The sequence below is a fragment of the Mercenaria mercenaria genome, chromosome 2 (assembly GCF_021730395.1).
Source record: "Mercenaria mercenaria strain notata chromosome 2, MADL_Memer_1, whole genome shotgun sequence".
NCBI classification, from domain to species: domain Eukaryota; kingdom Metazoa; phylum Mollusca; class Bivalvia; order Venerida; family Veneridae; genus Mercenaria; species Mercenaria mercenaria.
In genome coordinates, this window is record NC_069362.1 from 36,666,812 (window position 1) to 36,738,900 (window position 72,089).

A 72,089-nucleotide genomic window follows, 5' to 3' on the forward strand; every position below is an offset into this window, starting at 1 on the left:
GCAAAGCAGCCAAACATAGACGATCTACTTTCGATTTCAAAAACTACAAGAAAATACAATTTAAAGTTTCGCCGATTTGTTTATTTCTCGAAAAATAAGAATTAATATCATTTTTAATATCTGTAGTAACTAAACAAACAAGTAAGAGCTTCTTCTTCCGATAATTTATCCGTTTACTGACTGCAAAATTCAACCCATGCAAAGTCGTAGAAGCATTGTTATAAACAGGTCACGCGTGTTCGCCGAGAAGTGTCCAGAATGTAGTTAGGATTCATCCGCGAAGTCACGCGGAAGAATTAACGTACTGCACATATCTTATTCTGGTCATTTAAAATGAAGCTGTCATAATTTAATTTCATCGATGTGGTAAACTCTTTGATAAGAGACATTCCAATGCTTTCAGAGGTTCCCACTCAATAAAATACTAGCAGTATGTTCTGGAACTATATTTTGTCTTTCGCTGGATGTTACGCAAGCTTTGTAAGCCTGCGCAATTCATAAAATGCACAGCACAATAAATTTGTTATTTGCGCAATGATTTTAAAGATTATTTTTTGAAACGGACAGGGTAACAAATGGATAATTTGGCTAATAAGTTAATATGCAGTTTTTATTTGAATTTGTGAACATCATATTTGCTATTTTGTGACAAAAGGGCATAAAATTCGTCACCATAATCATATGCGCAAATGTATTACCAAATCCCGCAGAATCGTTATGCGTGTTTATGCTTAATGAGTTACCGCGGAAGAAAATACGTGGCTTTATTCGAGTATTGCACAATTACAAGTCATAAATATGACAGATTACATCGTATATTGGTCATAGCAAATAGGACTGACATAAATGAACTTCATTCGATCAATGAACTGTTTGAAATTAGAGGCAATCCAATGGAACTACATCACTTCGCTGTGTTGTGAGGCCATTTAAGAAAGAGAAATCGTGCGATAGCAAGGACTCGTCAAACGCTTGACAGCGTTTAGCCGACTCAAAAACGATGTTGATCCTGTATCAGATGGCGCTAATCTATCTGACTATGACGATGAAGAAGTGTCTGAAGACGATTTAGACAACATCTTCGCAAATGTTTCAAGTAGAGAGAACACTTACATGGACAAAGAAAATGAACTTCTTTGTCCTTGTGCAAATATAACTCTAGGAGCATTTATGTTACTGCTTGCTAATTTTTGCACAAAAAACATTGTTGAGTATGACATCCAACAGTTATTAAAGTTATAAGTTGGACGCAACAACTACTTTGCATGCATACAAAATGTTTTTCAAAAACTCATTAAAAACATTTTTTGTAAGCATTGTCTTTTTCCAACTGATAAGAGTGATTTGAAGTTTTGTGTAAATAAAGAATGAGGAAAACCTTTTGACTCTGCAACCAGAAAATATTTTTAAGAAATGCCTATCATCAGTCAATTAAAGAATTTGTTTGCTCAAGATAATTGTTTTGATTCATTAAATAACAGATTTGAACGCAATGTTAGCAATAATCATTATGAAGACGTCTATGATGGATCCCTTTACAAGTCTTAATTTGAAAATGACTGCCCTTTAAAAAAGCAAGAAAATTTATCATTCTTAGGAAATACAGATGGGACACCTGTATTTAAAAGTGGGAATGTATCAATTTGGCCAATATTTTCTTTCATTAACGAGCTACCATACAAAATGAGAATGAAAAAGGAAAATATAATATTGGCAGAAGTTTGGTTTGGTAACAAAAAGCCTATGATGTCTACATTTTTGAAACCAGTTCTTGACTCTTTAAAGCAACTGTCCAATGGAATCCAGGTTTATGCCCCAAAAGTTGGATATTTCATTTCAAGAAGATTTTTGATGTGCTTGGCATGATTTGCCAGCCAGAAGTTAAATCTGTAATTCAAACCAATACAATGGGTCACACAGCTGCTGGAAGTGTCTCCAGCAAGACGTAACAGCAAAGAGTGGAATACTGGTCATGCGCATGTATTCCCCCTTGATCATGCATCATCTAAAGGCCCTGTAAGAACCAATGTATCAATTGTAAGTGATGCTGAAATAGCAGTCAACAAAAGAACTTGAAGGAAAGTCAAAAACTGTTTCACATGGCATAAAAGGACCGTCTTGGTTAATACTCTTCACTCGTTTCATCATAATTGATGGAATAGCAAATGATTACATGCATGGTGTTTTACTTGGAGTGCAAAAACTTCTCCATTGCTTTTGGTTTACATTTCAGTTTTCTCCAAAAACCATTTTAAGTTTCAACTGAAGTGTGACTTCAGCTGAAAGGAAACTGAAAATGATTCTCCCTACTTTAGACATTACAAGACTTCCACGCTCTATTCAAAATGATGAAATATTGGAAAGCATTAGAGTTTCGCTTATATTTACTTTATTATGGTTTTATTGTAATGTCTAGTATTTTAGATGATCAATGTTTTTCACATTATTTGCTTTTTGTCAAAATCATACTTTATTAAAGTCTGGTTCTAGTGAGGGAGATATTGAGTACTCAGAATTGATGTTTTATGATTTTTGCAAACATTTTTCTGAGCTTTATCATGAAAAGTTCATGACACAGAATTTGCATCAGCTTTTACATTTGCCCAAGTGTTCGACAACTTGGGCCATAATGTACACACACAGTTGTTTTTCTTTTGAAGATAAAAATGGGGTTATATAAAAAATGATAAGAGGCACACAATCTATTGACAACCACATTACAACAGGAACTTCATTTGTTCAGAAAATACCAGAACTAAAACAAAACTGTATTAAATCTGGAAGTAAAGTTGAAGAAATGTATGAAATGATTGAAAATCCATACAAACTAAAAAAGACACTTGAAATTTGTAATGGTGTGTATATATTGGGAAGTATAAAGAATAAGAAATTGTCATTTAAAGAACTTGCAGCAGTAGTGAAATTTATTGGAGAGGCCCCAATAGTGACACCTTCATAATTAACATTTAATAGGGTTGAAAAAGACGATTTTGTTGTGTATGGCCTAGAATACAAAAGAATGATAAAGGGTAATTCTGCTGTTTGTTTTCATGCAGGAGAGGAAATCAATTTTGGCAGAGTTAAATTTTTCGTTCAGTTGACTACAAATGAGTATAATTATGGCATATTAATACTGGAAGAATTAAAATGTGACAATTTTAGCAATAAAAGTGGAATTTTGAGCATCACTCTTACAGATTGTCTTAGAGTAATAATTAGTTGGAGGATATCAAAAGTGGATGTATATCTATAAGCACAAACATTGCTTCCAAAGGATTTGTCACTCAGTTCCCAAACAGAAAAGAGAGTGACTAATGATACCATGTGTAATTATAAATTCTACGGTCCACTTGTGACTTCATTAGTTATTGGCTTGACTTTTCAAAAGAAAAAATAGAGCTATTGTTCTCGCGTCAGCATCGGCATCGCCATTTGTTAAAGTTTTTGATGAAGTCAAATATCTATGTTACTATCAAAGCTATTGACTTGAAACTTAATTATTTACTATCAAAGTCTACACCAGAAGAAACAATCCCCTTAGCTCTGATCTGAATTTTGACAAGGTGATGCCCCTTTTTAACTTAATCATTTGGTTAAAGGTTTTACAGGCAAAGCTGTATTTCAGAGTCAAGCAAGTTAGTGAGAAAAGTCAAGTGTGCAGTCTTACAGACAGCTCTTGTTTTATAATAATATTCACCATGATAGATTTAGGGTACTAACTTGGACTCTGTTTTATGTATGCTTCATTAAATAACAGAGTCAGTATTCGTTCCCATCCCTACTATTAATAGTATTGTGACCTTTACAAATCTGATCTGCCGTGAACTGTCTGGCTGAACAATTTTCAGCAAATTTCACCGCCGCACTTCCTGCAAAATGGCTGCCAGGCAGATTATGTGTTCAACACTGGCAGATGCCGAAAGGCATCTTGAAGTTCATGAAATAGAACATACTGTGAAGTATGTTAAATGGAAATGTCCAAAGAGTTTTGGAAGTCTTGGTAAAATTATTTTGTTACGAAACTAATTCTTTGAAAATTGGAGATGATTTTAATGTTTGTTTTCATATTTTTTCTTTTTGTTTTAAATACATGGTAAGTCACAGGAAACAAAAGTAGATCTATTTATAATTATTCAATCCCATGAAAAAATGACCGCAAATTTATAATTAATAGAAAGCAATTTGCATGCTGGAAGTAGAAGCTAGGTTTTATTGTTTTCTAGCTTTTTTTCGTGACTGATGAATAAAATTATAGATCAACTTTGTGCATCGAGGCATGTCTGTACTTTTAGCTCATAAAAATACAAAGTTAAATACAGAAGATAGTGGATAAGTCACGCCTCACTAATTGCCATTGAATTATAGTGAACTTAATGTTTTCTTCAGTATTTAAGACACGGATTTGGGAAGACATACAATAGAAGAATACCAGAGTTTCTGCGTTACTGGCCACCTGATTTCATAATAAAGCATGCATGGAGAAACTTAAGAACTTTCAAAGAACTGCAGGCAGCACAGTTGTCCTCGGGTATATAACTTTCTTCAAAATCTTAAACTGTCTTTATTATATAATCAGATTTCTAGATTTGTATTCTCTGTTGCCCTTACAATGTTTAACGTACACATACACATATTCTAGTTTTATTTTATTTTGCATATTCAGAAAAAATATTTATTTTATGCTAATTGATGAAATACTGTGTTTTACCAGTGAGATATAATCCATATCACCAACTGCATATGACTCGCTGTAAATGCCGATCTACATGTACATTGTGTATGAATTTTCAAACGTTTGTTTAAAACAAGATGAAAATTGTACTAGTTGCACTTTGTTCTTTATAGTAGCAGGTTTTTTTTTTATCTCCTTTAACTATTACAGCTCAGCTGAAATGAAAGATGACTGTATCTATGTTGATGGACACTTATGTACACTTGGTGATGACCAGAATTACCCAAGGTGCAATTGCTTCTACTTCCAAAGGAAGGTCTAACCATGTAAACATCTGTTTGCTGCCTAGTCTATTGCTGCCATAAGCCTTGGGGAGGACAAATACGATTGGAGCAAGATTTCTTCAGCATAAACAAAAATTAAATGTGCTTGAATCAAATTTTTGTGCAACCTCCCACACCTACCCCCGCCACTATGAGTGGTGTGGGCATATAGATTTTGTTTTGTCCCTCAGAAGTTCGTGATGTGCCCAGCTTTGTTTTTTTTTTTGTTTTGGGTTTAACGCCGTTTTTCAATAGTATTTCAGTCATGTAACGGCGGGCAGTTAACCTAACCAGTGTTCCTGGATTCTGTACCAGTACAAACCTGTTCTCCGCAAGGAACTGCCAACTTCCCCACATGAATCAGAGGTGGAGGACTAATGATTTCAGACACAATGTCGTTTATCAAATAGTCACTGAGAACATGCTCCCCGCCCGAGGATCGAACTCGCGACCCCGCGATCCGTAGACCAACGCTCTTACCTACTGAGCTAAGCGGGCGGGCGATGTGCCCAGCTAAAAGAGTTTTTGATATGAATTGATAAAACAGAGCAGATTCATCCTATATTTTTCCTGCTTTGAGAACTTTGTTGTGTCTTAAATATATAAAAGGGTTGATTGGATGGCTGTAGGGGAAGAGAAATAATATTGTAGTACTGATCAGTGCAAAGTATGGGTTTAGGAAAAAGTCAGGGAATCATTTTCTCGACCAAGTGAAGCCTTGAGAGGAAAATAATGCCCATCTCAGTTTCACTTTGATACTTAGCTTACAGGCCCTATTTGTGAAGCCCACTTGCTGTGACCTTAGCATAGTCCCAAAATAGCTCTTTGGTGTATGAGCCTTAGTGTATGCTTGCATCCATCACATCTTGTTTGTGTCATTTTTAGCTCGACTATTTTAATAATACTCTAGCTATTCTAATCAGCATGGCATCGGCATCACACCTTAGTTAAAGTTTTGCATGCAAGTACATATATTGGCTATCATTTAAAGACATAAATACATAAGACCAGGTGAAATGGTTCTTTGTCATTAAAAACCAAGTGTCTGTATGTTAACATTATCAAGTCTGTCCAATTTCTGATGACAGGTTTAACAGCAGATGAAACTTACAAGAAAGACAGAAATCAAGCAAAGGAAAGTGCCTCCATTGGTAACTGCCTTCTTTACTTAAACTCAATTCCATGTCAAAGTATCATTAAACTGAACCTAAATAAAATGCTGAAGACTAAAATATTGTTAATAAGTACACTAATGACTATTTGAACATAGAACCTACCCCATGATGGCAAAATAAAATAACTTAAGCTACTAACTTGTATTTTGGATGAGACTTGAAACCGAGGTCCCGTGTATGGGTTCTATACACTAGGCGTGTCTATGAAATTGCAAGTTTTAGGGTCTTTCATATGTCTGAGTCATTTTTCACCAACACAAGACTAGGTAAAGTAGTTCTTTGTCATTAAAAACTGAGTTTCTGTATGTGAATATTATCAAGTCACTCCAATTTCTGATAACAGGGTTTACAGCAGATGAAACTAATCTGAAAGACGAAAATCAAGCAGAGGAAAGTGTCTCCATTGATTCAGAGGATGTTAACATAGGTAACTGTCTTCTTTACTTAAATTTAATGGGCAAATATGTATCAGATGGAGAAATGACGTTAAAATTAATTTAAATAATTTGTTGTTACAGTAAGTAATGTTACATTATTGTAAACATAACAAACACACACACTTTAATCTAATTATGGTTTCCCCGCCATATCTACTAGAGTATGTATAAATACCACGCTGGCTGCTATATGTAAGGTTCAGTTATTCCCAGCTTCCATACAGTTAACATCTTTATATTAGCATGTCGTATTAAAGGACTAAACACTAATGAGTTGTTATATTAGTTTCTGAACCCACTATTTAAGCATGCATAATGTAACAAGTAATACATCTGAAATAAAGGTAAGAATATTGGTGGTGAATACATGAATTGTACATGAATTGTAATCGTATGTACCTAAGGCAAAGGAAAGAAAACCTATTACCTGACTGACCCTTTCATTTGCTGCCGACCCTAAAATATTGACCTGAGTAAAAATTAGATTCCCTTTTACAGTTCCGTCCAATTTGTTTTTACTTTAAAACTGTTGCACTTTCAAATTGTACAAATGAATCACATCATTAGGTTAGAACAAGGATTCCGGGTACATCAATGTTCCATATATAATGACCAGGGCTTTTTTTTCAACATGAGGAGAAGGGGCCCAGGCCTTTGATTTTTGGGGAAAATAGCTCGGTATTTAGGGAAAGGGGAATAAAAGAACCTGATGTAAAATAAGTTTTTGGGGAAAACCACATGATTTCATAGAAATTTTCTGAGGGGAAGGGGCCTATTAATGGCCCCTATTATGAGGGGGAAAAAAACCTGATTTGACAAATGGTAAAAATAATGTAAGCAAGTTTATAGTGTTAAGCATGGTGTTGCATCTGCTTGTACAATAAATAACTTACAATGGTTAAAACACTTCTAAAAGGGGTCCAACAAAACTTTTATAGTGTGATGTTATTGGAATATAGTATACAACAGTTCATTTAGCCATGCCTACTCTACATAGCTGATATATAAGGCACTGCAGCATCATTTAAGCTGCTTGTTGTAGTATATGATATGTAGATCTTTACTTTACATTTGTATTGTTTAGTATCATTGTACATAGTGTAAATAAATAAATGTAAACATATTATGACCTATTATATAATGCCCACACCCTATTACATATAGGATGTTCGTTTTTGTTAAATGAACTTCTGAAGGGGGATCGTCCAAATTGAAAGTGGTTTCTCAGGTAGACATGTTGATAACATTGATTTAGATAGATTTAGAAGTTGTAACAATTTCACATATTGTTGTTTATTAAACAGATTTAATACATAAAAATGACCAAAGCAAATCAATTTAAAATAGAGATAGTAAAATGATGTAAACTGCTGATTGATGCAAAATGCAAGCAATTTAAAGCAGTTCAAATGACTAATTGAAATAGACATAAATTGTGTTACCTTTTTTACTTTGTTTCAAGATGATGATGAGAACGTTTCACTTGTGAGATTACAAAAGACAGTAAGGGAAGTCCTGGACTTAGCAAGGAACTGGACATATGAAACGTCAGATACAGAGCACCTGAGAACCTTCGAAAGTGGTCTCCATGATTCTTTCAAACAAGAGGGCCATGATGGCCCTATATCGCTCACCTGTTATCATTGCACTTGAGGACAAGAAGGTCCTCAGAAAAAATATCTAAGTCCAAAGGACAGGAACAACAAAGGGAAGAAATTTAACCAAAAAGAAAAAAAAAATTCTTACAAGGTACTGATATGTCAAAATACACCTAAAAATTAGAGGTACCATCCATGTTGTACCACAGAAAAGTGGTCTCGGTTTTTCCCTATGGCCAATAATAAAAAAGTTACTAAAAATAAGCTATTTATAGTAACGTAAAAGGGAAGTAATTAGAAAAAATAAATATTATAGGTGAACAAAAGAAGGATCCGCCAAATAAATCTGTTGACATAAATGAAATTTCATATCAGTATCTTCATTAGTTATGGAGATATACCCATTTTAATTCTGAAATAAAGGGAGGTAATTTGACATAAAATCAGTCCATAGTTATCTACCCCAATTGTCTCAGTCCAACTAATAACAATAATGAAATTTCAAATAAGTCCTATAAGTACTTACTGATATAAATCCATTTTGATTACAATCAGGGGAGGTAATCAGATATAAAATAACTCTGGAACCTATGATTGGATCTGATTTGTCATGGAATCCAAGATTTATTGTTGTTGAAGATATTTTGGAAGTTTGTATCAAATAAAACAATAAATGAAGTCTCTATATGGCTGCAAAAGCCAAAATAGCCAATTTTGGACCTTTAAGGGGCCATAACTCTGGAACCCATGAAGGAATCTGGCGAGTTGAAGAAAGGAAGCAAGATCTTGTGATGATACAAGTTGTGTGCAAGTTTGGTTAAAATCAAATCATAAATGAAGCTGCTATTGTGCAGACAAGGTCAAAATAGCTAATTTTGGCCCTTTCAGGGGACATAACTCTGGAACCCATTATGGGATCTGGCCGGTTCAAGAAAAGAACCGAGATCTTATGGTGACACAAGTTTTGTGCAAGTCTGATTAAATTCAAATCATAAATGAAGCTGCTATTGTGCAGACAAGGTCAAAATAGCTAATTCTGGCCCTTTCAGGGGCCATCACTCTGGAACCCATAATGGAATCTCGCCAGTTCAAGAAAGGAACCAAGATCTTATGGTGATACAAGTTGTGTGCAAGTTTGGTTAAAATAAAACCATACATAAAGCTGCTATTGTGCAAACAAGGTCAAAATAGTTAATTCTGGCTCTTTCAGGGGCCATATCTCTGGAACCCATAATGGAATCTGGCCAGTTCAAGGAAGGAACCAAGATCTTATGGTGATACAAGTTGTGTGCAAGTTTGGTTAAAATAAAACCATACATGAAGCTGCTATTGTGCAAACAAGGTCAAAATAGCTAATTCTGGCCCTTTCAGGGGCCATAACTCTGGAACCCATAATGGGATCTGGCCAGTTCAAGAAAGGAACCGTGATCTTATGGTGATACAAGTTGTGTGCAAGTTTGGTTAAAATAAAATCATAAATGAAACCACTATCATGCAGACAAGAAATTGCTGACGGACGCACGGACGGACTGACGACGGATGAAGGGTGATCACAAAAGCTCACCTTGTCACTATGTGACAGGTGAGCTAAAAAGTTACATCACTTAACGCAAAACTCCCACTAAGACCTTTGAAGAAAAAACTCTGTTACGGATGGATGCAATCATGAAATTCTACGGACTGAGGGGAGAATTTGGTATTCCACAGTTTCTAAAATTAAGACTATTCAGCTGATTCCCACATTATGAATGGTTCCCAATATACAAATTCCACCAGCTATTATGCTGTTGTAACTTTCCGATAATCACTGCCAATATATTTTGCTATTAGATGGTAAATGACGGGTTTTGACGGACATATTACAAAGCTCCACATTAATTTTTACATGTACATGTTGATAATTACAGAATACTTTTTAGTGATTGTTCGTTTTTATCTCAGAAACTGTTACATGCAACAGATATGTTATCACTGATTCTACCTATTTTATTTTCAAAGTCTCTCTGTTCTGTTCAATGCATGACACATTTTTCGGATATAACCGGCAATTGCGAAACAAAAATGCCTGGAACCAAATTACATATTCTGCAAACTCAATCAAGAATGTACCAACCTTTATAGAATGAAGCATCCAAAATACATAATGAGTGCCTAGAAACACTAGCTTCAGATACTGTTAGAATAATATACAATGACGAAATTACAGCAGCAAGCGGCCATGTTTTAGGACAAAATACACTTGAATATATCAGGCACAACGGTTCTAGTGAAGGTGCTGAAAAACCACTTAAACCCATTCTTAGGGCTATCTGACTACAGATCTTACAGCAACAAAACTCCAGAAGGACAGCCCAGCATAAATGTTACACAAACAAAGAGGGCCATGATGGCCCTTTATCACTCACCAGAGTAATCTGGCCTACTGACCTAGTTTTTGACCTCACATGAACCAGTAGAGATCATCAAGACAAACATTCTGACCAAGTTTCATAAAGATTGGGCCACAACTATGGCCTCTACCTTGTTAAGAAGATTTTCCTTTTTTCAAGAAAAACATTGTGACAAGTTGTTATGAGTTTTAGACTTAAACAGTGGACTCTAGTGTTAACAAAATTTTCTTTTGATCTGGAAAACTGACCTAGTTTTTGACCAACCATGACCCAACATGACCTAGAGATCATCAAGAAAAACATTCTGACACAGTTTCATAAAGATAGGGTCACAACTGTGGCCTCTACAGGGTTCACTTTTGATCAAACATGACCCAAACTTGACCTAGATATCAAACAAGACAGCCACAATGGCCCTATATTGCTCACCTAAGTACCATTGCTCTTAATGATAAGATCAAGTTTTGACGTAGATCACATAGGCATACACATTAAATATCATCAGGATAAATATTTTCTTGTAACAGTCTCTTTTGACCTATGGGTCACATACTAGTCAGGGCCAATCTCGATACCAAGTTTGAGGGTCCTAGGCTCAAATGCTGCATTTTTGTACTAGCATTACTATTTCTTACCCTGGAAGACTTAATTAACATTTAAAACCAATCTCAATAGATGCTGGTAAGGTATATTTATTTACATAAAATAAAGGGAAGAAATGTGTCATAAATTCAGTAAAAAGTTATCTACTTTGATTGTCCATCTGATGGCATAAATGACATTTCAAATCAGTATCTTCATTGGTAACTGAGATACACCCATTTTAATTTGAGACAAAGGGAGGTAATTTGACATAAAATCAGTCTATAGTTATCTACCCGATTGTTTCAGTCCAACTAACGACAATAATGAAATTTCAAATAAGTTCTATAAATACTTACCGAGATAAATCCATTTTTATTAAAATCAAGGGAGATAATCATGCACTGGTATATGCATGTAGATGATACAGAGAACAAGCCCTAACAACAATATATTTGAAAAGTATATCTATAAACATTCAATCAAGAGTTATCTAACACAACTATTTCTTACCATGGAAAACATAAATAACCTTTCAAACCAATCTGACATTAGAAGCTGGTAAGGTATATTCATTTACATAAAAAATAAAGGGAGGTAATTTTTCATAAATGTATGTACCTTCACTGGTTGTCCAAGTCCATCTGATGGCATAAATAAAATTTCAAATCAGTATCTTCATTAGTTACTGAGATATACCCATTTTGATTTGAAATAAAGGGAGGTAATTTAACATAAAATCAGCCCACAGTTATCTAACCTGATTGTCTCAGTCCAACCAATGACAATAATGAAATTTTAAATGAGTCCTATAAGTACTTACAGATATAAATCAATTTTGATTAAAATCAGGGGAGGTAATCAGATATAAAATAACTCCGTAACCTATGATTGGATCTGACAGATTTGTCATGGAATCCAATATTTATGGTTGTTGAAAATATTTTGCAAGTTTGTATCAAATCAGACCATAAATGAAGTCTCTATTATGACTGTAAAAGCCAAAATAGCAAATTAGAACCTTTAAGGGGCCACAACTCTGGAACCCATGATGGGATCTGGCCAGTTTTCAAAAGGAACCAAGATATTATGCCAATACAACTTGTGTGCAAGTTTGATTGAAGTTGATTGCAAAATGTGGTCTCTATCATGTTCACAAGCCAAAATAGCAAATTTTGTCCCTTTCAGGGGCTATAACTCTGGAACCCATGATGGGATCTGGCCAGTTTTCAAAGGGAACCAAGATATTATGCCAATACAACTTGTGTGCAAGTTTGATTGAAGTTGATTGCAAAATGTGGTCTCCATCGTGTTCACAAGCCAAACATAGCAAATTTTGGCCCTTTAAGGGGCCATAACTCTGGAACCCATTATGGGATCTGGCCAGTTTTTGAAAGGAATCAAGATATTATGCCAATACAACTTGTGTACAAATTTGATTAAAATTGATCACAAACTGTGGTCTCTATTTTGTTCACAAGAAATTGTGGACGGATGACGGACGAACGACGGACAGACAGACGAAGGGCAATCGCAAAAGCTAACCTTGTCACTATGTGACAGGTGAGCTAAAAATATCCCGTACATACACCTGTTTGCAGAATTTCATCAGAGCGTGACCTTGTTAAACTGTTATCAATAGAGTGGTAAATTACGTCAGAAACAGCGTGTAATTAGTGATTTAGTTTGATGCTTGGAATTTTGGATGTAAATTTTAGCCACTGGAATGTAAAACTGTTAGGCTATATGGAAAAATGATTTTCCAGGAGATATTTAAGTTTTCCGTACATGCGGGATATTGGGTCTGAATCCATGAAACTCCGGACAATCCGGGAAACTTGACATGAACTGTTTGACATTGTTTCTACCAAAATGGATCATGAAATCTGATTAAATTATTCATATTAATTAGTTAATTGGTTATTCTTTACCGACGCATTCAGTTACTTACGCTAGTTCTATATTGTTGTCATCGTCTTGCAACTGTTACGAAATATTTATCATTTAATCCTTGACAGAAAACTATGTAAGTATTTGAATTTATGTGTGTATAAATTCATTCGTCATCAGCAAATTTCAAGTTTGTCACACTTTGTTATTGAATGTAACAGAGCAGCTTCGTAACTGGACAAACGCCATTCATAGTAAGGCTTCAGATCCCTTTTATTTTAATCGATCTTTTGATACTCTTTCACACTAGACCTAACCATATTATCAATCAATGACAATTATCAGTTGGACTGTCATATTGTTTTTTATCAAGGTTGCAAACAGTTGCTTAACCATAGTGTCAATTAACAACAATTATCAGTTGGACTGTCACATTTTTTTTAATCAAGGTCATAAACGAGCTGCTTTTATTGGCAGGGGGTACATGATAGTGACACGTGCAATGCTGGCAATTTCTTAAAACAAAATAATCTTAAACTGAAAATGCGCAAATTTAAGCCCACGCAAAACTGTCTTTTTGCTGTTTGCGCAAAATTTCATGCCAGCAAATTTAAATGATTTCACAGTATGTGATATACATATCAATCTTTCCAACAAATACACCGACTAAATTAACAAGAAAGATAAAGATGAGAATATTTGTAGCAAATGTTCAAAACATTTCTCCACAAAATTTAATTGTATGAAAACATGAAAAGAAATGCGTTGGATTTAAAATTAGGAAAAACTTCAATTTTTACAATACCTGCAATATGCAGAAACCAATTTAGTAATTACAGTGACAGACATCAGCATGAGGAAAAATGTAAACAAAATACTGTAGTGTATAGCAATGACAGTTATAGACACACCCAAGAGGCAGAGTCAGTTATAACCATTTTAATACTCTCTGTTATATATATATAATATATATATATGTATTTGTCTTATGTAAGAGTTTACTTTTAAGTATGTTTCTCCAAATATAAAGTCAAATCATAACCGAGTGGCTTTCCCTTGTAATTCTCAGATAAATATGTTACACTGGTGATGAGAATGGGATCGTTTTTAAAAAATTGAAAAAAACAATTATATGAGGATTAAAACAAATATTCCAGTCCTAAAAACAATTTGATTTAAATTGAGTAAATAAAAACAATTGTGCTAAATCAAAATTCCATCTTCAAAATAACTGGAATAAAACAATAAACAAGAGGGTCATGATGACCCTGAATCGCTCACTTGAGTAATATCAGCCGCATGTTTCAAATGGCAAACTGATGCAAAAATATTAGAAAGTAGGTCAGTAGGTCAAATCCATGGTCACTGAAAGTCAGTTTTAAGATCCGTATGCAAAACTGTACAATGTCATCCAAATTTCAAGGCTGTATCTTAAAAAAAACAAGGAAGTAGGTCAGTAGGTCAAGGTCACAGTACGGTGACCTGTAATCACTTGGGTACATCAGGTAAATATAATTGAACAGTCTAGGAAATATGATCTGATAATTTTTGAAGTATTCTTTTCTATATACATGTAACTCATATTACAAGTGATCCCCAGGGTGGGGCCTCTTTTTACCCTAGGGGCATAATTTGAACAATTCTGTTAAAGGTCCACTAGGCAATGCTACATACCAAATATCAAAAGCCTAGGCCTTTCAGTTTCGGAAAAAAAGATTTTTAAAAAGTTTTCTCCAATATAAGTCTATGTAAAACTTGGGACCCCTGGGGCAGGGCCTCTTTTCACCCCAGGGGCACAATTTGAACAATCTTCATAGAGGACCACAAGGCTACATACAAAATATCAAAGGCCTAGGTCTTGTAGTTTCAGCCATGGCAACCAGAGTTCTGCATGGAATGTAATTCTTTGAACAATTTTAAAAGGGGACCACCCAAGGATCATTCCTGTGAAGTTTGGTGTAATTCTGCCCAGTGGTTTTCAAGAAGATTTTTTTAGAAAATATTGACGGACAGACAACTGACACCACACGACACACGACTGACGACAGACATTGACCAGTCACAAAAGCTCACCATGAGCCTTTGTCTCAGGTGAGCTAAGAACAAATTAGTGTGCTTAATTCTACTCCAGAATAAACCAATCTTCCAAACTGGAAATCCAATGTGTTGTAGTGTACAGCAACGACAGTTATAGACAAGAGGGGGAGTCCGTTATAACCATTTTAATACTCTCTGTTATATATATATATATATATATATATATATATATATATATATATGTATTTGTATTATGTAGTTTAGTTTTATGTATGTTTCTCCAAGAATAAAGTCAAATCATAACAGAGTGGCTTTCTCTTATAATCCTCAGATAAATATGTTACAATTACTAATGCAACAAAATCAACAACAACAATGACATCTACTCCTACTGTTACTACAAATATGAGAAAAAACACGCAATTTAAATGCAGAAGTTGTGAGGAAACTTTTACATCCTCAAGCCAACTAATAAAACACGAGAACTGGATTCAACCATAATGCCATTGGTGCCATGGTGCAAGTTTTAGAAATGTGAAAGTAGGTCACTAGATCAATTTCAAGGTCAAAATTCATTTCGGTATAAAAAAATATGCATGTGCTTTAAATTTGGAGGCTTTAGCTTTGTTTTGTCATGATAGATAATTGCATTTCTTTTCTTTATTGTAGCTTTTTACCATCACTCAATAGAAGTGTTCCACCGAATATTGGGTTGGTTATCTACTGCTATCTGACAGCACAACCTGTACCGAAAACGAAACCTAGAAGGCAACATTTGTGGGGAAGTATTCTGGGCTCTCCAACTGAAAAAGGTTTTAGAGGAGAGAGTATGCATACATTATTGCCACGACCAGCAAAAGATTTTGTTAAAAGCATGGTGAAAAAAGTCCCGGCTGCAAAATCTACCAAAGGGAACATGTGTTCTGTCCCTGAGCCAACAACCAAATTAAAATTAGGTACACTGCCTCAGGCAAGCCCTTACAAGAGATCACAGTGTGATCTTGGCGCTCACCATTGAGTCATTTTTGAATGTTCCACATTTCAAGACTAGCTCAAAATCCTAAAAGTAGGTAACTAATAATTATAACTTATAATTAAACCCATACCCTAAACAAGAGAGATGACACCATTAATGAGTTATATGCAATTATTATTTTTTTCTTATTATGCATAAAGAATGCACATCAATCTGCTAGGGTAGTCCATTCACTGCTGAGGTGTAACAGGAAAATAATGAACTTGAATAATTATCTCATTAGTGTCTGCAGACTTTATGACCCTTCTACAGGTAAGGCCATAAAAAACAATTACCTACTTGGAGGGCCACTGGATATAAAATAATATTAGAAATCAAAATAAACAAAAAGCCATAACTCACTCAAAAATTGTTGAACCAGTCTGATTTTCAGGGGGACACAACTAGGGTACCATTGCATCATTCTGACAAAGTTTGTTCAAAATCTCCCCAGTAGTTTCTGAGGAGATAATGAGAAATTGTTAACGGATGGATGGACGGACAGAAGGATGGACGACAGACCACAGATGCAGATGATTTGAATAGCCCACCATTTGATGATGGAGGGCTAAAAAGACTTAGTTCTGGCAATTTTCGAAACTGAAGATGAAAACCAGAGCCTGATAAGTGCGCAAAACATTGCCAGAAATGACTTCAACCTCTACAAGCAATCTTGCATCAGAGTGAAAAACACCAAAAGTAACGTTGCCCTGTTAGAAGAAATGTCAGAGGAGTATCTGTTCACTGAAATTATGTTCTTCGTTTTCAATCCTGTCTCAAGGAGGGAGGTAGCAGTTGGTACAGGAATGGTTGATTGCGGGACGTTTGTTGAAAGAAGACTCCACCACTTGAGAATAGTTGAGAACAAAAGAGAAGAGAACATTGTTCCTGTAAAGAACCTGAAAGAACCGGTGGTTTCTACGACCATCTGCGAAGTTTCCTAACTTTGTTGAAAGGAATTAACTAGTGTCTACAAGCGTGCTGGTTGAATGAATGGTATTCATTGAAATCATTCATTTTGTATCCATTGAAATCTTAAATTTTCGCAAAGGAATAAATTTCGCAAATGAATTCTTTATTACAAATGCAATGCTGAAAGCTCCTGAATCAGAACAGGCAGTGAACTGTTTTAAGGTCTATTCAAGAGGCTGTGGTTTTAAAAGCTGTACCAGTAGTTAATCTCTATGTACATAACATTCTGCAATAATATGTCCAATTGACTAAATCAGCTGGATCTCATTAGTTATTCTGTTTGTAACTTCAGATTCCACTTCTACAGGTACATTTTCAACATGTATTGCAACAATGTATGAACTTGCAATATTCTGAATTTGACACCCAAGACCTTTCTTTAATTAATGAAGATAAGATAAATGAATGAAATCCATCATGAATTCCCACCTGTGAAGGTATAAAAAAAATCATATCTATTAATAAAGATTGCATTCTTTTTCTCATTTAACACTGTTCAGAGTATAATCCAATTATCTATAAATATTTTAGAACTTGGTAATGTCAAAGAACATTTATGAAAGCCGTATTGTTTTCACTGCTATTTCACAGTTGCCAGTTATATCGGGCTGCGAGTTCAATATTTTTGCTAAAATAACAGAACATCAATCTCGATTCTCAACATCAAATCCATAAAAGCATTTTAAGTACAAAACTGATTTTCAGTACAAACATCAAGAAATTCTTAACTGGTATAATTATGTCTGAGCAATCCAGGGGAGGCAAATTCAATTGTCCATATTGCCCAGGTTGTCCCGAAGCTGGTACGGACAAGTACAATTTGACTAGAATTTACTATATAACTATCATACGGACTAGTACAAAATAGCAATTGACAAAAACGGACAATCAAGTCAAAATCAATTTTTGCCGCCCCTGCAATCACAATAAAATCTGGCTGACTGTTGACAGCTCCAGTACCAAACAAATGTGTATCTGGTCCTACTTATTCTAAACAAACTGAACAATTTAAAATAAAACTCAAAAGATCCTGAAAGAAAACAAGGTTATTTATCAAAAAGATACACTTCCTCGGATTGTCTCATCAATAATTTGCAGTGTGCTCTCTCTTAGCTCATCCATATCTTCTTCATTAGCTTCGTTTACAGCAGCTGCGATAAATTGTTTTTCTACATTTTGTTTTGGTGCATGCAGCCTTTCAATATGTGACAGTAGATATTTCTCTTCATTGAATTTTCTTGAGCACAAGGTACATTTCAACTTTTTGCCACCTTTGTGCCCATGTTCATGATTTGTCAAGTTACTTTTATCGCTAAACCCTTTTCCACAGTAGTTACATTTGAAAGGTTTAATTCCTTTATGTCTATACATGTGTGCTGTATGGTCCTCCTTGTCAAAAAACACTTTTGGACATTGGTTACACGGATGCAGCACAATTTTGAATTTCTCCCTCACTTCGTCCACTTTTGTTGGATGTAACCTGGCCAAATGCCTTTTAAAAGGTCGTATTTTCTTAAATTTTTGTGGACAAAAAATACACGGGTAACGCCAATCAAGAGTATGTGAAAGCCGATGATTGTTCAATAAGCTTGGCTTTTTAAATTTTCTGCCACAAAAATCGCAGATATAATGCTCATTTTTATGGCACCATTTATGTTGATCCAAGCCGTCTCTACTGCGGAATGCTTTCTTACAATCCTTCAAAAGAAAAGAGAATAATTCCTTACAGAATGATGTCAGTTTCCATTTCAAAGAATGTATGTGTTAAAAATCTCAACTTTATGTAAATATGCAACATATGTTACAAGAGAGAAAAACATTACAATATACGCCTCTGATATATTATGATTTATTTCAATGCTAAGAAAAATTCCAGAGAATGCAACTATCTCGGGGAACATTAATTTTGCACTTGCAGTTAATTCCTGATTTCAAAATTTATGTATATGATGGCAAACCATATGATGATTGAGCAGGAGTTTTAGGAATTTTGACAGATTCAAGAGCCTTAACTCTTTAACCAATGGTCCAAACTGTCTGGTTAAATCTTAAATAGATAAAAACTTTATACAAGTTTAGTTTAGTTCTGGAAATGAACACTCTATTTATTGGACTGACACCAATAATTTTCTTAATAATAAGTAACTCAATAGCTGTAATTCTGGAGATAATGGTCTTAACTTGCTGGCTATCAAACATGGCCAAGGCTTCAAAGTGCAACATCTAGATATTGAGCACACACTGTCAATTTTGATTGTTCAAGGACCATAACTCATGAGATGAGGGTTTTGACTTGCTGGTAATTGATCTTGACCTAGATTTAATGGGATAGTATTACATACTTTGTACAAGTTTGGTATAATTCTGAGAAAACATAATTATCATGTCAAAATTGTACAATTGTATGAAATATATGTATGGCTTAATTTCAAACAAACTGCTTTCTTTTCATTATGAACTGGATGGAAACTTGCACCAAGGAGTTGAGGACATAAGGTGTAGATGTACAGTAACCCACTTACTGCTTCAGGTTGAAGGAGATAAACAAAACCCTGTAACTATCCAAGGTTTCAAACACAACACCTCATGAATTTGTTAAAACGCTACATGTCTTGCACGTAAGCTATAATTCTGAATTACTTATATTTTGCCAAAATATCTGTTTTACATCACTTACCTTCACCTCACAAACATAAGGTCTCTCGCCAGTGTGTATACGTCTGTGTGGATCAAAGTGACGCTTGCTCTTGAATTTCTCCCCACATATATCACAAACATACGGGTACTCTGTTATCGTCTTATGGGACTTCAGATGGTGGTAGAACGTATTTGACTTCTCACTGAACTTTTTAGGGCAATACTGAAATAATAAAAAATATCTGACCCATTCACACTGTCTCACACAATTTTGATAGATTAAACTGTATAACACTATATAATACTGATCAAAAATCAACTTTAAAACAAGAGGACCATGATGGTCCTGAATCGCTCACCTCTTCCCACATGACCTAGTTTTGAGTATGACGTCGTTTTTTTTTATTATTCGACATAGTGACCTAGTTTTTGAGCTCATGTGACCCAGTTTTGAACTTGACCTAGATATCATCAAGATAAAAATTCTGACCAATTTTCATGAAGATCAGTTGAAAAATATGATCTCTAGAGAGGTCACATGGTTTTCCTATTATTTGACCTATTGACCCAGTTTTCGAAGGTACGTGACCCTGTTTTGAACTTTACCTAGATATCATCAAGGTGAACATTCTCACTAATTTTCATGAAGATCTCATGAAAAATATGGCCTCTAGAGAGGTCACAAGGTTTTTCTATTTTTATACCTACTGACCTAGTTTTTGACTGCACGTGACCCAGTTTCGAAACTGACCAAGATATCATCAAGGTGAACATTCAGATCAATTTTCATGAAGATCCATTAAAAAATATGGCCTCTAGAGAGGTCAAATGATTTTAATAATTTTAGACCTACTGACCTAGTTTTTGACCACAGTTGACCCAGTTTCAAACTTGACCTAGATATCAACAAGATGAACATTCAGACCAACTTTCATACAGATCCCATGAAAAGTATGGCCTCTAGAGAGGTCACAAGGTTTTTTTTATTCTTTGACCTACTGACCTAGTTTTTTAAGGCACATGACCCAGTTTCAAACTTGACCTAGATATCATCAAGGTGAACATTCTGACCAATTTTTATGGAGATCCATTCCCAAGTATGGCCTCTAGAGAGGTCACAAGGGTTTTTTCTATTTTTAGACCTACTGACCTAGTTTTTGACCGCAAATGACCCTGTTTCGAACTTGACCTAGATATCATCAAGATGAACATTCAGACCAATTTTCATACAGATCCAATGAAAAATATGGCCTTTAGAGAGGTCACAAGGTTTTTCTATTATTTGACCTACTGACCTAGTTTTTGATGGCACGTGACCCACTTTCGAACTTGACCTAGATATCATAAAGATGAACATTCAGAGCAATTTTCATACAGATCCCATGAAAAATATGGCCTCTAGAGAGGTCACAAGGTTTTTCTATTATTTGACCTACTGACCTTGTTTTTGACTGCACGTGACCCAGTTTCGTACCTGACCTTGATATCATCAAGATGAACATTCTGACCAATTTTCATGAAGATCTCATGAAATATATGGCCTCTAGAGAGGTCTCAAGGCCTTTCTATTTTTAGACCTACTGACCTAGTTTTTGACCGCACGTGACCCACTTTCCAACTCGACATAGATATCATCAAGATGAACATTCAGACCAACTTTCATACAGATCCCATGAATAATATGGCCTATAGAGAGGTCACAAGATTTTTTTCTATTATTTGACCTACTGACCTAGTTTTTGAAGGCACGTGACCCAGTTTCAAACCTGACCTAGATATCATTAAAGTGAACGTTCTGACCAATTTTCATGAAGATCTTGTGAAATTTATGGCCTCTAGAGAGGTCACAAGGTTTTTCTATTTTTAGACCTACTGACCTAGTTTTTGAAGGCACGTGACCCAGTTTCGAACTTGACCTAGATATCATCAAGATAAACACTCTGACCAACTTTCATAAAGATCCCATGAAAAATGTGACCTCTAGAGTGGTCACAAGCAAAAGTTTACGGACGCACGGACGACGTACACCGCACGATCACAAAAGCTCACCTTGTCACTTTGTGACAGGTGAGCTAAAAAAGCTGAGGAAACAATATGAAATGTCTAGTTGTTTCATTTGTCCTCTGTCATTCTAAAAATTTTCTCAAGGTTGTGTAAACAGAATGTAAGAAATTTTAGCTGTTTTTCATAAATATGTTTTATTCTTTTTTGAAATTTGTGACACACTATTGACCATAACTGTGATAAACAGAAAACTTACTGGACATGACGACTTCTTATTGTGAATCAACAAATGGCGGTTGTAAAACTTTGTATCAGAAAACTTTTTATCACAGAGAACGCAGTCAAACTGACCAAACTGTTTATCATGTTCTAATGTCAAATGTAACCGCAATGACTTCACGCCTGTCACCTCTGCAGAACAATAATCACACTTGTAAGTAATCATCTCAAACGATTCATCTGCCTCTTTATTATTTATCAAAGAAACGGTCTCACACCCGCCTTCTGTATGTTGGCTTAGTTTAAATGCATTGGCAAATCGCCAGTTACATCTTTGACACTCATAAGACTTTCTATAGTGTTCTTTTAGATGGGTTGATAAAAACCCCATGGAGCTAAAACCCGCACAGCAAATATTGCATTCAAATGTGTCTGCCATATTATGCTGGACGACATGATCTCTTAGTCTGAAACGGTCTCTAAAACCACTCTTTCCACATATGGCACACGACAATGGATGAACTGTTTGAGAATCGAGTAATTCCTGAAAAGTTGAAGTAACTTCAACACCCGTCTGTGGGTTTTCAAATGTAATACTTTCCTTCAAAATATCTTTCTCCGACCTTTTAAAATTTGTTACACGGCCACAATGTGGGTTCTTTACTTGATGAAGCTCCAGGTGGCACTTCCACAAAAAATTATATCCGCATGTTGTACAATTGTATTCTCCTCTATTTAAGTCTGCAACAGTAAAAACCACAGAACGAACTCCAATTTTACTCCTCAGAAGAGAAGAAACTTCCCGCGATTCCTCATTGGCCTTGAAACCTTCAGCTAAGTCTTTAAACATTTTCTCTTTTTTCTCAAAATGTTGTAAAGCTCTGCCTCCTTTCGGTATATAATTGTTTTTATCAATATTACCATCTTCCTCATCATTATCAATCTCCTCTGCTTCATCCTCTTCAAGCATTTTTTCTTTCTTCTTGAGATGTTGTAAAGCTCTGCCCCTTTTGGGAATAGGATTGTTCTTGTCACCATTTTCATCTTTGTCATCATTATCAATCTCCTCAGTTTCATCCTCTTCAATATCAAAGTAATCATCATCAGCATCACCTTTAGATTCTTCATCATTATAATCTTCATCTTGATCATCCATAAAATCATCAACTTTGTCTCCATCAGGATCAATGTCTAAATCTTCTATGGTGTCATTTTCCCCTTTAATTCCCTTTCTTGAGGAATTCTCCTTTCCTGTTGGAAAAAATAACTATATATTAAAGATAGTTTCATTAGTTGGTACTAAAATCTCAAAATACTTACAAACAAGAGGGCAATGAAGGCCCTGTATCCCTCACCTGACCTATTGACCTAAACATCATCAAGATTAACATTCTGACCAAATTTCATTAAGATATGGTCATAAATGTGGCCTCTAAAGTGTTAACTAGCTTTTCCTTTGATTTGACCCAGTGACCTAGTTTTTGAACCCACATGACCCACAGTCGAACTGGACATTAAGACAATCAAGATTCTGACCAAGATTCATGAAGATACAGTCATAAATGTGGCCTCTACAGTGTAAACAAGCTTTTCCTTTGATTTGATCTGTTGACCTAGTTTTTGACCCCAGATGACCCAATATCGAACTCATCCAAGATTTTATTGAAAGTAACATTCTGACTTTTTTAGGATTGGGCCAAAATTGTGACCTCTAGTGTTAACAAGCTTTTCCTTTGATTTGACCTGGTGACCTAATTTTTAACTCTAGATGACCCAATATGGAACTTGTCCAAGATTTTATTGAAGGTAACATTCTAATCAAGTTTCATTAAGATTGGGCCAAAATTGTGACCTCTAGAGTGTTAACAAGCTTTTCCTTTGATTTGACCTGGTGACCTAGTTTCTAACTCCAGATGACCCAATATGGAACTTGTCCAAGTTTTATTGAGAGTAACATTCTGACCAAGTTTCATTCATATTGGGCCAAAATTGTGACCTCTAGAGTGTGATGACGGACAACTGATGATGGAAGACGGACACAGGGCGATCACAAAAGCTCACCTTGAGCACCTAAAACCTAGTTTTTGACCCCACATGACCCAGATTTGACCTTGACGTAAAAATCATCAAGATTAACAGTCTGACTAAGTTTCATGAAGATACAGTCATAAATGTGGCTTCTAGATTGTTACAAGTTTACTTTTGATTTGACAGGGTGACCTAGTTTTTGACCCCACCTGACGGAGATTGGGACTGAACCTTTAGATTATCATTAAGTTTCATTAAGATATGGTCATAAATGTGGCCTCGAGAGTGTTCAATAGCTTTTCCTTTGATTTAATCTGGTGACCTAGTTTTTGACCCTTCATGACCCAGATTCAAACTGGACCTTGAGATCATCAAGATTAACATTCTGACCATGATTCATGAAGATATAGTCATAAATGTGACCTCTACAGCGTTAACAAGCTTTTCCTTTGATTTGACCGGGTGACCTAGTTTTTGACCCCAGATGACCCAATATCGAAATAGTCCAAGATTACATTAAGGGTAACATTCTGACCAAGTTTCATTAAGATTGGACCAAAATTGTGACCTCTAGAGTGTTAACAAGCTTTTCCTTTGATAAACCTGGTGACCTAGTTTTTGACCCCAGATGACCCAGTATCAAACTCGTCCAAGATTTTATTGAGGGTAACATTCTGACCAAGTTTCATGAAAATTGGGCCTAAATTGTGACCTGTAGAGGGTTAACAAGCTTTTCCTTCGATCTGACCTGGTGACCTAGTTTCTGACCCCACATGACCCAGATTCAAACCTGACCTACAGGTCATCAAGACAATCTGCTCCATTCCCACGAGTTTCAAACTTAAAATTATGTCTCAGGGTCTTGAAAAGTTATACTTTTGATTTGACCTGGTGACCTAGTTTTTGATCCAACCTGACCCAGATTGAAACTTAACCTAAAGATCTTCAAGATAAACATTCTGACCAAGTTTCATTAAGATATGGTCATAAATGTGGCCTCTAGAGTGTTAACAAGCTTTACCTTTGATTTGACCTGGTGACCTAGTTTCTGACTCCACTTGACCTAGATCTGAATTTGACCTGAAGATCATCAAGATTAACATACTGACCAAGTTTCATAAAGATATGGCCATAAATGTGGCCTCTAGAGTGTTAAATAGCTTTTTCTTTGATTTGACCTGGTGACCTAATTTTTGAACCCACCTGACCCAGATTAAAATTTTACCTAAAGATCATCAAGATTAACATTCTGACAAGTTTCATTAAGATACGGTCATAAATTTGGCCTCTAGAGTTATAACTAGCTTTTCCTCTGATTTGACCTGGCAACCTAGTTTTTGACCCCCACATGACCCAGATTCGAACCTGAACTAAAGATCTTCAAGATTAACATTCTGACTGAGTTTCATGAAAATACAGTCACAAATGTGGCGACTTGAGTGTTAACAAGCTTTTCCTTTGATTTGACCTGGTGACCTGAATGAAACATAGCAGCAATACACACTGATTTCTTTTTTGTTGCATATTTCTTTTTATCTAAGACTTCCAACTGTCAAAACCTCTCTAAACCAAAAAACCACTCTTCATCTTTTTTCTTTGGTGAAGATGTTCATTACGGAGAAATTCTACTGTACCAAGAAATATGTGGTAATACCAAAAGAGAAGAAAACATACCTTTACAGTAATTGAAGAAACTTGCAATAAAATCAGTATTATCTTTAGCAAACTCTAAACCATATGATGAGCCAAACCACTGACTGTGTTCACCATTGGCTGTAACAACCAGAACTTGCCGACCGAGCTGCTGCAGCTTCTGGCACTACAAATAAAAACAGTCAAAATCGTATCACATGACCAAGGACCTATATCTTATAAATACCATACTGATTTTCCAGAGTAGTAAGTAGAACATAACTTATGATTTATATACATAACAAGAGGGCCATGAAGGCCCTGTATCGCTCACCTGACCTATTGACCTAAAGATCATCAAGATTAACATTTTGACCAAGTTTCATTAAGATATAGCATAAATGTGGCCTCTAAACTAGCTTTTTCTTAGATTTGACCCGGTGACCTAGTTTTTGACCCGACATGACCAAGATTCAAACTTGACCTAAAGATCAACAAGTTCAACAATCTGACTAAGTTTCATGAAGATACAGTCATAAATGTGGCCTCAAGAGTGATTTGACCTAGTGACCTAGTTTTTGACCCCACCTGACCCAGATTTGAACTTGACCTATAGATCATCAAGTTAACATTCTGACCAAGTTTCATTCAGATATGGTCATAAATGTGGCCTCTAAAGTGTTAACTAGCTTTTCCTTTGATTTGACCCGGTGACCTAGTTTTTGACCAAACATGACCTAGATTCACACTTTACCTAAAGATTATCAAGTTTAACATTCTGACTAAGTTTCATGAAGATACAGTCATAAATGTGGCCTCTAGAGTGTTATTAACATTTTCCTTTGATTTGACCTAGTGACCTAGTTTTTGACCAACCTGACCCAGATTTGAACTTGACCTATAGATCATCAAGATTAACATTTTGACCAAGTTTCATTAAAATATGGTCATAAATGTGGCTTTTACAATGTAAACTAGCTTTTCGTTTGATTTGACCCGGTGACCTAGTTTATGATCCTACATGACCCAGATTCAAACTGGACCTTGAGATCATCAAGATAACATTCTGATCAAGTTTCATAAATGTGGCCTCTACAGTGTTAACAAGCTTTTCCTTTGATTTGACCTGGTGACCTAGAATTTGACCCCAGATGACCCAATATCGAACTCGTCCAAGACTTTATTGAGGATAACACTCTGACCAAGTTTCATTAAGATCTGGCCAAAATTGTGACCTCTAGTCTGTTAACAAGCTTTCAACTGATCTGACCTGGTGACCTAGTTTTTGACCCCAGATGACCCAGTATCAAACTTGTCCAAGATTTTATTGAGGGTAACATTCTGACCAAGTTTCATTAAGAATGGGCGAAAAATGTGACCCCTAGAGTGTTAAGAAGCTTTTCCTTTGATTTGACCTCGTGACCTAGTTTTTGACCCCAGATGACCCAATATCAAAATTGTCCAAGATTTTATTGAGGGTAACATTCTGACCAAGTTTCATTAAGAATGGGCCAAAAATGTGACCCCTAGAGTGTTAACAAGCTTTTCCTTTGATTTGACCTGTTGACCTAGTTTTTGACCCCAGATGACCCAATATCAAACTTGTCCAAGATTTTATTGAGGGTAACATCCTGACCAAGTTTCATTAAGATTGGGCCAAAATTGTGACCTCTAGTGTTAACAAGCTTTTCCTTTGATTTGACCTAGTGACCTAGTTTTTGACCACAGATGACCCAATATCAAACTTGTCCAAGATTTTATTGAGGGTAACATTCTGACCAAGTTTCATTAAGATTGGGCCAAAATTGTGACCTCTAGTGTTAACAAGCTTTTCTTTTGATTTGACCTAGTGACCTAGTTTTTGACCACAGATGACCCAATATCGAATTGACAAGATTTTATTGAGGGTAAGATTCTGACCAAGTTTCATTAAGATTAGGCCAAAAATGTGACCTCTAGAGTGTTAACAGTGAAATTGTTGACGGCGGACGGACGGACGACGACGGACACAGGGCGATCACAAAAGCTCACTTTTGAGCACTTCATGCTCAGGTGAGCTAATAAAAAATAAATATATATAATAAAACTTTTTGTAATCATTTTTAAAAATCTAGAGCAATGCCATTAAAAACTGTGAATCTATAAGGAAGTTTAAATTTTTCACAAATTATGCCCCCTTTTACTTTGAAAATAAGGTTAATTTTGATGCATTTTTACTACATCTCAGTTATAACTAAATGGACCCACATCATATGACACAAGGTGCATAACTCTTGCACCAATATTTTATGAAATAGTGCCCTTTTTGCTTTTAGAATTATACTTATTTAGTGTTTTGACACACTTTATCTTTATCTCTCATATTATTTAATATTTTTGACACAGACTCAAGCTATTGTGCAATATCTTCATCCACCACTGGAGTCATTAAACCTCCAGTGACAGCTCCAGCTTCCTCAGATGTGCCCAGTTTCACTACCCGGCATCAAAATATGTGTGCCCTGTCTCCCATGATAGCTCTTGTGTGTAACCGATGAAATACTGTGTTTAATTATCAGTGAGATATTATAATCCATATCACTATCAAACGAAATAGAACAAGAGCCATTTGTGAAACTCATCTCCAACATGAGGCCCCACCTCCTCTGGAGACTTGTACACTAAGATATTCAGTATTATGTCTGACTTTGACAACTTAATTCTTTTTTTTATTTTCACACAACTGGCAAATGATGACACAATGCAAGACTAACTATATCTCAAAAATGTTATCAAGGATTTATACTACATTCTTTCTACTGACTAAATTTGAAGAACATCCATTTAACAGTTTGTTAAAAATTGATTTGAAGATTTTTTTTCTATTTTTACTGTGGCAGCCCATAAAATCTGACTAGCTGAATCATGTGAAAAATTATGAGAGGTTCATACAAAGCTGTAGTCTGACATAGTTTGGTGAAGATCCATCAACTGGTTAATGAGGAAATGTTTCTTAAAGGTTTTTCTTTTGCTTTGCTTACTGGGTTATACACATAAAGGGAAAAGTGACCATGCCCTATTTTGGCCATGTTCATTGACAAATCTGAATAATTTGAACAACCTTCATAAATGGTCACCAAAGGAACAGTTGTGTAAAATTATTTCAAAACCAGGCCTGCTGTTTCATACAAGAATATTTTTAAAGTTTCAACTAAATATAATACAAAATTAATAGATAAACTTTTAGATTGAATAACACCCCTTGGCAGCCATTAATTTTAAAGAATAAGAATAATTTGAGCAATCCTGGTGAAGGATTACATAAGGACCATTTGTGTGAAAATATTTGAAAATCACACAAGTGGTTTAGGAGGAGATGTCGATTTTTCTGTTTTTAGCTCTGACAGTCTGTATGTGCAAGCAACAGAACAGTTTGAACTATCAGAATAATTTTAACAATCTTGGTGGAGGGTCATACAAGGACCATTTGTGTGAAATTATCTTAAAATTGGACTAGCAGTTTCAAACAAGAAGAAGTTCAAGTTTCCACTTCTTACATATAGGAAAGTGGCTACGGATCCTGGCGGCCATGGTTTTTGATGAATCAGATTAATTTTAACAGTCTGAGAAGAGGGTTACATAGATACGGCCTTTGTGTAAAAGTGTTTCAAAACTGAACTAGTGGTTAAAGAGATGGTGTCTGAAAAGTTTTATATTTTTATCTCTGGCGGCCTCTATGTGCAACCAACTACAATAGTTTGAACCATTTTGGAAGAAGACCACCCAAGGAACATAAAGGCCGAGCTCCATTAACTTCCACCATATGATTTCTAAAATGTCGTTTGAAGAAAAGTGTTGACAAACAGGATGTTGAATGATGACTATAGCTCATCCCAAATACTCTGTGCTCTGGTAAGCTTATAATACTAAACCAGATCTTTGTTGTTAACTTGTTATGTGTCATTAAAACATCACAACATTATTTCTATTTACAAATTTTTATATCCTGTGCTAAATTGTTTACATACACTACCCTTAGAAAGACTACTACAAAGAAAGTTGTTCTTGATTTGTGCTATAATTTGCATGAAAGAAAATCTACAACTGGTAGTAGATGCAGATAAAAATACTTGGCTCTCATGTAACTATTTTAGCAGTAACTCAGCAAAGCCTCGTTATTGACAAACAGTTACCCTGGAGTTGGATATTTCCATCTGCATTATTAAATCTCCCTACAAATCGGGAGAAAGAATAAGCGAGATATATCCCATATTCACACAAGACAAACAAATATCCGCTATTTATAAATGAAACAAACCGAATTTTTGATGGTCTGTATGACTGCCATTTCCTCTTCAGATACCGGGCGTGTTTCATCAACATGTGCTTCCTTTGTCTCTAGGATCTCCCTTTCCTTGTTTACAGACTTTGAGGCTGGAAACTTGTGAAACACTATGACTTTTAATTTTCTAGGTTTTTTCTCTTGACCTTGTGGAATGGTAATAATGTCTTCACTTCTACTACATATTTCTCTTGGGTTGTCACAAATCAAACTCTGCGAGTCTGTTTTTGGATTCTTTACTTGGGTACTTTGTTTTGCCTCAACATCTTTCCTGAAAAACAAAAATTTCTATGTTCAGTAAGAAGCTTTGCGTGCTATTTGTTGCTGTTGTCTTCAACATGACCTTAAATATGAAAATCTGAAATGACTAAGTGCTACTTAAGAAATAATATATCCCAATCACTGACATCTGCAGCATCCTTAGTGATTGGTTGGTGCCCGAGCCCAGCAGGGCGAGGGTACCAACATTTCCCAAGGGATTCTGAAGATTTTATAACACGAAAACAACTTGCATTAACGCCATTCTAGCATATAATGTGTAAAACAAGAGGGCCATGAAGGCCCTGTATCGCTCACCTGACCTATTGACCTAAAGATCATCAAGCTAAATATTCTGACCAAGTTTCATTAAGAGAATGTGGCCTCTAAAGTCTTAACTAACATTTCCTTAGATTTGACCCGGTGACCTAGTTTTTGACTCGACATGACCCAGATTCACCTTGACCTAAAGATCATCAAGATTAATATTCTGACCAAGTTTCATTAAGACATGGCATAAATGTGGCCTCTAAAGTCTTAACTAGCATTTCCTTAGATTTTACCCAGTGACCTAGTTTTTGACTCAACATGACCCAGATTCACTCTGACCTAAAGATCATCAAGTTTAACATTCTGACTAAGTTTCATGAAGATACAGTCATAAATGTGGTCTCTAGAGTGTTAACAAGCTTTTCCTTTGATCTGACCTAGTGACCTAGTTTTTGATCCCATCTGACCCAAATCTGAACTTGACCTATAGATCTTCAAGATTAACATTCTGACCAAGTTTCATTACGATATGGTCATAAATGTTTAGCTTCTAAAGTCTTAACTAGCTTTTCCTTTGATTCGACCCGGTGACCCTGTTTTTGACCCAACATGATACAGATTCAAACTTGACCTACAGATCATCAAGATTAACATTCTGACCAAGTTTCATTAAGATATGGTCATAAATGTGGCCTCTACAGTGTAAACTAGCTTTTCCTTTGATTTGACCCGGTGACCTAGTTTTTTTATCCTACATGACCCAGATTCAAACTGGATCTTAAGATCATCAAGATTAACATTCTGACCAAGTTTCATGAAGATACAGTCATAAATGTGGCCTCTACAGTGTTAACAAGCTTTTCCTTTGATCTGACCTGTTGACCTAGCTTTTGACCCCAGATGACCAAATATCGAACTCGTCCAAGATTTTATTGAGGATAACATTCTTGGAATTTGACCAAGTTTCATTAAGATCGGGCCAAAATTCTGACCTCTAGACTGTTTACAAGCTTTTCCTTTGATTTGGCCTGGTGACCTAGTTTTTGATCCCAGATGACCCAATATCAAACTCGTCAAAGATTTTATTGAGGGTAACATTCTGACCAAGTTTCATTAAGATTGGGCTAAATATGTGACCTCTAGAGTGTTAACAAGCTTTTCCTTTGATTTGACCTGGTGACCTAGTTTTTGACCCCAGATGACCCAATATCAAGCTCATCCAAGATTTTATTGGAGGTAACATTCTGACCAAGTTTCATTAAGATTGGGCCAAAATTGTGACCTCTAGAGTGTGATGACAGACGACTGATGATGGAAGACGGACACAGGGCGATCACAAAAGCTCACTGAGCACCTAAAACCTAGTTTTTGACCCCACATGACCCAGATTCGACCTTGACCTAAAGATCATCAAGATCAACTGTCAAACTGTTGATGACGGACGGACACGGCGATCACAAAAGCTCACCTTTGAGCACTTCCTGCTCAGGTGAGCTAAAAACAAAATAAATTATCCCTCAATGTCTATAATTAATGTTTCCACATTCCAGGAGCATAATAAAGTCTTTCTTTTAATGCCAATCCAGTCATTCCAAATACCAAATTGTAGAAATTTGTTATTATATCAAAAGAAACTTATCTTTTGAAAAAGTGACAACCTTTCTAGAAAGAAGAATCATTTTTTTAACCTTTACAATGCTAAATTTCCAAAACAGACTGGTCCATCATTCAATTTTGGCAATACCACTTCTTATTCAAATGGGTGGTCACTGAAAATTTTCTGACTGAATAGCGAACAGTGCAGACCATGCTCTTGGTTGCTAAGGCAAAACCACTTGCCACCAGCCCGCCAGCAGGCTAAAGGTTAATTGCTTCAGAAATTCTGAACGGCTCTGATAATTTCCGAAAGTGTGCCTTCAATTACTATTAAACAGATGTTTCTGTAACAAGTTTGTTATTTTTAAAATTAGAATTTGTTTGCATTTAGTAAAATAATCATGAAGTATGGCCAGTTTATGGCTATAATAACAATAACAACAATTTCAGGCATTAAATTAGTGATTATAAATTCCTTATGAAAATTTATGTTTTCACAACATTGAACAATGTCATTAAGGGTCAATCTACATGTAAAATAACACTTACAGTTGTGGATGTTTTCTATTACTGTGTCTGACTAAGGAGTGTGCTCTGGTGAAACTCCTCTGACACAAGTTACAGTTGTAACTCCTGTCTGGAATCTTCTTTCTTTCAGTCATCATTTTATTAACTTTTTCTTCTTCTGCCACACTTTCCTCTTTCACTTTACCAGTATTTGGTGAGCTGTGTTGTGAAGATGATTTAACATCACTTATACGCTCATGTCCACTACTTTTATTACATACAGACATGTCATATGCAGCATTTTCTACCTTATCTTTGCAAACATTGTCAGTAATGCTTTCCATGTTCAATCTGCTCTTTTTGTTCTTGCACTATTAAGTTAAGTTATTGTATTATATCCTTTACTTGTGCTGGTTCTATTTTTCTTCCTGTAGCTATTAAGAACCTGAAATCAAGAAGAAAATTACATTAAGTTAGAATTTAAAACAAGAGCACCGCCTTGCAGGTGAAGATGCTCATCTGATTCTATTGTCTCTGTATAATATTTTGTTAGTCCAAAAGGGGCCATAATTCTTGCAAAAAGCAGGATGGAGTTATGTTTCTTGCTGTACAAAGTCAACTTTTGATGGTTAACAAGAGTTGCAAGTTTTAAAGCAATAGCTTTGAGACTTTAGGAAAAAAGCTGACCTAAACACAAATGAGCCGTGCCATGGGAAAACCAACATAGTGGGTGTGCGACCAGCATGGATCCAGACCAGCCTGCGCATCCACGCAGTCTGGTCAGGCTCCATGCTGTTCGCTTTTAAAGCCTATTGGAATTGGAGAAACTGTAAGCAAACAGCATGGATCCTGACCATGATGCGCAGGCTGGTCTGGATCCATGCTGGTCGCACACCCACTATGTTGGTTTTCCCATGGCATGGCTCAAATTTTATTTTTGTTTTAGTCTGGATGTTATTTCTATGAAATCAAGTGTTCTGTTTTCTATATTGTGCAGATTTTGTTGATATAAGTGTTAAAAGTGCAGTCATTTGATAATTCAATTCTAAGGTATTTTGCATTTGTTTTGGATTCAAGAATCTGGCCATGCAATATATTATCATGTTGTAGTTGTACCCTCAAGTAACCAGTTTCCGTTATGGTAAGGAAAGAGTGCACAATTTCGTGAATAATAATTGTATAAACTCAAACTATTTTACTTGGAAATAAGGCGAAAATTATTCCTTGTGTTATCCCCACAGTTACAACTTGTATCTTATGTTGCTAACAGATGGGCGCTGCCATTTTTAAACATCAACTGGAACTGACTTCTATTTCAACTGGTAGAACATTTTTTGGTACCTTTGCATAATGGTTGAATTAAACGAAATGGAAGGTAATGCAATAACTGAGATCCTGGAACATTCAGAATTTAATTGTTTTCTATCAATTTTGACACAAATGTACTGTTACGATTTCATTTGCATACACAAATTAACCTCTCGTATGCTTTGGCTAGGCAAGTTGGAGAATGCTAAAGAAATTGTTAAGAGCTATTCTTAATTTTAGACCTAGCAGCCCACACAAGGAGCCAACTGCCTCCATTTCAACAAATTTTTGAGAGGACTTAAATTTATAGTAGCGCTACAACCCATCTTTGATGAAGATCCATCCTGCAGTAAATGACATGAAGTCGTATTTAGGTGTTTCTAATTTCAGCTCTAGTGGCCTGTATTTATACAAAATTGGGAGAGGATCTTATAATGCTTAGACCAAGTTTGCTGGAGATCCATCAAGCAGTTCAGAAGAAATCTATACATACCAAAATGGATGACTTGTAAGAGGGATGATTTTAATTTTAGTATTGTAAATTTTCCCCATTTGAATGGGGATGTACCTCAGGCTACATCTTATGGGGTATATATTTCTCAATTAATTCGGTTTGCCAGAGCGTGTAGTCATGTCAAGCATTTCAATGAACGTAATCAATATATTACAAGTAAACTTCTTCAGCAAGGCTACCATTATTACAAATAATTAATTGCGTAAATATTTTGCTAAATTTTACTATCGTTATTCTGATTTAGTTTTAAAATTCAATAGTAATTTAAAGACACTTCTGCGAGAAGGTATTTCTAAACCCATTTTTTATGGGGATGTGGTTTACAAACTTCGTAAGATCTTGGGTCATGGTAATTTTCCAAATGTGTTTGGTAAATACAACGTTTTATTAAAAGAGGTTATGACCCAACTGTTTTGAGACATACCGCATGTTTAGTGTTCAACCCGTTTACAGTTGGACACTACGCTTCCCTCTTTGACTGTGTCTGACTGAAGAGGGGGAGGACTCTATGATAAGCAGTTTTTAAATCCTACCAAGACTGAACTGTTTTGATATCTGTCTTCTGGCCTGTTTCGTCGGGCCCTTAAGGGTGTTTCTCTTGTTGCTCTGTCTTCTGAAAAGGCATTGAGTACAAACGTTTTTGGTTTTAAAGGTTTGCTTTTTATATATTTATCCACAAGCATTTTTGTGTTTTACATGCCATGCCTTTTTGTTTCCATTACGTGTGTTAGAGATTCACTTGGAGGGGATTACTTTTATTTACACTGTCCCGTGTCTTTGGAACATGGTGGGGGTAAGAGTGAGGTTGTGTGCGCACCATAAACCGGTTTAAGCTCCCCAGTGGTGTTTTTGCCACTGACCGTTCCAAGGTGGTGCCCCACTGTGTTCCTTTGTTTGTTTGTTTTGTCCTAATGTGTTTGCTTTTTGTGTGCGCGTGTATGTGTGTGTGTGTGTGTGTGTTTGTGGTGTGCGCGTCTGCGTGCTGTGGGTTTCGTTTTGGGGAGGCTGCATTTTTGGTACATGGCATTCCGTTTGATTTTTGTCTTTGTTTTTTTTTTCAAAGGTTTTTTCTATTTTTAGCTCTAGTGGCCCAAAAAAGGGGCTAAGTAACCCCGTTTGAACAAAACTGGGGGAGGGCCTTACAATGGTGCTACAAGTTTGATGAAGATCCATCCAGCAGTTCATGAGAAGTTGTTGTTAAGAAGTATTTCTAATTTTAGCTCTAGCAGCCCTTGAAAGGAGCAAAGTGCCCCTATTTGAACAAAATTGGGAGTCGACCTTATAATGATGCTAAGTTCGGTGAAGATCCATCAAACGGTTCACGAGAAGAAGTCATTTAAAGATATTTATAATTCTAGTTATAGCGGCCCTTAAAAGGGGCAAAGTGTTAGTTACACCATTTTTTATGAAATGGAAGTGACATACAAAAAATGAGATGTAAGAGCTGAAAGTGCTGTAGTTTTTTATTAAATGATTTAACTCCCTGGGGCCGAAATGCGACTATAGGCGTTATATTTTCTACCCCTGTAGCATCGATATGCGACTAAACGCGCGTTATCAGGACTCCCCAGGACGGCGATTGACGAGTATAGTCGTGGCACCGAGATCATGCTGATCGCGTCACATACTTGTTAATTTTTGATAATCCTGACAAAAGCAAAATTACTTTGCATACTGGTTATTATTTCTAAGATGTTATAATTACTAATTATGCTAATAATTAGTTCCCTTGTTAAAATAAATGTTTATAATTATGCGGTCATGTAAAAGAAATAAAAAAGACGAACTCCAATGTGTTTCTTTCATACTGTATTTCAAAAAAGTAAAATAATGCCGTCGGCTGGAGATCTTTCTTATAATGAAGAAAATATTCATTATCATCAGTTCCGTCGGGTGATGATTCTGACGGTAAAATTCCATTATCAGAGAAATGAATGGTCGGAAAATGTTAAGTTTTAGAAGGCTGAAATATTCGTACACTTATATCGCTTACGATACAAATGGATAACAATAACACAACAAAATATTTTTCATAAAATACAAAAAATGTATGTAAATAAACGAATGTTCGTAAGTTTAATAATTATTGAAAGATGGATGTAAATATTACAACTTAACAGTCTCAGCGTGTGCCACAAAACATTTGTGTAGATGTTAAGAAATAGATTATACATCAAAATAAACCATCGATATTCACACAAAAACGGGTGTAAATTTTAAGTAATATTAATTTAAATATTCTGTGTTAATAATGTATTTCTACTTATTGGAATTCAATGTTTACATGTGAAAAAAAGTAAGAAAATCAGAAATGTTCAAATATTTATTAAACGCAATAGGTGTGTTAAAATTGTGAATATTTCATGAAAATATTACTCTATTTGGATATAAGCTACGGACGAAATTGGATATAAAGCTATTTGTTTCAACTTAAATGATTTTGTAAGTTTATTTTAATTTACACCCAAGTAAATAATGTTTCCCTGCATGATTTCAATTGACTGCATGCGAGTGTGATTATGATAAGATCATATAATGCTCTTCGACGTCAGGTGGTAATTCTTATCTCGCCGCAGCAGGTATGTTACGATACCGGCCTCAGGGAGTTAAAGGTAAAATACTGTATTATTATGAAAGATATGTTTGTGAACACATCTGCATCATTTTTGAAAAGAAAAGTCTCCCCCTAAAGAAATCACTGAAATACCTACTCTATGACTAATTTAGTAATGGGTTATCGCTAAAATTGGCAACATGTATTGAAATTGAGACTGCATTGATCTCAGCTCTTTGTGATTGTCTTTTGTCTTATAAACCATTTGGATTGGATAATGACTTGTTTTCTAACAAGAGCTGTCCGTGAGACAGCCAGTGCTCGACTATTCAAAATATTGTCCCAGAAGCAGGAAAATATTACCTTAAATGTTAAAATATCTATAGAGTTTCAATCCAGTATCTGATATAGTTTAGGAGATAGTAACTAATGCATGCAAAACGTTAACCAGAAGTTTTAAGTTCAAATGGGGACATAATTTGACCAAAATGCATCTCAGAGTTATAGGACCTGATGCAATCAACTTGTTTTATAACCACGAAAGCACATGTGAAGTTTAAATTTAATATCTGCATTTGTTCTGCAGATAGTAACTTGCATGCAAAACTTTAACCAGAATTTTCTAAGTCCAAAAGGGAGCATAATTTGCCCAAAATACAGGTCAGAGTTATGGGACTTGATACTATCAACTAGTTTTATAACCCCAAAGACATATGTGAAGTTTCAATTCAATATCTGCATTAGTTTTGGAGAGAGTAACTTGCATGTAAAATTATGTAAAACTTTAACCAGGATATTCTAAGTCCAGAAAGGGGCATTATTTGCCCAAAATACAAGTCAGAGTTATGGGACTTGACCCAGTGTGGTTGGTAACTGATCTAGAAAAAGAAAAAGTAAGTTTCAAATCTATATGCCTTCAAGTAATAGCTGTATGTACTTGCACGCAAAACTTTAACCAGGATATTCTAAGCCCAAAAGGGGGCAGAATTTGGCCAAAATGCAGGTCAGAGTTATAGGACTTTTAAATGCTATCAACTAGATTTATAACCCCGAAGACACATGTGAAGTTTCAAGTCAATATCTGCATTAGTTTTGGAGATAGTAACTTGCATGTAAAACTTGAACCAGGATTTCTAAGTCCAAAAGCTCAAAATACATGTCAGAGTTATGGGACTTGACCCAGTGAGGGTGGTAATTGGCCTAGAAAAAGACAGAATAAGTTTCAAAGCTATATGCCTTTAAATGATAGCCATATATACTTGCAAGCAAAACTTTAACCAAGGTGTGATGCCAGCGCTGACGTCAGGATAAGTAGAATAGCTAGACTATTCTTCGAATAGTCCAGCTAAATAGAGTTATGGAACCTGAGCAAAGTAAGTCAGTTTATCACAGGGAGTATGAGTGTGAAGTTTCAATCCATTCCCACAAGTGGTTACTGAGATACCAACTTACATCTTCTTCTTCCAATACTGTACATGGCCCACTCTGGAGCATTGTCGTACAAGTTTACATATGTAAAGGTAAAGGTAAATTTTATTTACCATCGCTTTGTGAAACAATTAACATAAGCTCTGTATAGCTTTTTAGCGACCCTAACAGCTAAAACCAATTATACCTTACCCCCAGCAATTTGCTGGTACCCATTTACAGCTGGGTCGATTGAGACAATCGTGATAAAGTGCCTTGCCCAAGGACACACCGCAATGGGAGTAGCCATGATTCGACCCTTAACCAAATCAGGACGCCGACGCAATGCATCCATGGGAGAGTACCAATAGCTCTACCTATTCTTTAAATAGTCCAGCTAATAAAAATTCTATTTGATATTGCCATATTTTGTTCAACTGTTACTGGTTTAATACTTTGGTTTTTTTCTTGTTAAATATAAACTGGTTTAAACTTGAACATTTGCAGTTTCACCCCTACTATTTCACAGTATCACACTATAATACTATCTGTAAACATACCACTTTCGTTTCCTCGACCTGACAATAAGTAGGGAACTGTGGATAAAATCCATACCAAGTGTCCGGTTTGCATACGTGGCTCATAGGTTTTACCCAAGAACCACACTGCTTCTATTTTATCATCATATTCGGCTCACTAAAAAGCCGGCGTGCTTTTTCTTCAAAAATGTGTTAATTGAGATTGCCTCAAATGTAAATTCAGTTTTCACTGTTCTTAAATTTAATTTACAAAACATTTAGCGTACTAAAAGCGTGAAAAAATTGGTACAGACCGCCGTCCATTCAGCCGCCATGACAGGTTATCAACGGTGCAAGAGGCCCAGGAGGAGGCACCGGGACAGGTAAATCAAAGCATGAGTGGTCTGGTGGGGATGTTTTTTTTTTTTTTTTTTTTTTTTTGTTTTCTTTTTTTAGTTTTTTTTAGATGTGTGGTAAATATTTCCAATTGACGTTTACATGAAGCAATAAACAACTGCTTAAAAATAGACTGGCTGTAAAAGTAAAACCATTTAGCTTGCAAGTACAAAATTCAATTAATGACAATCTTGCAGAGGATACATTTTATCTCAGGAAAGAAAGAGTTTTAAAGCAAAAGATGGGAAGCAAATAAACTGTGGTGATGTATGTTCCTAGGCCACTTCCAAAAGCCATGCTGTTGGGTTAAAGATTTAGAAATGTGGTTAGAGTGTCTACCTAAGGACCAAGAGGTCTAGGGTTTGATCTGGACCATTGAATTTTACACTCAGAGTTTAATTCAATGGTGTCAGAAGTGTTTGACACACACATGCAATGGATATGATGTGTCATTCTGGAGAGCTTATCTACTATGGAAAGTAAATTAATTATGTCGTTTTATGCACACTGCCTTTTTAGATGTGATACATTTTACTGTCATGATCCAGATAGCTTTCACAGTCAGAATACATATATGTCTTCTCTGGTCCCTATCATTTACAGGCATGCAGACATGTCATTGCTGATTTCTGAGACACAATAACCAGAGACCAATGACTGTACTGAAGTTTTATATTCAGTCCTAAAGGTTAAAGGTAAAGGTAAGCTTTATTTAACATGCATATCTCCATCTACATCTATGGGGATACTCCTAACAATCAATTTCTGATCATAACTGGGAGGTCAGGGCAGTCGTTAAAAACATGTTGCTATGTGTTAAGAGAGAGAGAGAGAGAGAGAGAGAGAGAGAGAGAGAGAGAGTGTGTGTGTGGGGGGGGGGGGTGTGTGCCCTCATATTCCTACCGTTGTGGACACATTTGTATGATTTTGACCTTCGTTGTGGACACATTTTTCGTTGTGGACACTGGAACATGGTGTCCACAAAGATCACACCTCCAGACAAGTCAGAGAGGGGTTATCTTCCCTTTAAATCAGGAACTGTCAACCAACGTTATGGACCAGTGAAACGCACACCTTGACAGGTGCATTAAACTTGTAAATTTTATGTTTCGCTCACACAGAGATCCGTGCGGTAACCTGACACCGCATTGTAGCAATTATATCTACCGAGGCAGTCTGAAGGGCAATTTGCAGTAATTTCTGATAAAACAGGCGATAATATGTTTTATGAACCCCATCTGTCCCTAATTTATGTCAACAGAGAAAGTTAATTCAATGCGGAATATTTCAACAATGGCAAAGGTAATTTGTTTATTACTTCATAGCTTGTTACTTATAGTTTTTTAGTTTTTCTTACTTTAATTAATTTGAGAAATATGTATTTGATAATATGTGTTTAAAGAACTTTGTTAAACAATAAAATGCTACCAATCTCTGACTTCAAAGTGTTTTAATAACATAACTGATCATATGGAGAAAGATTTATATGCTATTGATCGTAAGATTTTTACATATTGCGGTCTTACGCGATAAGGAAAAATAATTTCAAATAGTTTTTCTCTCACTTCTAGGCTTCACTTGGAAAAGTGGTTGTTAAAGGACATGTGTATCCAATAATGAATCCATACTGTCTGTTTGGAAGGTAGTAGATAATTCAATCAATATAATGTATTATACATGTGAATTTAAACATTATTATTTCTATTCATATTAATAATATTAGAATTCTACATATCGAATGAAGATCATTTATTTTACACGTGTAGTTGAACATTATTATTTCTATCCATATAATCGATTTAAGTATCATTAATTAAAGCATGGCAAATAGTTATAATGGCAAAACAATGTCATCAAGTTTTGATGTTATTTGATGTGCGTTTTTTCTTTACCGGTCAATGAATCAATATGTAATGATTTATTCTTCAGTGCTGACGGCTGTGATATAATAGTTAAAGACACGATTTCGACGCATTTTCAAATAGAGTTTAATTCTGAGAAGCAGGTACATTTTTGCTCAGTTTTCAACAATATACAGATCTAGTGTTAATTTTGTTTTACTATACTAGTACCAAGTTGTGACTATAACAGGCGCGCGCTTTAATTACCATTTTCTTGATGACACACTGCCTGCTATTAACAGATGATTGATATTTTTATAAAGTTATCATTTCGGCATTCCACATTACCTGCGTTAAGCAAAACTGACTATTGAAGGCCTATTTTATCTTCTTTTTTAAAAACAAAATAGGTGCAAAATCGTATTGTCATAAACATAACTTACATAAAATGCCAGATCGAGCATTGCAATCTTTGCAATATTTAGCTGGAAAAAATAACAATTTTCAGGAATAGAAATTAGAAATTGCGCAGTCCCATGGTTATTTTTGTAATGTAGAAAGCAACATTTTAACAGTCTCAAAAGCCTGGTCCTTAATTTTTTAACGCCGGAATCAGATTTCTGTCTGATTAGATCCTTATTACTGTAGACGCACTAGAAAAAAGTTATATTAAGTTTTATAATGTGTTTTGCAATTATTTACCATTACATTGAAGTAATGAATTTTCTGAATACATTATGTACATTGGACCCGTCTCAACAATATACTTACGAGAAATAGACTTCGCAATTTTCTCGTAAAGTTACGATATTGATAAGACGGCCCCATATACCGTCGCTTTAAAATGTGTCTATAAAAGTTTGAGGAATTAATATTTATTCACAATTTATGAAAATAGCCACGATGAAAATTGCCTAAATTAATGAAACAGTGCGAAATAAGGTTAACTTTAAGAATATACCATTTTCAACAAAACTATTAGGTGTCTAATACCTTAAAAGAAAAAAATGCTTATCAAAATATTGGTTTGTAATGACTGTTGTATTATTCGTGAGTAAGTAATTTCATGATAAAGGATCTTTTTTTTTAATTTATTTATTACACCATTTTGTTTTCATCTTAATTCTCAGAAACTTGGGCCTTTTTGTGAAAGGTGACACTACTGTTTAGCAGTAACCTTTCTACTGCTACAGATAAACTAGACGGCAGAAAGCATCTGTCAGAGATAATTAGATAGCTGCTGTGCTTAATGACCATTTTATCGGGCTCTGGTCAGTAAATCAAATGCATCATTATGTATAACAATATCCAGCTTATCAAAACTACTAATTAAAAAAACGTTGCAACAAAAAATCTACCCTGAAAACATTTTATAGTTTTATATAATATAAGAATCATTGATTACATCTTTCAGCCGCTATAAATTGCAGTAAATAAAACAGGAATAGGAGTATTTCTTCACTACCTGCCTAAGTAAAACAATTTATTTTTAACGTATATGAAATACACTATGTTCACTTTTTATGTCTCAGGTCGAGGTGTTTTTGCGAAAAAATTGATCAGAAATGGAAAATTCCTTGCGGAATACCATGGCGTTTTATCCAAAGCTGACGACGTGAAAGACAAAGATACAAACTACACATATTTCTTTGACTTTAATGGTGTCAAGTACTGGTATGTAAAATATTTCAACCTTTAAATGATACAAGCCTTTAAATTTAAGCTACAAAATTGGATATCAAACGCAAAGGCGGATCTGTGTCTGTTTTAGAATAAGGTAATCAAAGGCAAGGCAGTACTGTGTAACATTTACATAAATGTGAATCGGATTCCTTCAAGAAAACTAATGTTAATGCTTTCTTTTATTTATATAATGTAACTTTAAATCCATGAAAATACTCTTGTGAATAAAAATGCATTTTCAAAATTAAAAACATCCATTTGAAATATGCATGATTATATTTGGTCTCATAAATGTATATCTAAGATAAATGAATTAACTTTAAGACTTTATCGCACTAGTTTGACACATTTGTCTGTTCAGTACGTTTTAATTTTTGCTATTATCATATTTTTGGTAGCATTGATGCCTCAGAGGAACCAAAACTGTATCAACCATCGTTAGGACGGCTAGTAAATCATGCAGACAAAAAACATCAGAGAAATTCAAGAATAACAGTCATTGGTGTGAATGGGGTTCCTCATCTTATACTGTTTGCGACTAGGTTAGTTGTTGCTGTAATTTATTACACATGTTATGAATATGAAAACAGGAATGATCTAATCAGTTGATTTTGCGCTCTTTATATAATTAAGATTCTCCATCAAAGTATAGTTACTGTCAAGCAGCGATTCAATATCTGGCTAAGAGACAGTTTAAACGAATAACTAACGGTTATTTCAGAAAGAGAAAAAACATTCATATCAATAGATATGTAAAATATATCTAATTTGAATAATATTTAACAATAAAACATCATAAATAACATACATGATAAAATTGTGGACATTTACTCCTCACTGTTTTTATTGTCGCACTGTGGACACCAAGTCAGTGAGCGTTCAAATCTATCAGTCTGCATTGTGGACACCAAGATATAGTGGACGCAACTTGACCCCGATGGTTGACCTTTGTATTATAATGCATAAAGAGGCACAACCTATTATTGAAAAGGAGTGTACGTAAAACGATTCCTTCTTTGCATTCATAAATTTAGATACACGGCTACCTAAGCACCCCTTATTTCTACAATGAAATAATCGATATGAATAATCAGCCTTAGGTCAACCACCGCGGTCAAGTTGCGACTACTATACTGCTCACTAAATCATTATATCTGCCTTGTGGACACCAAATAACATATATGTAATTATAGATGATTTAATGTTGATAAATATTAGTTTTTAACAAATGAAATTTAAATGATGTGTTATTAATTACGCGTGTTACTTCTGACATGTTTTGAAATACAGTAGGGGATTTAAATTAAACATTAACATGTTTATTCAGATTCTTCGTAATTAATAATTATTACGTAAATGCAACATGCCATATTTACAAATACGACAGTTACAAATTGTCAGTAAATGCATTTGTGTAATTCCAATCAAAAGTATAGTCACTGTAAAGCAATTATTAAATATATGGTTAGGAGACTGTTTAACCGAGTTACTAACAGTAAACGCCAGAAGCGAAAAAAACAAACAACTCAACAGATATGTTAAATTCTAATCTGAACAATATCAAGCAATTACATATCATAAATAAAATTTATGATTAAAAAAAATGAACATTACTCATCAGTGTTTTCTTGTCACACTGTGGACACCAAGTCAGTGAGCGTTCAACTCAGTCAATTTTCATTGTGGACACCAAGTTACAACCCACAAAATCATTCTATCTGCCTTGTGGACACCAAATTACATATGTAATTGTAGATAATTTAATGTTAATATCGATTATTTTTTACCAAATGGAATTTAAATGACGTGTGATTTATTACGCGTGTTCCTCCGCACATGTTTTGAATATGAAAACATTAATAATCTAAGCAGTTGATCTTGTAGTCATTGTGTAATTAAGACTCTCCACACTAAATGCAGTCGGGGGTTTTAATTAAACATTTACATGTTTATTCAGATTCTTCATATAACGTAAGTACAGCCTGACGTATTCACAAAAACGACTGTTACAATTTTTAGTAAATGCATTGTGTAATTCCCATTAAAAGTATAGTTATTGCCAAACATCGTATCAATGTACTGTTTAGAGACAGTTTAAACGAATGACTAACATACATTGCAGAAAGAGAAAACAAACATAAATGTCAACAGAACTGTAAAATTGTAATTTGAACAATATCAAACAATAAAACATCATATTTGATAAAACACATGATAAAAATAGAGAACATTTACTCCTCACTGTTTTCATTAAGTCGCACTGTGGACACCAAGTCAGTGAGCGTTCAACTATTATCAATCTGCACTGTGGACACCAAGTTACAGCTCATTTAATCATTCTATCAGCCTTGTGGACACCTAATTTAAACTGTAATTGTAGATTATATAATGTTAATATCGATTTTTTTAAACAATCGGAATCTAACTGATGTGTAACTGGTTACACATGTTATTTCTAACATGATTTGATTATGAAAACAGGCATAATCTAAGCAGTTGATTATGTAGTCATTGTGTAATTAAGATTCTCCACACTAAATGCAGTCGGGGGTTAATAAAACATTAACATGTTTATCAGATTCTTGATATTACATAAGTACGACCTAACATATTTACAGATACGACAGTTACAATTATAAGTAAATGTATAGTTGTAATTTCCATTAAAAGTATAGTTACTGTCAAATAGCGCATCAATGTAATGTTTAGAGACTGTTTAAACGAATGACTAACAGTCATTGCAGAAAGAGAAAACAAACATAAATTTCAACAGATATGTAAAATAAATATAATTTGAACAATATCAAACAATAAAATATCATAAATAACATGATAAAAATGTGAACAATTCCTCTCACTGTTTTCATTAAGTCGCACTGTGGACACCAAGTCAGTGAGCGTTCAACTCTATCAATATATCTTTCGCCTAAAGAACTTCCATTTCAATCTTCACTGTTCCAGAAGTAATTTCTTTTAAATAAAATTTTAGGACAATTAAAAAAAAAAAAAAAAAACATGTTTCTTTTTTCAATCATTACCGGGTATTTCACTTTGTTTTGGTCTAATGCACATTCAGATTTGACTTGTAATGAAACTGCGACGGTGAGCCAGTTCAGTCTCCTGTAATACGCAGAGCGTGTGAATACCAAAGGAAGGTCTGTAGTTCGATTGGTCATGAGAACAACAACAGTGGTGTAACATCGGCTTCCAAACGCAAAGCAGGTATTGTTTTAACACAATCACTGCTTGATTTTTGCAGTCAATAATAGTTGTTATTCAAATAAATTAGACATTAATGTAAAGGCTTAACAATTTTATATTTCTTCTTTACCACTTGTACTTTCTAAACCTTAAATGTAATTAGAACCCTTTGTTGAATATGATAAATTTAATTCATTTTAATTTCAAAGCTTTGTTTATTTATTTTTTCTTTATTCTTTTTTCTTTCTTTTTATCCTTCATGATTCTTTATACTATGATTTTATGAGTTTTTTACAAAGTAACTGAAACATTTTTCTTGTATATATTAGAATTTCCAGTACAAACAGGCAAAAAGATCAAGGTCGTTTCTTGGACAGAGGAGCAGTTAGCGGTCATGCAAAGGTCATTCGCCAAAAATCTCCGCTGCTTAAGAGTTCCTAACAAGGAAGAATGCGAACAAGCAAGGAAAAATGGGAGCCTGTTGCTTTCTCGTGACTGGAAGAACATCATATTCCGTGCCCATCATGAAATACAAAGATTAAAGAAAAAATGAAGTCAGTTTGAAAAAAAAGTTAACAGAAAAAGAAACATCCGTTAAACTTGCAATGAAATCTTACAGACATACATTTTCAAAATGTAAAAATGTTTATGTGTGTTTTTTTACATAAAGTCCCAGACACTCGTTCATGTAAAGTATTGTTTTTGCTGGATGTTCATGTTAAGAGGTCATGATATATCGACAAATTACTATCACGGGTTCGTTCATGAAAAAATAATAAATTGACTGAAATAAAAGTATTGTAGTTCTTCTACTGAGGTTGTCGTTCTTAATGAAAGCTAAAGATTTATCCATTCGTCTAAGTTATACCTCCCAAACAATTCATTCTTGCAGAATTTGTACAGAACTTTTGTTTAAGTATTAGTCCATTATCATTCATTTACATTTATTTACGATAAACACGTGTTCGCGGTCCGAATACATCTATTCATCCTTTGCACTGTGTTTGTTTTCAGAAATTGTGATAGAAATTTTTAATTTAAGGCCTAGATCTTGGCAGTGGGCCAAGGGATTTCTATCTTCACCAGCACAGTTTGGGGCTAATGACTATCACAGTATGGTTCCAATAAACAAGGATCATTGTTTATTGGAGGTCAGTCTACCTTACAAATGTATCAATTAGTGAGAAGGGGAAACATAAATATTGATAACTTTTAAAGTTATACCTATTTGTTGGCATTTTTATGTAAAGAAAAATATCTGTTGGTCAAACACAATAATTAAATAATAAGAAACTTTATTTTAGGAAAAAAACAGGTTTTTATTTTTCAAATTCTGTCTGGAGACGTGTAATATTGCAGAAAATTGTGACTTTAACTCATCTAAAAGTTTTGTTTAATGCTTGCAGAATACTGTATGTAACATTTGTCTAAGATTGAAACCGAATGTGCATTTCAGTGTTACAAAATAAAGCATGATAAAAGTACACTTTTGGCAACTTACTGAAGTTGAAAATTCAGTATACTATTAGATGGAACACAATAATTTGATTTTATCCAGTGTATTATATTCAATAATGGTGATTGCATAAATACGAGAAAAACCATTTCCAATTCTTTTGTAAATATTCTAAATAAATATAAGGATCACCTTCATCAATATAAATTTCATAATAATTATGATATTGGAAAATTTTGTTTGTCAACACAAAGAAATCATTGAGTTTTCACTATTACAATTTAACTTTGTTTTATTATCATTATTATTTGTAATAATATAACTATATATTTTATTATTTTATTTGTAATGTTATATTATTATTTTTATCTATATAATATCAAATAATAGTAATTATTATTATTACCGGTATTCCACATTGAAGGAAAATTAATTTCTTTCAACTCCACTGCACACATCTTCATGGTCTAGTTGGGACCCTGCTGAGCTAATTGCCCTTTAATCAGCTACTGTTACATAATCGCTGATAAGCAGCAGATAAGATGGAAGTTGTTCATTGAATTGTGGAGAACATTTATATAGTAGTGGATCTAGGCCTTTAAATACTATTGTGTTTAATGATCCCTTAGTCCTTATCCTTTACCTGTACCAAAAAGTATGCACACTCGCACATGTGAAGCCATATGACCATGTAGACACCTACCATATAAGGCTGGTGTCCACAACGACTAATTGGTGTCCATATTGTGAGTTACCCCTTCTTCGTTTATATTGGCTATTTTCAGTAAATCATCGAATGAGTAGCCTCAATGATAAGATAGAGTAAGAAAATTATCAATTCTGTTTGAATAATACCATTAGAAAGTAAAGTGTCCACAGTGAAGGTTAAAACTGCAGTGTCCACATGGTAGGCAATATGAGTATACTTGTGTGTGTGTGTGTGTGTGTGTGTGTGTGTGTGTGTGTGTGTGTGTGTTCAGGTTTAACGTCTTTTTCAACAATTTTTCAATCATATAAACGACAGTGTCTACTTGTAGTAGTGAGCACAAGAGCAGTTTTATATCTATAAATACTGCATGACACCCTTGCGAGTATTTTATGCAGGTGCGCGTCAGTGCATAAGAGTTTAAAAGCAGGAATGTACAGGAGAAATAAAGTAATACATAAAGTATTTGTGAGAATTTGAGACAAAGCTGATAGTGCTAGTAAAAAGGCGAAATGTACAGTAAAGGGATTAAAAACAGCCTGGTCACTCAGAAGTCCTGGCCCAGTTTGGTTACCCCTTGCCTAAACTGGTCCAGGGTAGGTGCCTGAGCAATGTCAGCCGGCAAAGAATTCCAGAGAATGATGGTAGCCGGGTAGAAAGAGAACTTGTAATAATTACAGGGTGTTTGAATTTGCCAGAAAGATAGGGAATGCATGTGTCTAGTGAGCCGGGTAGGAGGTAAAATATAAGATGGCATTGGCACTGCTACCAGTCCATCGACAATCTTGTAAAACGTCAGTAGCCTGGCATCATTCCTTTTGTTTGCAAGGGAACGCCACCCCAATTGTTTTAACATGTGTGTGACACTGCTGTAATTTGAATAGTCACTGGTGATCCATCGAGCGGCCCTGCGTTGGACCATCTCGATTTTATGTATGTTGAGCTGTGTATGTGGATTCCACACTGAGCTGCAGTACTCTAGATGTGGTCTAACAAGGGTTTTGTAGGCAAATTCCCTAATATTATGCTGTTTGGAGGGAATATTGCGCTTAATGAAGTTAAGTGTTTGACTAGCTGTTGAAGTGACCTGGTTTATGTGTTTGTTCCAGTTTAGATCTGAAGTGATGCTGACATCAAGGTATTTTGCATCACTCACGGTTGCTAGTGTCTGCCCATGTAGTGTGTAAGTGGATTTGTAAGGGGGTTTAGACTTGGAAATATTAATCACTGTACATTTGGATGGGTTGAATTCCATGTCCCATGTGTGTTCCCATTTTTGTAACCTGGTTAAGTCCTCTTGCAGAGTATGTTGTTGTGTAACATTGTTGACTGTGATATAAACAGCAGTATCATCAGCAAATAACCGGACCTGTGAAACTATATTTTCAGGCAGGTCGTTTATGTATAGCAGAAAGAGAAGAGGGCCGAGGACAGAGCCCTGTGGGACACCAGATGTGACCAGGACCTCATCCGACTTATCACCATTGACTAAGACGGACTGACGGCGACCAATGAGAAATGATTTGACCCACTGTAGTGTACAGTCCTGGATGCCATGTTGGTGCAGCTTATATAGTAACTTTATGTGAATAACCTTATCAAACGCCTTTGAGAAATCGAGGAGTATTAAGTCTGTTTGGTGACCTTGAATTAAATTCCTGGATAGGTCCTCGACCAGTCCTAATAGTTGAGTTTCGCATGACCGTTTTGACCTGAAGCCATGTTGAAGGTGATAAAGTATGTTGTTGACCTGGAAATGTTTAGTGATGTTTGATGCGACAATGAGCTCCATAACTTTGCAAAGAATACATGTCAGAGAAATGGGTCTATAGTTAGCAGGGTTGCTTTTATCACCTTTCTTAAAGAGAGGAGTGACATTCGCCTTGGACCAGTCGGAAGGGATAGTGCCTGTTTCTAGAGATTTTTGGAAAAGTTTGGTGACCAGGGGGGCAATTTGTACACAGGACTACCGGTACTATATACAGCTTAGTTGAAAAAATAAAAACAGGACGATGACATTAGTACATATATGAGTCTAGGTCAGATATGAAGCACTGAAGGTTCACACTGTCTTTGATGTTATAAGGCAAGGCGTTTTAGTATCTGATTGTGCGGGGGTGGGGGTGAGTTCATATGATATTGTGTTCTTGAAGATGGTATGATAAAGTTTAGATTTCTAGAGACTGTCAGGTGGTTATGATCTACAATGACGAGGTTGTGTGATATTTTGTACAACATTATTAGGGATGCATGTATTCTTCTCTGTTCTAATGTCTGCCATTTAAGAGTTTCGATCAGGCATTGATGTTAACTGCTTTGGTATGAGTAGTCATTCATGCCATATCTGGTTGCAGCTCTTTGTACATTTTCTATTCCATATGCTAAGTTTTTCTGCCATGGATGCAATATGGTGTTACAATATTCTAATTGTGGTCGTACGTATGTTTTGTAGGCAGTTTCTTTGATATTACACTTGTTTTATTGTACATTTCTTTTTATGAATCTGAGAGTGTTACTAGCTTTTGAAGATGAAGTTTCAATATGCTTTTTCCAACTAAAGTCATCACTAATGGTAATCCCAATGTATTTAGCATTTTCTGTAGTTTTTTAAGTTATTGATTGTGTAATTTATATGGAAAGATAATGTTTTTTCTCCTTTTTTTGGATTCTTATGATGTCGCATTTGTCAGGATTGAATTCCATAGACCATTTACGTTCCCATTCTTCTAATTTTGTCAAATCATCTTGAGGTTTGTTAGAGCCTACTAGTGAGTCGATGGTGAGATATCTGATGGTGTCATCAGCGGGTAAGCGTACACTACTTCTTATAGAGTCGGGAAGGTCATTGACGAAACAAAGGAAGAAGAAGGGCCCAACACTGAACCTTGGGGAACTCTTTACAGAACTGGTAAAGAATCAGAATGTGAGCCTTCAGCTTCTACAGACTGAGAACGATTACTAAGGAAAGATTGAATCCAAGATAGAGATGTTTTGTTGATACCAAGTTTCATGAGTTTATACAGAATAACTTTCGAGAAATCCATTACAATCAGATCTGTTTGTTTTCCAGATTGAAGATTGTCAAAATTTTCTTGTGTAAAGGATAATAGTTGAGTCGTACAGCTATGTTTGGAACAAAAGCCATGTTGTAAAGGTGTAAGAATATTGTTGCTGTCGAGATGGCGCATGATGTTAGAGACCAATTGGTATGCTCCATTAGTTTGGAGGCTATGCAAGTCAAAGAGATTGGCCGATAAGTGCTGGCTTTCTATGCTATTTACTAGAAATAGCATAGTTTGGATACTAGGCGATTTAAACATGCCTGATATAGATTGGACGTCTGGTACAGTTAGGGATTCTTGTAAATTTAAATCATTATATGAACAATTCTTGGAAAATCTTACAAATTTCAACCTGGATCAGGTAGTAAAAGAACCGGCAAGAGAAAACAATGTTCTTGATTTATTCTTGACAAATCAACCTTCTCAAGTTCATTCCACCAAAATATTACCTAGTCTTGGATCGTCAGATCATAATACTGTCTTTCATGAAATGAACATCAAAATTGGCAGACCTCGGCAAGTAAAACGTGAAATCAAACAATTTAAAAAAGCCAACTGGGATTCATTCAAGTCTGATCTCAATGAATACTTTAATAATAAAGGAGCTGTTTCCGAGAAAGTTCTTTAAGTAATCTTGGCGACAGCTGATCAAGACCAGACGCCTTGTTAGGATTTAGATCCTTGAGCATTTTCAAAACACCTTCTACAGTTATACTTATATCACTCATTTTATTTTCTTGCTGAATTTTGTCATTTCCAAAACGATTTAGTGTATGACTTCTTAACGTGTAATTCCGTATAATAATACTTCTATTTTTTTTGTAATAGACAGCACATTACATTTAAAGATACAGGTAAGCTTTATTTAACGTCGCATATAATCCAGTAACAGATACTTACCTGTGCTTATTTTACCTGCTGGTACTACCCTTTCAATGCCGAGTGCCTAGCAAGGGAGCTACCAGTACCATTTTTCACGTCTTTGGTATGACGCGGCCGGGGATCGAACCCCAGACCTCCCGCACTCAAAGCGGACACTCTACCACTACTGAGACGGTTATCCGTATGGAACTTCAAAATTTAAAATTTGGCTGGGCCTAGGATTGATTAGTTTTGCGGGAAATGGCCTTAACTACGCAAAATAAAAATAAATAAAACAAAACAATCATAAGTAGCACCTAATACCATACTGAACTGGTGTCATAAAATAATAAAAGGAAAATGAATTAGTATTATTCAACCTGCAGGGCCTCGTGTGCTTTTCTCACGGAATTAATTTTTATCAATTCACCTCTGTCGCTTACATCAAATAAAAACTGTTATGAAGGAGGCAGTAAACAGTTTTCTGAGCTTCTCGGCTTAGAGTCGCCTACCTAACTTTCAAAACCTCACACAAAAGTCTGTAACCACACACCTGAAATAAAGATATTGCAACATTAACACCACTGTATGTCTATCGTTACAAACCATCTACAATACATCTCTAATATCTAGTTTTCTGTTTACAAGACCTGAATTTTGTGCTCTCCCGGTCGCGGAAACTGGTGACGAAAAAAGCTAAATTTGCCGATTTTTAAATCGCTGCAGAAAATTCCCTGAAAACGATAGCCCCAATTGCTACACTGTTCCATACTCCAGTAACACTGTAAAATCTGAAAATAAGCTCAAATATATGTGCCATCCGTACCGTTTTTTCACTGTTCCAGTTTTCCTGAGGCCCCTGCTAAAATGACAACCCCACTTTAAGCTAGCTCAGAGGAAGCATGTATACGCTCCTGCAAGTCATTACGTCATACTATCAAGATCAAGGCTACTCAACTGATTTTTTTTAAATAAGTGAAACTCAATTCTAGCCGCTGAAACTTCAATTCTAGCAATTATTATTATTTAGAAGTTCAAATATGCACTTCATTCCGTAAATTGCCTCTTATTTGTAAATTTCACCCCGGCCAATTCGACACTAACAGCTCAAAACTGTTTACTGCCTCCGAAATCGGGTTGCATTTTCAGCAAATTTTCATATCTGGATTGAACTAGTAAACGGAACGAAAAAAAAACTGTATACCATATCGGCCTGGACAATATTCTATGAAGATACATGTGCAGTTATCTGTCAAAATTGCATGTGTGAAGGTAGTTGCAAAGATTTCTTGTATGTTGAGTATAACTCGGACATGCTAATATTGGATAAATTTGTAAAATTAAACGGCCTTATACCATTATAGAATGTTTCTCTTGTAGAAATTATTATATTCCAGTTAAATATGAAATTAAGTGAAACATTCACCAATGATTTATCGCAAAATGACGCATTTAATTTTATTAAAAATGTGACTCTAAAGATCTTGGTTTTGTGTTATTGTCTTTCGAAGTTTCGGCTTATTAACCATTTGGACACGATTATTACCATTTTGCATTTGATTTTGACATATTTTTCATTATTGTTATTGGTTTTATAGCTAGTCTTAGCTGTATATAGCTAGATGTAGCAATATATAATAGCTAATTTGTGACCTTTCTGGGACCTGTTATTACAATAGTTTACAATTTGTCAAATAACATCTGTCACATAATGTCAACTAGTAACGTCCATTACTGTTTTCATGAATATTGCAGTTAATTTAACACGTTAGATTCTAAGACTATATCAACTTCTTTTCATAAAAAAGAAAGGAAAATTAAAATATAAAACATGTCTCAAATTTGAAAGCTAAAGGGTTTTTTGATGACGTTGATTTGTTCGCAACAACAACCTCCTAACAGTCCTTGTCGTCCTTGTCGCCATTGCCTTAATACCGAAACAAGCCACTGGCTTAATAATGTTTCTCAATTACACATTAATATCGGGCCAAGACAGATTTTTATTTTTTTGGTACATTTTGGTTTGGTTACGTTTTGACCTGCGCTCCTATACTCAGTGACTATAGTTACTCTTAGTTAAAATTGAAAATTTTATGCATATCAACTGAAATCTGTTACTTTAAAATTTGACTCTTAAATGTTCTTATAGCTTCAAAAGTATTCTAATACATTACTAGTGAAAGTCTTGACACTTTAGGAACTTTCATGTCTATGATAATTATACCAGATGATAATTCAATTTTGTGAATACATTTTTGTAGTAGTTTTATATTGACCCTGTTTTTGTTGTTTTGGTAAATGATGTGCTAGATGTTTTGGAGAGAGGCAAGGCAAAAACAATGGTGACTGCTGACTAGAAATACAGGCTTAAGTAAAAAGAAATGTCTTATCAGTTCCAGTAACTTAACCTCTACACCCAGTCACCCAGAGTCTACAAGACCCCTAGCAGCTGCAGTTATAGTAGCAGTTGAAATATTTCTAAGCTATCTTGTCATTTTTTTATCATTTAAGGGAATCATAACATGGGTTCTGGCATTTATCCTAACTTGTCTTGTTTTTCTTCTGTATAACAAGGACTTAGATGCTTGTAAACATTCCATTCGGGCCCTTGATTTTAATTATAAGGTTAAATCTTGTCTCCAGAAAGGTGTTGATCATAGCAAGTGACAAGTTAACAACTGCCATATTAATATGTTCTCCTTCCTTTTTCCATCAGGTCATGAATGAATTGAACAAATGAGCATAGAGAAAAGTTGAGTACCAAAATGGAAAATTTTGTGGAGAATAGTGACATAGATGTGGTGGGGGATGCTGACACTGGGAGCAAGTCAAAGTTTCATGTGGACATGGATCTCATCCAGTCAGCTCAACTCACAGATGATACAGATGATCTCAAGGGTCTCGATATTGATGTTTTCAACCAGGAAGATTTTGAAGAAGGTAGTGTCTGTAAACTTCAACATGTACATTATGAAAGTAATGAGAGTATTTGTTTCATTCAATTGTTAACCATTTTTTTCAAGAGGATACATATAAATATGAATGTACATGCAAGCAGAAATCTGAATACTCTGAGTAAATCATGATAAAAAGATGACAGTTATTAATAGAACCAGAGCATTTAGATTTGACATAGATTTAGGTAATTTATGAGATCTTATTTACTGGCCTGAGTTATGTTTACAGGTGTGATGAAACAGGTTGATGATGCAATCACTAAGGAAGAAGAAAAGAGAAAGAAAGAGTCCTTGAAGAAGGACTTGAAGATTGTCAATGATGATATAAGGTGTTTACCATTAGTTGCTCTTTAGCTGTTCAAATATCAGTTTCCATTTTCAGTAGGTTTGTATGTTCCATATTGCCAGAATCTCAAACACATTTAAATGTGTTTTTGGAAATAAATTTGAAAACTTGGAATTGATATTTTATAGTACAGATGATTTTTCAAACACCAGCAATAATAAATGCAAGACTATTTGACTTAAATTTGACATCAAGACTGTTTTGTTAAAGAACCATGTTGCTGTCATACAGCTATATGCCATTATTTTCATATTGACAGGTCTTTGAAGCATGAGTTGGCGTCCCTTGCCACACAGCTAGCCCAGCTAGGTCAGGGTAAGTCATTTGCCACAGGAGGTGCCAACAGAAGACTCGTGTCTGCACAGAAACAAAAAGAAACCAAGGTATATATTTCTGTCGACATGGATGTAAGCAACATTGCCTTTCTGAAATACTAGCTGTATAACATATTTTTGATGACCTACATTTCATGTTCAGACGTAAATTGTAATTGTGAGTAATTCAGGTTTATGATAAGTTTGAAAATGTCATTATACAATGTAGTTACATGTACAATCTAGTTTGTTTAAATATGTATAAATTGAATATATAAATATCTTTGTTTTTGAGAATATGTTACTTTTGTAGATGACTGAAATGAAAGCTTTAGAAGAGAAGAAGAAGAAGATACAGGCCAGATTAGATGGAAAAGCTCCTCTTTTTGATGAAAATGAAAAAGGTAGAATCTGCCTTAGAAATGAATTATTAGGGTAGAAGGCAATGCCAAGCCAAACTTTATTGTAAGGAAGCATAGTCCCTTGGTTAAGGCATTGATGTGCAAGGTCTCAGATTTGATCCCCTGGCTAGGCTAATATCCATGAAATTTGACGGAAGGCAGTATGTCTGTTGTCAGTCATTCTCCAACCTTGGTTTCTGTTGGGAAGGTGCAATTTTCTTGTAGAGAACAACTTGTTAAAGAAATCAAGAACGAAGATATAAATCAAACAGACATTGAAGCAAGTTTAAATGATTACTAAATTTTGTTGTTTTTTGTTTTAAGAAGCTCATCTTAAATTTTTAATCGTTATATGTAAAGTAGATTTAAAGTTGCTGGACATTGTTCTTTTGTCTTTTTAGGTACACAGTATTTTCTGTGAATGAAAGTACAAATTAACTTTTATGGACGAAAATACAAGTGAACTGTATGATTAAAAGAACAAATGAACTGTATCGTTAAAAAGTACAAATAAACTGTATGGTTGAAAGTATATAGATGATTATATTTTTATTTATGCCAGATTGTAACAAAAATTTTGTATCTTTTTATGCCCCCGGCATCTACTGATGCAGGAGGCATATAGTGATTGTCCTGTCCGTCCGTCTGTTCGTCTGTCCGTACGAGGTTAACCAAATGGGACCGTTTCGTCTAGCATCAATACCCCTTACTAGAATGACTTGATACTAATGCAGTTGTTACCTGTGACCATTCCTCATCTTCAGACATCACGTGACCTCAGTTTGACCTTGACTTTGACCTCATTTTGGACTTAGGTTGCTTTATATGGGCCATCTCTTGGTTAACCAAATGGGACCGTTTCGTCTAGCATCCATACCCCTAACTAGAATGACTTGATACTAATGCAGATGTAACCTGTGACCATTCCTCATCTTCAGACATCACCTGACCTCAGTGTGACTTTGACCTTGACCTCATTTTGGACTTAGGTTGCTTTATATGGGCTATCTCTTGGTTAACCAAATGGGACCATTTTGTCTAGCATCAATACCCCTTACTAGAATGACTTGATACTAATGCAGATGTAACCTGTGACCATTCTTCATCTTCAGACATCACCTGACCTCAGTTTGACAAAGACTTTGACCTCATTTTGGACTTATGTTGCTATGTATCGACAAGGATGCCACCGGAGGCATCAAGCGTTTATTGAACGCAGCTTCTTGTTTGTATCTGGAACTGTATTGTTGGTAGTACAAATGAACTGAATGGTTGAAAGTACAAATAAACTGTTTTCAGCCTTCAAGTCTGTACTGGGATCATCAGGTAATGAGGCAAAGGACAAACTTATTAAAACAGGGGAGATGACTCCATTTGGCACAGTTGTAAATCAGCAACATCCAACAGAAAGTTCCGACATACAGGTATACAAATAGTTTTGCTTGTACAAGGACTGCTGTGAAATCATTGATATTCATGGGGGATTAATTTTCCTGGATTTCGTGGTTGAGTCAATCCATGAAATTTAATCCCAACGAACAAGTAAAATTCCCATTCATTTTATGCCCAAAAGTTGAAATCGTCGATTCATATCCCCACGAAATTCATGTTTTCACCAAAACCACGAAATTTCATGCCCATGAAATCAAATGATTTTACAGTATAGTGAAATAGAAAAGAATAAAATAAGCCATAATGTTTGGAACACGCTGCCTAAATATTGTCGAAGTTAATGTTATTTTATAAGTATAAAGAAACTAACAGTATTTTCTAAGGCAATGGCAATGGGTCACTTTACTCAAAATAACTTTATTATAGATTAAAATTGAGCCAAATGATGAGGAAGGGAATAGACCAGCTGTTCAGGCTGTCACAAAACGGGCCATAAAGAAAGAACATGAACTATCAGAAGAAGGTGAACTTAGTGAACCTGGTTACCTGAGTGATGGTGAAGAATGGGTGCCTAGTGACCAGGAGCCACTTGTGGACAGTGACCTGGAAGAGGAAGAAACTGTGAAACAAGAAGTTAGAAGTGCAAAATTAGGTTGGTAAAATGGGACTTTTCTTGTGAATTACGAACAATAGTTGCTTACATGATAATGGATAAAACCTGGTTATTGAGTGATCAGAAGATTTAAAATTGTTACATTATTATTGTTTATTATCTATTTATTTATTTTGTTGGGTTTAGTGTCGCACCGACACAATTTTAGATCATATGGCGACTTTCCAGCTTAAATGGTGGAGGAAGACCCCAGGTGCCCCTCCGTGCATTATTTCATCACAAGCGGGCACCTGGGTAGAACCACCGACCTTCCGTAAGCCAGCTGGATGGCTTCCTCACATGAAGAATTCAATGCTTCGAGTGAGGCTCGAACCCACATCGATGAGAGGCAAGCCATTTGAAGTCAGTGACCTTAACCACTTGGCCACGGAGGCCCCTCAATTTATTATTACCTTTAGGATATTGACATGGTAAGTAAATTCAAGAACTGATTATGGGGTATCCGCCATACTCTATCTAAAGCAAGCTCCTCCTGTTGCTTCTGATCAGACTTTTAGTTGAAGTTGCATTTTTATTTTCAGAAAAAGAAAGAAAGAATAAAAAGAAGAAAGGTTGGTCTAAGGTTCACAACCGACCAATTTATCGCAGTCATAGTGAAGATTCTGACTCTGATGCTGGTGAGAGGTTACCGCGGGCGAAGGCAATCAGAAAGTACCGAGACGACGGGCATGAAGAATACTTTGAAGAAAGAATGGAGTATGTAAATCTTCAGTTAACAAAAATTATATTCTAGGGCTAGTCTCATTGGTCATTTTTGTATAATGTAGTATTTTGAAAGTTGTTAGATACTTACTGGCTACATTTATTGTGCTAGCAAATCATACTTGGTTTCATGTATTTCTGATGTTATTCCCATTTAACTTTGGTTTTGTTTTGAAATATGTTTTTTTTTTCTGTTGTTTGTACTAAAACTATTTAGTAACTTATTTAGTGCAGCCATTTCCAACTTCTATTCCAAAAATATTATGTATTTATTATTATTTTAGTCATTTCACTGGCTGTTTTTTTTTGTTTACAAAAACTTAAATATATTTTGATTCCAAAATAATGTCATTTGTATTGCCTAGTACATTTTTAAATGTGAGAATATGTTTCATTGTGAATAAGTACTATTAGCCTACTTTTTGAAACAGAAAGTTCCACAAAAGTGAACTGTTCAAGCAGAAAGCTAGAGAAGCTGGAAGAATGAGTGATTCGGAAGATGACGAGGAATTTGACGGGGGAATGAAAGTACCAGGCAGAATTTGGAGTAAATTATACAAGTATGTAACATACTTTTGTGGATGGATGTTTCTTTTGTTGGTCAAGTAATGAAGTTTTATGTGTTTTTAAGTAAGAAAATAAAAATAGATGGCTTGATGTAAAAAGTGACATCTTTCATTCAGATTGTTAGGATTTAGTTAGAATATAAAGGTGAGATTGAGAGAAATACCAGTAGTAAAAGAAAATATAGGAAAAATGGTTGAAATGGAATTTTGAAAGTTGTATGGAGTGTTTCACAGACCTGTAGATATAGTTTGTGAGTTTGGATCTGTACTTTACTTGTTTTAAATATTATGCATGTCAGTGAAATTGTCATTTAATATTTGGTATTTTGTATAGATATCAGAAGACATGTGTGAAGTGGTTATGGGAGTTACACTGTCAACAAGCTGGAGGAATTGTCGGTGATGAGATGGGTCTAGGGAAGACAATACAGGCTATAGCCTTCCTGGCTGGCCTCAAGTACTCCAGACTGCGCAGCAGAAACTTCAAGTACATATATAGATATTTTTGACTTTTGAAATACTTCCCAGTACCATAAAACACTTGTGTTTTAGTTGCATGAATTAAAGATTTAATCTCCAGAGATTATTTGATAAATTTACTGCATGCAGTCACACCTGTATTAAATAGTCACCCAAAAGGAATGACACAACCTGGCTGCTTAAAACAAGTTGAAATTAGAACAGAATGTTGACTGGCGGCTTATGGCAAGGGTCTGTTAAATACGTGTGGACGATAAGGCAAGTTCATCTATGTAAAGTTGTAAGTAAGTAAGACAGATATGCATGTTAATGTGGAACTTGTATGCTTTACAGATGCAATAGTTAATTTATTCTGAAATCATTAATATTTTTGGGAAACCCATTTTCATGGATTTCTTGTGTTTTTTTGTGTCAGTATACGACAGTAAATTTTGACAAAAAGGTCAAATTCCTGTTTTTTATCAGGAAAGAGAAAATTTCGCAAAAAATCTCCCCACAAAGGAGCTGCTTTGACTTCAACCATAAAATCTAATGCTCATTATGCTTACAGAATATTATCATTTTACAGTCTTGAACTTTTAATTTTATATAATGTTTCAGTTATGTTGGTTTGGGACCGTCAATGATCGTATGTCCGGCTACAGTGATGCATCAGTGGGTTAAGGAATTTCATACATGGTGGCCTCCCTTCAGGGTGGCTGTCTTACATGGTTCTGGAACATACATAGGAAAAGAGGTTGGTTTCATATCTATTTCATTGTTAAATCAAATTTGAATTTATTTCCACTGTCCAGTTTTTGTAGAAGAGCATTCTACAGACAAAATTTTATTCCCAAATCATCAATATCATGAAGTCAAATGAAATATTAACATAGTAAATGAATTAGGTGACTTCATTCTTGACGTTTTGGTTACCATGTTCTTAAAAATTGTGTTGTTTTTTTCTTTCTACTTAACAAGGTATGAAGGTTGATCCTTTTGGTATAATAAACTGTTCAGAATCATTTTCAACATTAGTAGTGTTACAGTTTTTGTTGAAACAACATCCTATTTCTCTTTGTTCAAAGTATATATCATTTCTAGAGAGATTTGATCCGTCACATTGTGAAAAATAACGGGATTCTGGTGACATCATACAGTACCTTGGTGCTACAGCAGGAACACATTCTACCATATGACTGGCACTATATCATCCTTGATGAAGGACATAAAATCAGAAACCCGGATGTGAAGGCCACACTAGTCTGTAAACAGGTATGTAACATCAGTATTTTGTGGTTCACCTGGCAGTTGACTATACTGCAGTTCTGTACTGTTCTATATTGCCCGTTGTTAAGATGTTGTTCACTGATGTAAGATAGCTTTAGACCCATTGTGTATCTGTTGTCTTATAATAGTTTAAAGTCATAATAAAACCTTTTTAAATTCTTCACAAAATAATTGTAACTATATAATAAATGGATAGATACAGTATTCCATTCTTAGATAACTTTTAAGAACTTGGCATAATTGTAGATAAGTCCTTACTAGTTTATTAGCTCGACTATACGAAGTATAAGGAGAGCTATCCTACTCGCCCCGGCGTCGGCGTCTTTCCGCGTCCCCACCTTGGTTAAAGTTTTGGTGCACTTTCTCTTTTTTCAACTTACCTCTGTAATAACTTGATGGATTTGATTCAAACTTGAAATACTTATTCCTCATCATCATCCACATCATCTGACATAAGGGCCATAACTCTGGCACCAATATTTCAAGAATTATCCCCCCTTCTCACTTAGATTTTCAGGTTAGAGTTTTGATGCACTTTCACTCTATCTCTGTTATTACTGAATGGATTTGATTCAAACTTAAAATAGTTGTTCAACATCATCACCCACATCATACGACACATGGTGCATAACTCTGGCACCATTTTTTTATGAATTATTCCCCCTTTTTACTTAGAATTTCAGGTTAAAGTTTTGATGCACTTTCACTCTATCTCTGTTATTACTGAATGGATTTGATTCAAACTTAAAGTAGTTGTTCAGCATCATCACCCACAGCATATGACACAAGATGCATAACTCTGGCACCATTTTTTTCATGAATTATTCCCCCTTTTTACTTAGAATTTCAGGTTAAAGTTTTGGTGCACTTTCACTCTACCTCTGTTATTACTGAATGGATTTGATTCAAACTTAAAATGGTTGTTCAGCATCATCACTCACATCATATGACACAAGATGCATAACTCTGGCACAATTTTTCATGAATTATTCCCCTTTTTACTTAGAATTTCAGGTTAAAGTTTCATGCACTTTCACTCTATCTCTGTTATTACTGAATGGATCTGATTCAAACTTAAACAATTGTTCAACATCATTACCCTTATCATATGACGCAAGGTGCATAACTCTGGGACCAATTTTTCATGAATTATTTCCCCTTTTTACTTAGAATTTTAGGTTAAAGTTTTGATGCACTTTCACTCTGTCTCTGTTATTACTGAATGGATTTGATTCAAACTTAAAATAGTTGTTCAACATCATCACCCACACTATATGACACAAGCTGCATAACTCTGGCACCAATATTTAATAAATTATGCCCCTTTTTGCTTAGGATATACTTATATAGTGTTTTGATACATTTTATCTTTACCTCTCTTATTACTTTAAGTTGATATTTTTGACATAGACTCAGGCTATTGTGCAATATCTTCATCCACAATTGGAGTCATTAAACACTCCAGTGACAGCTCTAGTTTCCTCAGATGTGCCCTGCTTCACTATCCAGCATCGAAATAGTCGAGCACGCTGTCTCCTGTGACAGCTCTTGTTTTTACTTGTACTAGTCTCTTTTGTTTTCAGATTTTCAAAATTATGTGGAAATAGATTCTTAAGTTGATTTATATTTCAGTTCCGGACCCCACACAGAATTATCCTGTCTGGTTCACCTATACAGAACAACCTGAGGGAACTGTGGTCACTGATGGATTTTGTGTTTCCAGGGAAACTTGGCACTTTGCCAGACTTTCTACAACATTTTGCTGTTCCTATTGTCCAGGGAGGTTACTCTAATGCCACTGATGTTCAGGTATTTATTTCTTAGACTTTTCAATCTAAGATAGGCATGTAACGTCAGTAAGGAGATGTTACTTTAAAAGTTGCATGCAGAACTGGATTTTTGTATTATTATCAACAGGAACTTAAACATACAGTTAAATTTTGTCAGAAAGTTGTTTTACATGTAGACAATTTCACATTTATGTTTAGGGTGACACGGGTACTGATTTGTAAACTACCCTGATATAATTGAAAATTTAAAAATGTTTTAATCAGAACACACCAAACACATTGACACAGAGTCAGGCATGTGTATAGTGAAAACATATAAAAGTCATTTCAGATTCTACTGAGACATTTATACCTAGAATATACTCCTTACAGGTTCAATCTGCGTACAAGTGTGCCTGTGTGTTGAGAGACACCATAAACCCGTACCTTCTGCGCCGGATGAAAGCTGATGTCAAAATGAACATCAACCTGCCAGGCAAAACTGAACAGGTACATGCAAATGTATTGTTCTGAAATTAATACAAAATTAATCATTTTTATGTTACATATAGTTACACTTTGAGGAAAGGGGAACATGAATATTGATAAGACTATGTCAGACACGTCAGTTATCTATAGTGGAATGGAATCAGACTGGGAAAGGGTGAGACATCTGTTATGTTGAAATGTATATGCCTTGAAATGTTGAAGGGGCAAGAGGAAGAATAAGATGCTAGAGTTATCAAAGTTATTTTTCAAGCTATTCAAACATACAAAACAAAAGGAAAACGACTGTGAAGTGTCCCATTATAAAAAGAAATTTGGAAAGGTTGGTTTTTGTGATTTTGTCTAATTGAAACATTCCCAGTATATTTTATATAAAAGTAAAAACATAAATCATTTGATATTCTTAAAATTTGTTATGTAGGTTCTGTTTTGTCGACTGAGCAAGGACCAGAGAGAAGTGTACGAGGAATATCTTGCATCTAGAGAATGTCAGGAAATTCTGCGTGGAAGGCTTATGGTAATTGTTTTTAGCTCACCTGTCACAAAGTGACAAGGTGAGCTTTTGTGATCGCGCGGTGTCCGTCGTCCGTCGTCCGTCCGTGCGTCCGTCCGTCCGTCCGTAAACTTTTGCTTGTGACCACTCTAGAGGTCACATTTTTCATGGGATCTTTATGAAAATTGGTCAGAATGTTCATCTTGATGATATCTAGGTCAAGTTCGAAACTGGGTCACGTGCGGTCAAAAACTAGGTCAGTAGGTCTAAAAATAGAAAAACCTTGTGACCACTCTAGAGGTCACATTTTTCATGGGATCTTCATGAAAGTTAATCAGAATGTTCATCTTGATGATATCTAGGTCAAGTTCGAAACTGGGTCACGTGCGGTCAAAAACTAGGTCAGTAGGTCTAAAAATAGAAAAACCTTGTGACCACTCTAGAGGTCACATTTTTCATGGGATCTTCATGAAAGTTAATCAGAATGTTCATCTTAATGATATCTAGGTCAAGTTCGAAACTGGGTCACGTGCGGTCAAAAACTAGGTCAGTAGGTCTAAAAATAGAAAAACCTTGTGACCACTCTAGAGGTCACATTTTTCATGGGATCTTTATGAAAGTTGGTCAGAATGTTCATCTTGATGATATCTAGGTCAAGTTCGAAACTGGGTCACGTGCCTTCAAAAACTAGGTCAATAGGTCTAAAAATAGAAAAACCTTGTGACCTCTCTAGAGGCCATATATTTCACAAGATCTTCATGAAAATTAGTCAGAACGTTCACCTTGATGATATCTAGGTCAAGTTCGAAACTCCGTCACGTGCCTTCAAAAACTAGGTCAGTAGGTCTTAAAATAGAAAAACCTTGTGACCTCTCTAGAGGCCATATATTTCACAAGATCTTCATGAAAATTGGTCAGAACGTTCACCTTGATGATATCTAGGTCAAGTTCGAAACTCGGTCACGTGCCATCAAAAACTAGGTCAGTAGGTCAAATAATAGAAAAACCTTGTGACCTCTCTTAAGGCCATATTTTTCATGGGATCTGTATGAAAGTTGGCCTGAATGTTCATCTTGATGATATCTAGGTCAAGTTCGAAACTCGGTCACGTGCCATCAAAAACTAGGTCAGTAGGTCAAATAATGGAAAAACCTTGTGACCACTCTAGAGGTCACATTTTTCATTGGATCTTCATGAAAGTTAAACAGAATGTTCATCTTGATGATATCTAGGTCAAGTTCGAAACTGGGTCACGTGCGGTCAAAAACTAGGTCAGTAGGTCTAAAAATAGAAAAACCTTGTGACCACTCTAGAGGTCACATTTTTCATGGGATCTTTATGAAAGTTGGTCTGAATGTTCATCTTGATGATATCTAGGTCAAGTTTGAAACTGGGTCACGTGCCTTCAAAATCTAGGTCAGTAGGTCTAAAAATAGAAAAACCTTGTGACCTCTCTAGAGGCCATATATTTCACAAGATCTTCATCAAAATTGGTCAGAACGTTCACCTTGATGATATCTAGGTCAAGTTCGAAACTCGGTCACGTGCCATCAAAAACTAGGTCAGTAGGTCAAATAATAGAAAAACCTTGTGACCTCTCTAAAGGCCATATTTTTCATGGGATCTGTATGAAAGTTGGTCTGAATGTTCATCTTGATGATATCTAGGTCAAGTTCAAAACTGGGTCGCGTGCTGTCAAAAACTAGGTCAGTAGGTCTAAAAATAGAAAAACCTTGTGACCTCTCTAGAGGCCATATATTTCATGACATCTTCATGAAAATTGGTCAGAACGTTCACCTTCATGATATCTAGGTCAAGTTCGAAAGTGGGTCACGTGCCATCAAAAACTAAGTCAGTAGGTCAAATAATAGAAAAACCTTGTGAGCTCTCTAGAGGCCATATTTTTCATGGGATCTGTATGAAAGTTAATCTGAATGTTCATCTTGATGATATCTAGGTCAAGTTCGAAAGTCGGTCACGTGCCATCAAAAACTAGGTCAGTAGGTCAAATAATAGAAAAACCTTGTGACCTCTCTAAAGGCCATATTTTTCATTGGATCTGTATGAAAATTGGTCTGAATGTTCATCTGGATGATATCTAGGTCAAGTTCGAAACAGGGTCATGTGCGGTCAAAAACTAGGTCAGTAGGTCTAAAAATAGAAAAAACCTTGTGACCTCTCTAGAGGCCATACTTGTGAATAGATCTCCATAAAAATTGGTCAGAATGTTCACCTTGATGATATCTAGGTCAAGTTTGAAACTGGGTCACGTGCCATAAAAAACTCGAAACTGGGTCATGTGCGGTCAAAAACTAGGCCAGTAGTATAAAAAATAGAAAAACCTTGTGACCTCTCTAGAGGCCATATTTTTCATGAGATCTTCATGATATTGCCATATTTTTCATGGGATCTGTATGAAAGTTGGTCTGAATGTTCATCTTGGTGATATCTAGGTCAAGTTCGAAAGTGGGTCACATGCCATCAAAAACTAGGTCAGTAGGTCAAATAATAGAAAAACCTTGTGACCTCTCTAGAGGCCATATTTTTCATGGGATCTGTATGAAAATTGGTCTGAATGTTCATCTTGATGATATCTAGGTCAAGTTCGAAACAGGGTCATGTGCGGTCAAAAACTAGGTCAGTAGGTCTAAAAATAGAAAAACCTTGTGACCTCTCTAGAGGCCATCCTTGTGAATGGATCTCCATAAAAATTAGTCAGAATGTACACCTTGATGATATCTAGGTCAGGTTTGAAACTGGGTCAAGTGCCATAAAAAACTAGGTCAGTAGGTCAGATAATAAAAAAACCTTGTGACTTCTCTAGAGGCCATACTTTTCATGGGATCTGTATGAAAGTTGGTCTGAATGTTCATCTTGATGATATCTAGGTCAAGTTTGAAACTGGGTCAAATGCATCAAAAACTAGGTCAGTAGGTCTAAAATTATTAAAATCTTTTGACCTCTCTAGAGGCCATATTTTTCAATGGATCTTCATGAAAATTGACCTGAATGTTCACCTTGATAATATCTAGGTCAGTTTCAAAACTGGGTCACATGCGGTCAAAAACTAGGCCAGTAGGTATAAAAATAGAAAAACCTTGTGACCTCTCTAGAGGCCATATTTTTCATGAGATCTTCATGAAAATTAGTGAGAATGTTCACCTTGATGATATCTAGGTAAAGTTCAAAACAGGGTCACATACCTTCGTAAAATTGGGCAATAGGTCAAATAATAGAAAAACCTTGTGACCTCTCTAGAGACCATATTTTTCAATGGATCTTCATGAAAATTGGTCAGAATTTTTATCTTGATAATATCTAGGTCAGGTTCAAAACTGGGTCACATGAGCTCAAAAACTAGGTCACTATGTCAAATAATAGAAAAAACGACGTCATACTCAAAACTGGGTCATATGGGAAGAGGTGAGCGATTCAGGACCATCATGGTCCTCTTGTTTCTTTTTCTTACATTATTGACATGTGTAGTATAATATTTAGCCACGCTATAAATGATTCTTGCTTGTAAGGCAATTATTGCATCTTAATTATCATAAAGATGTGTTTTATTAATAGATAATTAGTTAATAAAATAAACTTATTATTATTATTGATTATTGTTCATCAGGTTGACTTGTAAACTATAAATTACTTGTTTTGTTAGGTATTTTCTGGATTAATTCAACTGCGTAAGATCTGCAATCACCCGGACCTTGCTACTGGAGGTCCTCGAGTATTCAAGGGAGATAATGACACTGATTCCAGTCTGGATTATGGCTACTGGAAAAGGGCTGGGAAGATGATTGTGGTAGATGCCCTTCTTAAACTGTGGAAGAAACAGGGACACAGAGCTCTTCTGTTCACACAAAGCAAACAGGTAGCAACATGAGTACAATTACATGAAACTGTTCTTAAGTTATGTCCTTTAAAATCTTAAAACTTTCTTAGTTTCTATGCTGAATGGAAACATTTTACAAAAAAATGAAATGAAAAAAATTGCTTTATTAAATTTCAAGTCTAAATATTTTATTGCACCAATGTTAATGAATTCAGCTCTGATTTTAAAAATGATAGTAATGGAATGAAAATTTTCCTGTTTATTTAGTTTCATATTTCACTAAATTAACAAAATACAAGTACTTCTTATCAAATATGATGTGTTGCAGATGTTGGATGTAATGGAGAAGTATGTACAAGAGAAGAGATATACATATGTTAGGATGGATGGTGGTACGGGAATATCTTCTCGACAACCTCTCGTACAGAAATACAACACTGTAAGCAAGCAACTCTGATTACATACAAATACATTTAATTCCTATTTTCAAGCCTCTAACTATGCTATGAAAGCATTTTCAGAATCATTTTTGCAGTTTTATATCTAATGAGTTACATTGCAATTGTGACATGATTTGGAAATGTCTTTGATAAAATCATCGTTTAGCTGCTATTTTCTTTCAAAAGTCATCATTAACTTACCTTACCTGGAAGCCTTGTTTAGAAAATATGTTTACAGATGCTACATTTGATGGCAGTTTTTATTCAGTAATCATTAATTGGATATAATGATACTTTATGCTGCATAGCATTATTGTCAGTCTGAACTTGAAGAACCTTAAGAAAAAACTTTGAAAACCAAATCGAAATTAACTTTTTTAGCATATTTTTTACAGGATGAGAGTATATACCTGTTCCTGTTGACAACTAGGGTTGGGGGCCTGGGTGTAAATCTTGTTGGTGCCAACAGGATCATCATTTACGATCCTGACTGGAACCCGAGCACAGACATGCAGGCAAGGGAGCGGGCTTGGAGGATTGGTCAGAAACGTCAGGTGACCATCTACAGGTTACTGACTACAGGGACAATAGAGGAGAAGATCTATCACAGGTTCAGACAAAATATTTCAGTTTGTTCCTTACAGTGTCCATTTTTCATCAAACATATTATTTATAGATGAGAAAGCTTTTGTTTGTGCTTTAGAACCCCTCACCCACCCCTCCCTCAAAACGTGCAAAAATCTGAATGAACAAAAACATCAAAACTGAAATTGTACATAGCATGAAAAGCATTGCTTTATAGTCCTGACTGAAGGATAATCCACATTGGATTCAGTGACAAAATTTCCTTATTTTATTATTTTATATCAAAATTTATACTATAAGTACTTAAAAGTAATAATATATTTCATGATAATAATAATTATTCTTTAGTTAAATTTAAAGTCTTTTATTTATAGGCAAATTTTCAAGCAGTTTCTGACCAACAGAGTGTTGAAGGATCCCAAGCAGCGTAGATTGTTCAAGACAAATGATTTGTATGAGTTGTTTAGTCTTGGACTCAGTGATGATAAAGGCGAGACAGAAACAACTGCAATCTTTGCTGGAACAGGTTCTGATGTTACAGTCAAACCAGTGATGAGTAAAAATAGATTTGACAAGTATGTTACTTTTTACTGTCAGAAATAAAACACAATCTAACGAGATTGAAATATCTTTCAAGATGTCAGTTGACTTTGAAGAAGAATTTGTTTGTTTTCTGAGTGTTGCAATTTATATTGTTCAGTTTACAAATCAGTGTTCCTATAATTTGTGCAAATAATTAGTAAGATAGAGTTGGTTTGAAACAAAGTCTTTAGGGCAGGGTATTAAGGTAGTCAAAGTGAAAAGTTTGTCTGATCTGGGGATTGAACTAAGAACTGCAGGGCAAAGGTTATCAAGCTCAGTTTTAAGTCCAGTCTCAGTATGCTTCATTGCCATTGGTTAATTTGAAATTTGAGCTCAGAATTAACCAATCAGATTCTGGAGATTTGAGACTGGTCACCAAACTTAACTTTATAACTTAGAACCTAGAATTTATCGTCTTATGCTCTCTTGTTTGACTGTACTTCTAGATAAATAGCTATTTTTAAGGACAAAGCCATCTGAAATTCATTTTGAATATTTCAGAATAAAGGAAGAAAAGAAGAGGTTAGAAAAAGAAAAGGAGGAGGAGGAGAACTTAGATGATGTTGAGAGAAACACAAAGGCTGAGCTGAACTTTGACAGGGATGAAATAGCTAGAATGAGAGAGATGGCAAGAAAACTGAGCCAGAAAATGGAACAAGACAAATTAGCAAAGTTTATGAAAACACCGAAAGCTGCGTCAGACTCTGGGTCTGACTCTAGGGAGAAAATATCAGACAATGTAAAAAATGCAGACAATAGTTCTCACATAGGTTCTAGTAAAGACAAATCTCAAGGAAATAAAACAAGTTCAGGGTCAAATGTTCAGGAAACTAGTGCACTTAGTGATAGAGACAGATTGAAACATTTTAAGATTAAAAAGAAACCAAGCTCAGAGGCATTGAATGTTGCAGCTAGTAGTGTCAGTGATATACCTAACAGAGTTATAGATAATAAAAGAGATTCTGAAAAGAATAAAGAAGATTCTCACAAGAGAAAGCATGACCGGGACTCAGCAAGTTGTAGAAGTGAGAGGTTAAAGGGAGAACCAATGGAGAAAAAGTTTAAGGACAAGGATGTGGAACATAAACGAGATAAACATAAAAAGAAGAAACATAAGAGAAGAGATGCTAGTAAGTGTTAGAACAAGGAGAATTAAGACTTTTTTAGCTTGACTGTTCGAAGAATAAGGAGAGCTATCCTACTCTCCATTGGGTATGCATTGGCGTTAGCATCACACCTTGGTTATGTTTGTACGAGACCACATTTTGACAAAACTTTTTGACTAATGGTTATGAAACTTTCAACACTTGTGTACCATCACTATGTCCAGTTTTAGCCAAGAGTACATAACTTCAAGGATTTTTGGAAATTACGGCCCCCTTATAATTTTCAAATCTTGGTTAAGTTTTTCATACCAGTTCATATTTTGTCTGAACTGTTTCACATATGGCTTTGAAACTTTTACCACTTATTTATTATAATAGTATCTTTCTGTAGGCAAGAGTACATAACTGTGTCAAGTACTTTGGCTGAATTATGTCCCTTTTTGAACTTGAACTACAGCATCATTACACATTGCCATATAATGCAAGACTTTTCCAGTTCTACAAATACAGGTACATTGTCTTGTGTTATAGTATTTTCCTTTTTTGTCTGAAAAACACTGTTAATATCTTGACCCAGACTTTCATAAGTTATTCAAATAGTGGAGCACATTGTCAACAGACAGCTCTTGTTTCTTTGTTAATTGCTTCCAGGGGATAATTTTCTGTGCTAAAGGATTTCAAAGACATCGTTTTGAAAAAAAAAATGATACTGGTTTTACATTATTTCCAGTGGCCGAATGTTTTAAGTTGCTGACTAAATCACTTGTCACTCACCTGCTAAATTTCTATAATGAACTTTCCTACAATTTTGACAGTACCATTAACTGCTAAAAGGGGTGCTTACCAAAAATGACTGATAGGTGAACAGTACAGATCATGATCAGACTGCACAGATGTGCAAACCGATAATGATCTACACTGGTTGCAAAGGCGGAACCAATCGTGTCCAGCATTGTAAAGGTTAATGTCTGGAGTAGATTTTGTTAATATTACTACTACAGTGTATTTACTATAAAATTTTCAGAGTTTGAAGGTGAGCGTATACCTCACTTAGACAAAACAAGAAACTACAAACCCCCAGCAGAACCTCAGAAATCCAAGGAGGAATCGGATGAAATGGACAACTATGTACTGAAAAAACTCTTCAAGAAAACTGGTGAGAATTGTTCCCCTAAATATAGATGTATTTTGAACGGTTGTTGTTGTAAGGCTAAAATTGTTGTCTCTTATACATTAATTGCTTATTTGTTGCTTTAAATATTTACTTGTAACACCTTAAAAAATGAAATTTAAACATGACTATTTACTCAGTTGAATGTTTTGGATGATTTTCAACAGTTCTTAGAATGTGTCAAGAATTTTTACTGATGAATGTTTCTGATTTGTTTCCACATTAAAATTATTATGTACTATGAAATTATTTTTATAAATTACTGTCATAACTCATAATAAATTAACAAGGACTTCTGATATAATTATGTTCAACTCTCATGTTAATGTACAGAATTTTGCTTTGTTTGCCATGTCGATAAGTTTACATCCCTTATCAGGGGGCTCACTAGATTTTAAAAGTCAGGAGTCAGTGACCCTTGAGCCCAAATT

General features: G+C 35.2%; 2 protein-coding genes across 2 annotated transcripts in view; one reads left to right on the forward strand and one right to left on the reverse strand.

Annotated features, from left to right (window-relative positions):
• Positions 1–18,124: 18,124 nt before the first annotated feature.
• Positions 18,125–39,440, reverse strand: LOC123563731 (zinc finger protein 271-like). The gene is made up of 7 exons (XM_045356695.2): positions 38,907–39,440; positions 32,606–33,008; positions 29,909–30,203; positions 25,654–25,798; positions 21,989–23,202; positions 19,769–19,951; positions 18,125–18,789 (listed from the first exon to the last, which is right to left on the reverse strand). The coding sequence occupies exons 2-7, from the start codon at positions 32,905–32,907 to the stop codon at positions 18,145–18,147; spliced, it is 2,784 nt and encodes a 927-aa protein (XP_045212630.2). The 5' UTR covers positions 32,908–33,008; positions 38,907–39,440; the 3' UTR covers positions 18,125–18,144.
• Positions 39,441–52,534: 13,094 nt separating this feature from the next.
• Positions 52,535–72,089, forward strand: part of LOC123563732 (DNA excision repair protein ERCC-6-like) — a 25,098-nt gene continuing 5,543 nt past the window's right edge. Inside the window, exons 1-21 of the mRNA XM_045356698.2 lie at positions 52,535–53,342; positions 54,787–55,010; positions 55,257–55,356; positions 55,633–55,756; positions 56,001–56,091; positions 57,388–57,512; positions 57,907–58,132; positions 58,675–58,849; positions 59,287–59,415; positions 59,756–59,908; positions 60,502–60,637; positions 60,985–61,155; positions 62,803–62,979; positions 63,333–63,449; positions 63,868–63,963; positions 67,601–67,813; positions 68,103–68,213; positions 68,610–68,824; positions 69,174–69,374; positions 69,883–70,511; positions 71,512–71,643. Coding sequence (XP_045212633.2) covers positions 54,836–55,010; positions 55,257–55,356; positions 55,633–55,756; positions 56,001–56,091; positions 57,388–57,512; positions 57,907–58,132; positions 58,675–58,849; positions 59,287–59,415; positions 59,756–59,908; positions 60,502–60,637; positions 60,985–61,155; positions 62,803–62,979; positions 63,333–63,449; positions 63,868–63,963; positions 67,601–67,813; positions 68,103–68,213; positions 68,610–68,824; positions 69,174–69,374; positions 69,883–70,511; positions 71,512–71,643 — 3,496 coding nt within the window. The 5' untranslated portion in view covers positions 52,535–53,342; positions 54,787–54,835. The remainder of the gene's footprint in view (positions 53,343–54,786; positions 55,011–55,256; positions 55,357–55,632; positions 55,757–56,000; positions 56,092–57,387; positions 57,513–57,906; positions 58,133–58,674; positions 58,850–59,286; positions 59,416–59,755; positions 59,909–60,501; positions 60,638–60,984; positions 61,156–62,802; positions 62,980–63,332; positions 63,450–63,867; positions 63,964–67,600; positions 67,814–68,102; positions 68,214–68,609; positions 68,825–69,173; positions 69,375–69,882; positions 70,512–71,511; positions 71,644–72,089) is intronic.

Excerpts from the sequence above, each read along its gene's own strand:
- LOC123563731 (XM_045356695.2), bottom strand. The coding sequence starts at position 32,907 with ATGGAAAGCATTACTGACAATGTTTGCAAAGATAAGGTAGAAAATGCT. Across the intron at positions 23,203-25,653 it reads TTTCTTCAATTACTGTAAAG|GAAAGGAGAATTCCTCAAGA; the intron begins GTATGTTTTCTT and ends TTTTTCCAACAG. Across the intron at positions 19,952-21,988 it reads ATAAGAAGTCGTCATGTCCA|TATTGCCCTAAAAAGTTCAG; the intron begins GTAAGTTTTCTG and ends TTATTATTTCAG.